We start from the raw sequence: 70,332 nt of genomic DNA, 5'->3' as shown, positions 1-70,332 counted from the left end.
GGTGCTTCCACTTGTCTAGGTCTGCAGTCAGTTGAATAATCTATTCTGAGCTGCTATGTCTTGATCCAGCCAAGAGACCATACCCACAACAGAAGATTGGCAGAAACGATAGTGAATACCCAAACAGACAGGAGCTGTGAAACAGACACCCCGAGATAGACATTCTCTTCTAGATCTCACAACAAACATAGAAAACAGAGCATGAGACTGATGATTCAAATGCAAAAGCAAACAAACTATAACCAACAAAATGGAATAAAAAAAGAAGACAAGATGAAGTCGATATATCATACCCACAATAGATCACAACCAGAAACTTGCAACAAGAAGCCAAGAATACATGACGGGAGGCAAGGAACAGAGACCTCGAGAGGAACTTTTTCTTCCAGACCTCACAACCAATATAGAAAACAGAACATGAGACTGACAATTCAGATGCAAAATCAAGCAAAATATAACCAACAAAACCAAAAAACAAAAAAAAAGATAAGATGAAGGCGAGATATCATACCCACGACATATCACAACCATGAGCTTGCAACAAGAAACCAATAATACACGACCAGAGGCAAGGAATAGAGACCCCGAGAGGAAATTTTTCTTCTACACCATACAACAAAGATAGAAAACACATAATCATAGTCTCGTTTCAGATCCAAAACCAAACAAAATTTAACCAACAAAAGCATAAAAAAAAAAAAAACGAGAGAAGACCCAGCCAAGAGACCATACCCATGACAAAGGACATGCAGAATCGATTCAGAAGAACCCAATAACACACGAAGGGAGGCAAGAAACAGACACCTTGAGATTAACTTTTTCTTCTACAGCTCATAATCAACTGAAAAAACAGAGCATGAGACTGAGGTTTCATATCCAGAAGCAAACCAACTATAACCCAGAAAACATAAAGTAAAAATAAATAGAAGATCCAGCCAAGTGACCATACACATGGGCCACGGCAAGCTACATCAAAAAACGATCAACAACAAGGCAAGAACACACAACGGGAAGCAACAAACAGAGACCCCGACATGCATTTCTTCTTTTAGACCTCACAACCAACAAAGAAACCACAACATCAGTCTCTTGTTTTAGATCCAAAAGTAAAAAATATATAGGCAACAACAAGAGAAAAAAACTGAGAGCAAATCCAGTCGAGACATCATACCCACAACACACGAGAGGGAGAAATGATCGGGGCATGTCTGGAGGATGAGATGAGAATTTTGTATTTTATTTTAATATTATTTCTTATGATAAAATGTTATTAATAATTTAATATATATATATATTATGTTTAAAGTATATGATCAATTAAATTTTTATCTTTAGATTAAATTTTTATTTTATAAATTATAATAACATTATCTTATATATAATTATATTAATAATATATAATCAAATAAATTATAAATATTGATATTCAAGATTAATATTTTATATTATAATTTATAAATTATAATATGAAATTATTTCATATGTGATATATAATTATATATTATATATAAAACTTATATATATATAAATATTTTGTATAATATATAAAATTAATTTATATATATATTTTTTAAATCGGTCCGGTTCGGTCTGGTTCCAAAAACTACGGAATCGAAATCGGACCGGATCTGACCGGTTTTCACAATATAAGAACCGGTTTCGGACTAGACCGGTTCAAAATCGGACCAACCGGTCCAGTTCGGTCCGATCTGGACTATTTTTCCGGTTTAAATTTACACTTCTGCATGGAAGGCAAGAAACAGAGATCCCGAGACAACCTTTTTTCTCTAGACCTCAGAAAGAAGATATCTAAAATCGATAGAAAGAGACAGAGCCCAAAAATCTCTTTTGTAGCGCCCCCATCAACCAGCCAATACATCTCTTCGCCTTGACAAAACATCACACCACTGCACTGTAGAAGAAATGAATCTCTAGGAGCCAATCGATAGAAAGAGACAGAGCTCTAAAGGTACGTTTGGATAGTGAAAAGTGTTAAGAAGTGTTGAGAATGTTTGTGAATAGTAGTGAAAAAGTAATGAAAAAGTAATAATAAAATATTCAATAGTAGTAAAAAGTAGGTGAAAAAAAATAAATAATAGAAAAGTAAGTAAAAAGTAATAATAAAATAAAGAATAATAGTGAGAGTGCCAAACATATCCTTAAATCTAGTCTTCAAAAGACCAAATAATCGATGCCGAGCAAGAACAAACGCCGCAACAAAACCCATTCCCATTAAAAAAGAATCAAAATCAGAAACCCTAATACTATCACAGCCAAAGTGAGGGTCAAATGCGTAAAAATGCATATAAAACAAAAGGAGGTGAGGGAGAAAAGCGACAAAGAAAGTAAGAATATGGGCAAAAAGGTTAACATGCAACAAAAGAAAGGGACAAAGAAAGAAAAGAAAAATGGTAAAAAAAGCTACTGTTAAGGATTGGAGAGACAAAAATAAAGCAAAAGGAGGGATAACAAGGAAAAACAAACTAAATAGAGGGCCACAAATGTAAAATTATGAGCGGATGAAAGAAAAATTGAGGGATAAAAAGGGAAAATGAGAAAAATGGAGGGGCAAAATGAGAAAATAAAAATGGTCAAAAATCTACTCTTCATTCTTGAATAGTCTCTTTTATAATAGAATAGATGTTAGGTTTTTGGGTTCGCATGTCGTACGTACAGAGAAGCTGTCATCTAATTTCAAAATCGATAAATCTAAACTGACCTTATCTTTGTGAAAGTCAGTAACCACGTTAAAAAGAAAATTATTTATTTATGATCAATTAATTTTAATAAAATAATTATTTATAATTAAAATTGATTACAGATAATTTTTTAATTACAATAAATTAATCATAAAAACTCTTTTTTTTTTATAGTGTGCGTTTTTCACGACGCATCATGCACATGATCATGAGGCCGTGCCATGGCCTACCAGCCAAAAGAAAGAAAGATTGAAGAAAAAGCAAAAGTAAATCAAACGAGTGAAAGGAAGAAAAGACATTCACATTGCTTTCCCAAGATCAGAGAGATGAGAATCACGAAGACGAAGTGCACCAACCCGGCTGCTTTCACCATCCAAACCTCCGTCATCTTTTGAAAGCTGCTGCGCGCTTGAAACATGCTGCATTTACACCCCCCAGGCTCAGGTGTGGCCGTGTGATCAGCAGGAATGAGGGTTTCACATGAGTCCCACGAGCGCGTGCCAGTGAAAGTGGGGTTGTTCCTTTATGTTAAAGACAAAAGTGATGGGCCTCTAGCTGCAGAAAATGATGAGCTGGTAACGAAATCATACAAATAAAAGATACACGAAGCCGACAAAAGTGATAGAAGCCAGACCTCTGCCGGGCTCTACTCAAATTAAAGCTGTTGGTAATAATTATCAGGTCAGTTGGCCGGGGAAGGGGTTGGGCAGTTTGAGAGCCAGCTACCTTTTTCATTCGTTAATGAATAATGCCACGTACAGTTTAGAATCCGCAGTATCAAGCGTTCCATAATTATTTTGAATTTTTTTTTTATAACTCTCATATTTATTTATTTTTTTTAAAATGATTTATAAATATTATTTATTTTAATTAATAACCATTCATCTTCCCATAACCTGTGTCCTATATAGGGTTTTGTAAACAGCCATACTACTTTATGTTCAATGTAAAAGACTCTCTCATGAACAAATTTATGCATTGTTTTTATTCATAGCTTATGTTAGTTTAAAGATGAGGTGGGAGATTTGGTGTTTTATAGTCTATAATAAGATAGAACTATCAACGAGACTCTCTAGATCGTTGTAGTAGGGTTAGAAATTGATCATATTGCATGTCACGTTGGTTTCAAAGTCATGTGATCAATTTGAATTTGGGTAGAATATAATTAAGTCAACCATATTAATCCAATTAAATGTCATTTCTCAAACGCAATTCACTTTTTTTTTGTGTGTGTGTGTTGGCTTGGTATCGATTTGCACCTTGTAATTATCTTTAAATGTTGCATTAATTCGGGTTTGAGTTGTGTCAAAATTATGAGTTATGATCATATATGAGTCAATTTTAACTTGACCCATTTAATCAAACAGATTAAACATCTCAATCTTAACAGATAAATTTCGTGTCAAATTTGTATAAAATTCTCGAATCGTGTCAACAATTACCAACGTCCCCGTCCGAATCTCAACATCGATCTGGGATTCGAACAACTTGGCTTCAAGATATTGGCAGCCGCAAAAGGCACAAAGCCACTAGAATATTTCTAGGCTTACAAAAGCTACTAATTCATATAGCTTTTAAAATTGGTACCGTGGGGTCTTATGAATATTTAAAGTAGAAGATCAAAATGAGAGTTCGTGGTTATGTTTATCCGAAAAAGTAAAGATATTTTCGTCTAAGAAACTAATGTTTTATAGAGTTTTAAGAAATGAGAAAAAAAATTGAATAAAAAATATTATAAAATTAAAATATTGTTAGAATATAATTTTATAATATAATTTTTATTTTGAGATTTGAAAAAGTTAAATTATTTTTTGTTTAAAAATTTGAAAAAATCGTAATGATTAATTTAAAAGTATTTTTATTTAATTAATATTTAAAAATAAAATGAGATGAGATAAGATAAATTGGATCGGGGGCTTAAGTTTGAACAACCCTGCAAAACGCCGATTGCTGGGTTAGGTCCAACTATAAATCAGGATGCGATGTATACGAACAATGGTTTAGACCAAATATAATAATGGGCCAGCGGACTCGGCTTTATCGGCAAGAAGCACAATTTGTGTAGGAATTAGATGCCCCAGACCTCTGTCCCAGCAGCCATTGAATTACCGGCCCCTTCATGACTTGTTCGAGCTAGCTAGCATGCGAACAAGTAGCAAACTACATTAAGGAGATAAGCTGATTATCAAATGCTGGCGAGAAAGAGGAGGCCGTAGGTGAACAAGGAGCAAGGAAATGAGCCGGGGTAGCTAGGTTGTTCGATCAAACTTATTTTAAGCCAGTCCGTTCATAAAAACGAATGGCTTTAACGAGCCTACCAACTACTACTACATGCATCGTCTGCATGCTGATCAGATTGTAGCTTATAAGCTAGGCTCATTATAAATAACGATGCAATTATTGCTTGATACATCTTTAATTCCAAGCTGGGCCTATCACAAATCCTACAGCCCAATGATCAGTAAATGAGAAAACGGCGGTTATGAATGCATCGACTCGGCCGGTAGACTCCCAATATATATGCATAATATATATTTATATATATATATATATATATTAATATATTATGAGCATCAATGATTAATGCTCATGCATGGGACGCCACCCACATGAAGATCAATACATGTTAAACTATCGTTTCTTCCAAAACATATTCTCTCAATTGCACGGAATTAGCAGTTACTTTACTCAGTTAGCTAGGGTCCGGGTTATAATTTTAACGGCACGTGAAAAGTAAAACAAGAATAACGAGTGATCAGAAACAATTATAAAGCGAAAGACTGATCTCCAGAGCTTGACAACTACATATTATATACTCTTGATCTGCATTAATCGACTTGTCCGGCTGCCCGGACTCTTACATTCTTAATTTGCCAGATCGATACGCATGAATTAATACAGAGTAGCTTTTCCATTCTATGATCTTCTCTCTTTCAATCAGGTTAGCTTTTCTTATTTGCATCATAACAGTTCATAATTTAGAAGGTCGTTTTACAATCATACATACAAGTGTACGTTCACGGCGACTTTGCTTAATTGACGCCTAATTTGTTAATTTTCCTGAAAAATCGAGTTCATAAAGCCCCCAAATCAATGCCACTGAGGACAAAGCCACTAGCACCGGACCAAGCAACCATAACATCAAAGGAAAGGTAATGCAGAGTACCCGGTTACCGATGAGAGCCAACATGAACCCCCGCTCGAATATGATTTGTGTGTGTCCAAGAGATGAGAATTCCCCACAAGCATTTATCAAGATATTTGCATCGATCAGGTATCCAATGGACATAGAGCTGCATAAGAAGCTAACCAACAAAAGGAGCGATGCCGACCCAAATTTGACGACAAGAATCCTACCAGATTGGGATCCGAAAGTAGGGTTGTTGAGGAGGTGGCTTGCTTTGAAGGCATTGTTGGCCAGAGCTGCCAGTGCCAGGTTAACAAGAATGGCTATTGAAGCAGTGAGCGTGGTCGCCATTAGAGCGTTTCTCAAACTTTGGACAGCCAGCATACTCTTCTTGTCATCACCCTGCGCCCATGCATGCATGGCTAAGACTGATTAGCGCAAGCGAATCATGCACATACTCCTCGCAGAGACTGTACGTAATTAATTATAAGGGATAATATGAAAGCGGATACATACATACATACGTACATACATATATATGCAAGCACGAACATGGCTTAATTACCTGTTTTATGTCTTGAAACCATGCTCTCCTTGTTAATGTATTGATTCCGATGGTGGTATTACAGGGCATGTTTTTGAAGCTGTGCCAGAGATAGGCATGGTAACCCAACGTAAAAAAAAGGCTCAAGGGAACCAATATGGTGTCCAAATAAACCACCACTCCCATCCTAATTTCAATGAAGGGGCATCATGTTTTGGTAGCCAAAGAAGCTTATTTGTAAGGAAATATATCCTCCCGATAGAGTAGTGATGCCTTTGTTATTCTGGCATGCATGCCTGCCCGCCCATGGTAATAAAGTTTGTCTGACGAGGGGATGCATTTAATTTGTTTTTGTTTTATATTAATGGGGTACGTAGGCTAGGGTTCTTTTGTGGAAATCGCAGAGTGGACAACTCAGAAAAAAGTAGGTTCAAATGGCCCATCCACATCCACTAACTAGTTATGCATGGTAATGGAAATGGAGTTACTCAACAATGGCATATTTATATGCCTCCCCATTACGCAACAATAACAAATTAATAATTTTACTGTACCACATGATGATGAGAAGTGGATGAATCAGCAAAGGGTCTAATCAGTGGCATCCTCTCATGAGTCCATTTAATATATAATTCTTGAGCAAGAACATTCTTGATCATGATCTGTCTAATTAGCTTATATATATATATAGTTTAACTAAGCTGGCAGAAGCACGTACGTACAGCAGTGCATGGCCCTTGTGTTTTATTGGCCTAATTCATTGATCTTTGCAATGCATGCCATTTCCCCTCCCACTCAAGTTTTATTCAACTTCTTTGTAATATCAGACCAGCCACGCCTAAAAGTTGGCATGCATCTCCGCTAGCTAGCTTGACATGCATGGGAAGTTTTGAGAGATCAAGAGAGAAGTGGTACTGATCATGCTGTTAATGAATAGTGATTATCATCATTAAATATAAACTTCAAGGCCTAGCCTGTAATAAGGTTATATATATATATATATATTGATCATCGATGCAGCTAGGATGCATGAATGAGTACTAAAGAACGTCTCGAGATAAAAAGAATTAAATGCCCACCGATCACGGCGGCCTATTTGGTTCATATAACACGATTCATGGCATTATCTGATCATTGTTTATTTATTAAATAAAGACAGTTTGAAGATGATGATGACGATTCTTCTTCTTCTTCTTCTCATTTTTATAATATCGCAAAAAGAAAAAAAAAAAAGGTCTGTTACCTAATAATTTAAAAAGGGGTCATTCAAAATTGCTTGAAACTGAAGCGCGCATGCACGTACCTACTTACAGGTAAGTGGAGGGTTAGTCACTCCACCCTATCAGTCGGCATCATGACCCATAAGCACTATTGCTACAGTAGATCCTAACTTTTTCTATAGAGTTATTCTATTTAGCACCTTCCACTATACACCTATTATTATTTTTATCTTTTTATTTTTTTTCTTAATATATATGTAGTATAGAGTTGCTGAGTAGAATTTTTATTTTCTATAATTTCATTAAGGGAAACTCTTAAAAACAAGTGTGGTGCATTTGGGATGCTTACACCATCCAATGGGAGGCTGACATATCAGTCTTCTATTATTTTCATTATATACCGGCCGGAAGCATAGGATTGACACTTCTATAAATCGATGTCACAAAAACTTTCTAGAGACGTCGAACCAATTCATCCTCCCCATTAACATCCGACGATCTTTAAGATTTTTTTGAGATTTTCAATGGAGTTAGGGTCAGTGTTGTTTGAATTTGGGTCGTGGTGCTTCCCTTCCATCACCATTCACTTTCTCTTAAATTTTTACTGGCCAGTCAAATTGAGACTACCATGTCCATAAACCAGATCGACAAATCAAAGAATGACGTAAATATGACAAAACAATATTGAAACACTAGCAACAAAGACTAGTTCCAATACCGAAAAACCACTAGTATTGCTGCTCCTGCAAATGCTTCAACCCGTGTAGATTGGTGCTATTGTCTTTAATGATAAAAGAGGAACGAAACTTACCATCCTTGCCAAGAATACTAATAATAGTAAGAGTTCCTCTTCGGAATAGACCGGCTGGTCTTATAGGATAAACAACCTCCAATTACAGCATTAAGACATGTAGGATATTTCATAAAAAGTAAAATAGACTCTTTTTCATCTGATTACACTCTTGAAGCTTTTCCTTAATTCATCCCCCTTCCCCCGACTTACTCCGTTGCCCCCCTCCACTGAAGCTTTTCCTCCATCACCCCCCACTGAAGACTTGATAGGCATAATCAATGGCGACAATTAAAAAATAAAAAACAAGTATAGCAATTTAGAGATCATCTTTCTAACAAGCACAAAATGAATTTTAAAACAGATATTTTCCTGACAAACATGACTGTGTTTAGCTCATAATTGATCTTCATCTTATATCCATTTGGTCTCGTCTTTGTTTTAAATCAGGATTAGGAGGAACATGGTGGATTCTTCTAGTTCCAGTAGTCTTCCATCGGATCACCTTTACACTCTAGTTATATTTTCTCTTATGAGCGGTAGGGTAGGCATAGGCAGCGCAACAACTCTTCTGGAGATGGAAGTTGCGGTGGCCACACCTCACGCAGAGGGTGTGGGTCTTATTCCTCCTCTTTCTGAAGCTCCCCGTTCCCTTTCCCATTGGGACAGATGCATAAACCTTGGCCGAGTGAGATGAGGTGTTGTTTAAGGTGCAAAGGAAAAGTGGGTTTCGTCGTTTAATTTTCTTATTCTCTCTCAGAAGACTTTGGTTCTGCAGGACGCTTGCATTCTTCTCCCACTCGCTAGAATGCATGGACCACATTGATATTTCTTTGGTTTTAATGCACCACATTCTCGTGATACCCTAGGTTTGGGATGGGTGCTTGGGGGTCACGAGATCAGTCTGTCGCTTGTTTTGGTCAAGGTGGAAGACAAAAAGGGCAATATATTCTCTGAGTTTAGTCAGGGTGGAAGACGAAGGGGCACCAAAAATAGAAGTTGTTTTCTCTGGGTTTGTTTATGGGTTTGGTCAGTATGGAAGACGATGAGGGCACGGGACTTACAGAAGCTTTTTGTGGCGTTTTTAATCTTCTGAAGGATGGATGAAGGATATGTAAAATGAAGGACTTATGTGAAGGATTATTATTGGAAGGCTGTTATTTGGGGTTGGATAGCCTGGCCTGTTTAAAGGTATTCTCTAATAGTAACAGTATTAATACGGAGTCATTCAAACTTTCAGGAGCTTTTGTTTAGATTAAATCATTCATTTTTTGGTTGGAAGTTAGACTCTGGAGGAACGAATGTATCAGATGAGATTTTTGCAATAAGTAAAATCCTGGGTTTCGACATTTCTTCAAGAGAGAGAGAGAGATCGGACTGAGTAAAGAAAAATGCTACTTTGCCCACTTCATTTGCCCCCTCATTTTGACACTTCATGCATTTTAATTTTTTTTTTAATTTTTTTCTTTATTTAATAGTTAAGAAAGTGACTATTAGTATATTGATAATTTTTTTTATATTTTTAAAAAATATTTTAAAATGTCAAAAAAATATGAAGAAAAAAATTGAAGAAAAATAAAAAGAGTGGTAAGATGGAGCGGTGCACTCTGAGCGGCAGAGTAGCACTGCTCTTGAGTAAAAGAGAGGGAGATTGTTTTGATGTATTGCTCCTGCCGTAATTTGTCTAGATTGAATATGTGTCATCTTTTTATTGGAGGGTGTAAATCCTATAAATGTACTGGTCTAGAGGGGCTCTCTTTCATTAATAGTATGAATAGGTAGGTTCTTACTAATTTGTTGACCCATTTCAAAAAATCTATAATATCTCTTAAAATTATTTCTAACTACTCTAATCAAAATCACTTAATAAATTTGTTAACGTTGTGTTTAGTACACATTTGAGTCAAGTTCTAGCAACTTGAGTCTTGGGTCTTTCATCGGCACGCTAAAGAAAACATAGATAGCGGCGGGCCTTGGTGGAGGCTGGGAAGTCTTCGATGCTTAAGTCTGTATCTCCTTAGTAGTTTGTGAAATAGCGTAGAGGGATCAAAGAGAGTTCTTTGTACTTGGATGTCAGCTTTTATATTAGATTTTTGGGTGGGGACAACACATACATAGCCTCAGGGAGTTCGTGTCAATTCAACTGTTCACTTAGTTAGAATCTTTTAATGCGGCGTGGCTCTTGAGGCGGCATCATTAATGTGGTGTAGAGTCCGGAGAGTTGCGCCATTATTAATGCCGCGTAGCTCTCTGATTCACTTTACCCTGCGAACGTTCCTCGTCAACCCTCTTTATGCCTGTTGTTAGGAGATCAAGGGTTCTCTATATCTCCCGCCCACCTGCCTGCACAGGTTTCCGAGGGTTGGGTGTCAATGGGGGGTGTAAAGGTGATGAGTCCCATCTGCCCTCTATCGTTTACTTTTCTCACTCTTGGGTTGTTTCATGGGTGAGTTTTGCTTATGGACTGAGTGTTCTATAGAGACCCACAGACTCCTCTCAGAGGAGGGTCATTAGGCCTTGGTCGGGCTCTCTCACTCACTCCTCAGAGATCCCTTATAGGCTTGCCATAAGGGTAGAGAGGAGGAGAAAATCCCCTTGTTATTATTTTTGCGACTGTAATTATCATTCTGTTTTTGTGTATATAGATATATGATGTCCTCTCGTCGATCAATCAGTAAATATATGTGTGTGTATATATATATATATTAGAGTGAGAGAGAGATAAATACATAAAATTATTCACATAACATTTATTAAGTATTTAGTGCTGCTCGATAAACTTATCCAGACAATCATAAATGCTGGAGAACCTACTTCATTGTATGTTTATCTTTTTCCATTGTAGGCATCAAAATTTGAATATAAATTCTGGAAAATCCAAATCTATATATCATCACTGTTCTTTGATTTTTGTTCTCTAGTTTCATTGTGTAAAGTATGACCTCCATGCATCTTTCTTTCTAATCTATGTACTCTCAAAATAGTGAAACTCTGAGCAGCTTGCTTTTGTCACTTACTTTATTCCTATTCCTATTTGATTGTTTTATTTTGCCTTTGCTGGAGAGATTGAATCTTTTAGTAAGAATCAAACTTGAGAATTAGTTAAATTGCCCAAGTGCACGAAGATTATTGACTGCAAATGGGCATCAAGAAAAAAGAAAGGAATCTAGGATATTGAGTATGATAGATACAAAGCACCATGGATTACAAAAGGCTACAATCAAAAGAGAATGTGTGGACTTCAATGAAGTGACTATAGTTGAAGAGATCGAAGGCGTGAACTTCAATAAAATTGCGAAACATAGCTCTATTAATATGTTTCTTGCCATAATTGCTCTATTTTGATTTGAAGCTTTAACAACTTAGCATCAAAACAACATTTTACAGTGAGCTTGAGGAGATTATCTATATATATATATATGTATCAATCAAAGGGGTTCAATGGCAAAAAAGATGATGATGTAACGTACAAAAATTATTATTATATGGCTTGAAAGAATGTCTCAGACAGACAGGTGTGCAAATGTACTTATTTAACCTTGAAAGTTTTTTTTTTTTAAAAAAAACAAACCCGTATAATTTTGTATTCATTGATAAAAATTGTTGTCATTACATCTCATATTGATTCCTATAGTTTGACTAATACAATCAGGAAAATCTTCTATCCATATCTGTTATGAATCTATAGTTAGAGCTTTCTTTGCAAATATATGAGCAGCCTCATTAGAGTTTCTATGCACAAATTGTACTTTCCAGTCTGTTCTGTTCTTGAGCACCTTCTTTGCATCTTCAATTACTATCCCATAAACTGGAAATTCTATATTTTCTTTATTAATGGCCTTGACTATGATCTGAGCATCACCTTCGAAGACAACCCTACTGAAGTTAAGATCACTGCAAATCTCTATAGCTCTCCATAAGGATTAACTCTCAGCTGTTGCTGCTGTATGAACATGCTCTTTTTGGCCACAAATAGCTACTAAAACTTCCCCCTCCTCATCCCTTATAACAATCTCAATTCCCATCACTTTCTTCCTTTGGTCCATTGCTGCATCCTAGTTGACTTTTCCCCAGTTTTCGCTCGGTTTCTTCCACTTTGCTTGCCTCACTAGCCTTGCATTATCTGGTCTAGGATGGTTCTTGCCTATCAAACTGTTAGCCCTTTGAAACTTTTTAACCTCCTCCTTAGTAATAGTCAGGACTTGTCCAGGTTTCTTGAAGCAATTCTCGAATATAAGTTGGTTTCTTCTTAACCACAAACCCCTCATGACAGTAGCTATTACTTCTAGATCGGTTTTTGGCAATTTCAACATCATTTTTCCCCATAGATCCAGTAAATCATCTTTCTCAGTACTCCATTTTTGTAAACTTGTCAATGACTCAAGCCACACATCATTAGTGACAGTACACTTCCAGAGAACATGCATTACATCCTCTGCCTCCCTTTTACAAACTGGACAGAGATCATTATCGACTAATTTCTTTGAGAATAACTTCTTTTTTGTAGGGAGAAAGTCATTACCTGCCTTCCATAAAAATATCTTTACCTTCTTTGATATGTTCATCTCCCAAATATCCTTCCACCTACTATCACCACCTTCCATTCTTGAGGTTTCTCCTCTAATAGCTTTTCTTCTCTCAACTCAACCTCCATGTAGTAGGCACTTCTTACAGGAAAAAAGTCCATTCTTGGATGGCCCCCACACCATTTTGTCTACTGTATTCGTTTTACTAAGGGGAATACTTAAGATTTTTTTAGCCTCTTCTTCATTAAAAATGTTTTTTACCAGGCCCTCATCCCACTCCCTTATGTTCTGCTAAACCAGCTCCTCAACTTTAGCATTCTCATCTAATATCGACACTGGTGACTGAACACAATAGGAAACATGTGATGACATCCATTTTTGCCCCCATATTCTAATACTTTTACCATTCCCTACCCTCCATCTCAATCCCTTCCTTATTAGGCTTAAAGCCTCTCATACACTCCTCTAAATCAAAGATGGTTTGTAACCCAACTTAGCCTCCAACAGAGAAGCATCTCTAGTACTTCTGTTTGAAAATGCATGCAGCTAGGCTATTAGGGTAGTTAAGAAACCTCCAACCCTGCTTAGCCAATAGAGTTTTATTAAAGCATCCCACATCTTGAAAACCTAGCCCTCCCATGCTTTTTTGTCTTCCCACAAACTCCCACCTGCTCCAATGAATGCCTTTGTTCTTTTGTTGGTTGCACCACCAAAAGTTTGCAAACATGCCATTTAGCTCATTACACAAATGTTTTGGCAGCTGGAAAACACTCATGGTGTATGTGGGCACGGCTTGGAGAACTGCCTTGATGGGAATCTCCTTTCCTGCAGAGGACATGAATGAATTTTTCCAGTTGTTGATATTCTTCCACACTCGTTCTTTTATGCCTCTAAATGTTAAGTACTTTGATCTCCCTACTACTGAGGGCATTCCCAAATATTTCCCATAACAACCAACCATCACTGCACCACCTTCTTCTTTGATTAACTCTTTTTCTCTTAGGCAAGTATAAGGACTAAAGAACAAAGCAAATTTGTCTTTGTTCAAAACCTGACCAGAAGCTTTTTCATAGGTTAGTAACATGGCTTTCAGCTTTTTCCATTCCTCTACTTTTGCTCTACCCAGTAGTACACAGTCATCCGCAAACAGGAGATGGTTCACTCTAGTTCCCCCTAACCACCGTGACCCCCCTTGTATCCCCTCTCAAATCAGAGGCATTGAGATGAGAAGAGAAGATAGGCCTTCAGCACATAAAATAAAAAGGTATGGAGACAAGGGATCTCCCTGTCTCAAACCTCTAGAAGGGCAAAACTTGGTACCTGGAACTCCATTAATTAATACGGATTATGAGATTGAGGACACACACATCATGATAAGCTCAGTCCATCTTCTGCAAAAACCCAACTTACTAAAAATAGTTTTAAGGTAAGGCCACTCAATCCTGTCATAAGCTTTAGACATATCAAGTTTTATAGCCATGTTTCTAGACCTTCCTCTTTTCCTAGTCATCATAGAATGCAACAACTCATAAGCGACCATAATGTTGTCTGTGATTAATCTCCCTGGGATGAAGGCACTTTGGTTGGGGGAGATTAAATCAGCTAGAACAGTTTTTAGTCTATTAGCTAAAACTTTAGCCATGATCTTATAGGCAACATTACATAGACTAATAGGTCGATATTCACTAACCAGGCTAGGGTTTGAAACTTTTGGGATGAGAAAAATGTAAGTGAAGTTGGCTGAAGAATCAAAACTGTCACCATTAGGCCATGATAAAACAGTCCTGCTGACTTCCTCACCAATGATTGGCCATTGACTTTGGTAGAAACAAGCTCCAAAGCCGTTTGGGCCTGGTGACTTCAAGGGTGCCATCTGCTTTAAAGCTTCCTCAACCTCCTTTATAGAAAAGGTCTTAGTAAGTGATTCATTCATATCCCCTATCACTCGAGCCTCCAAGTACTTCAAACAATCATCAACCTCCATCTGGCTCGGAGATGAGGAAGTAAATAGACTCCCAAAATACTTGTTGAAAGCTCCTTCCACCTCTTCATGTCTCGAGTGCCATATGTTTTGGTCATCTTTTACAGCATGAATTATATTTTTCCTCCTCCTTTGGCTGGCACAACTGTGGAAAAATTTGGTATTTTTATCCCCAAGCTGATACCAATTCACTTTAGCCCTTTGCCTCCATTTTAAATCTTCTTTTTCTAACAACAAGCCAATCTCCTTCTGTAGCCTTTTAATCTCACCAGAATTGTGACTATTTTCATTTTCTTGGAACGTTTTTAGGAGCTGGGTTTTTAGCTTCAGCTCACTCCCTCTGTCTTCCCCATTCTTCCTCCACCATCTCATCAAAGCTCTTTTACTGTCAGACAGGTTAACTAGTAGGTTTTTAGGAGTGCCATCTTCCATCATCCTTTTTTCCCACACCTTTTGTAAAGCCACCACACAGTCCTCATCTAAAATCCAGTTGGCTTCATACCTGAACAGCTTCCTTCCTCTCCTACCCTCATTTCCCTTTTGGTTCATACAAAGCAACGAATGCCTATGGTCAGAGCATCTGGCTGCCAACACTTCTACCCAGCTCTCTTGAAACAAACCTTTCCATCTTACATTGGTCACGGCTCTATCAAGTCTTTCCTTAGTGAAGGATTCATCTTTATGTTTATTGCTCCAAGTGTACTTATCACCTCTCCATCCCAAATCAAACAGTCCACTCCTCTCAAGAGCCTCTCTGAAACTAGCCATTTGTCTTTCTTGCCTCTATTTACCTCCACATTTTTCATCATGAGTCACAATTTTGTTGAAATCCCTAATAACACACCAACCGGTATTAGCATTTGGTTTTAGTGAGTTAAGTAGATTCCAAGAATTTGCCCTTCTACTTGGATCAGGATTTCCTTAAAATCCTGTCAATAGCCACTTCTCATTTTCCCCTTCATTTGTTACCCAAACACTAATATGCCTTATTGAGTAGTTCGCCTCTTCTATTTTGACATTATGGTCCCATAACATGATTAGACTCCCACTCCTTCCAACTGCTTCAACAACAAAACAGCCTTCACATTTCAGCTTTCTCCTAATCCCTTCACATCTGCCTTTCAACATCTTAGTTTCCATTAAGAAAACTAAATTGGATTTCTTGTCCAATACCAAATGGTAAAGATCTTGAACTGTCCGAGGGTTCCCAAGCCCTCGGCAGTTCCAGCTTAGAGTTTTCATTGGGTTGGGTGGGGCTGCTTAGCAACCTCCACCCTTTGTGAAACTTCCTCATCAGACCCTGCGCTACCCTGATTTTTTTGTTTCTTCAACTCCCTCACTAACCCCTTCCCTCCCTCAATCTCCTTCCTCTTTGTTAATGTTATTATTTCCTCGGAATTTCCCTCCCAGCTTTTACCCGTTTCTCTTGCCCTCCTCTTCCAGGACCCTATCCCCTTCCCTCTGACCGCAACTCCCTCAAACACTTTTTGTGGTTCCTCATCCATGCTTGCATCTTCCACATACACTATTGGTGTTTTACCCCCTCCCCTCCCTTCCTTAAGACTCCCCTCTTCCCTTTCACGATCCTTCCCAGACTCACTTCCAGTTCTGACCTCTACCTCACAACCCTTCCGAACCTCACAAACCCCCTACCTCATCCCTAATCTTTTCAGGACCCAGTCCCTTCACACTTACAACCCCTCCATCATTCATGTCAACACAGTTTTTCTCTAGAACTTGACCCTTGTACTCCTTTCTTTGGAACTCTCTCATTTTGAAACGTGGACTAGCTCTGAGCCAGACCCTGAATTGATCTTCACCACTATTCTCTTGCGCCTCACACACTTTCTTATTATGAGCAATACATCCACATTTAAAACAAAAATGGAGAAGTTTTTCATACCTCAGAGGTATCCAGTATTTCTTTCCTCTGACCGAAATGGTGCACCCTCTTGCCAAAGCCTTTGTCACGTCTATTTGCAACAATACTCTGAGAAAATTTCCCCATCCATTGCCATCCTCCTGTGAATCCACTTCTATCACTTTATCAATCGTGGCTCCAAAAGCCTCTCCTCGCTCCTTGTTCATGCAGGCTAAGGGTAGGTTATGAAACTGAACCAAGAACCTTTCATATCTAAAATCCAACTACTGTGGAGGTGTATATCCATCGTCTCCCTTCCATCACTCTCTGTTTGTCATCAAGGGTAGCAAACACTATCACAAATATATTCTCTCCAACTTCTTGAAATTTTGCTCGCTGGCTAATCCTCCAGGCTTTCCCCATCGTTGTTTCCAGCACCATAGGGCTTAGTCTTCTCTCCATCCACACTTTCCCTACCACACCTCGTTCTTCCTTGGACCTTAGTTCCTCCGATAACTCATCCCCCACATCTATGTTCAAAGCTTCCTCCTCCGATAATCTCAGTCTTTCCCACCTTTCCTCGAGCTTCTTCATCGCCGTCCACCGTGTGCCACCCTCGAGATTTCCTTTTTCACTCACTTTCTGTAGCTGTGAACCTTCTCACGACCCTCACTTCCGCTACGCACCACTGTCCATTTCCAACAGACTCCACTCAATTCTGTTAGAATCTCATTGGGCCCCCTTTCACCTCACCTTTTCCCTAGAGAGAAAAAACGAGAGAAGACTCCACTATATTTTAAAAAAAAATGCTATACAATTAGAAACTAGTTTAACCTTGCAAGTTAAACTGTGATATGGGATGCATTCTTTTCTTTATTGCCAGTCATTACATGAGTAATGTATGTGTCCAAGTGCAGAATAGGTCGGGTTCAGGGCTGCAAACGAATCGAGTCGAATTCGAACTAGGGGTCGCGAGCTCGATTAACATATATATCTGCTCGAACTCGACTCGAGCTCAAAAAATATTAGAGATTTCTGATCGAGCTCGACTCGCCTAACATATATTAAGATCGAGCTCGGCTCGAACTTGAATACCAAAAATAAACGAGCTTATACGAACTCGAGCTACTCGCTCGAGCTCGAGCTACTCGACTTTGTCTGGACTTCACGACTTAAATACTTGTTTCAAGTTTCATGGCATGGGTTCAATGGTAGAGGGAGACACCGACAACAACACACAGATGCAGAGGAGAGAGAGAGCTGCAGGGAGATGGAACAGGACGAGGCGTAGTGGCAGTGGCGCGAGGTGGACAACGATGTAGAGGAGGTGCGGCGGTGTGCAGATTCTCTACAACAGGAAGAAGAAAGAAGAAAGAAGAAAGAAGAAGAAAGAAGAGAAAAGAAAAAAGATAGAAGACGAAAGAAGAAAAAAACGAAACAAGAAAGAGGGGAGGGAGGTTGGGGGGTGGGGACGGTGCATTGAAGAAGAAAAGAAATAAGAAGGGACTCTAGGCTTTATCATGGTCAAAACGCATAGCTTAATCAAAAGGGGCTGGGCTCTTACTTGAAACGGGCTGAGCATCAACTTCACACAATCTAAAAGAAATAAAACACTATAAATCAACTACAAAAAGTCCATACTCAAAAGACTAAAATAAAATAAACAAAAAACATTAAAATAAAATAAACTATAACCTTAGCAGTTAAATAAATAATATAATATATATATATATTATGAATATAATAAAATAAAAATCGAGTTTATACGAATTTTGTTTACGACCCTACACCGAATCGAATCGAGATTACACAAATTTATCTCGTTTAATATTCGAACTAATATTAGTGATCACGAACAATTCATTTATCAAATTAACCAATCCGAATCGAGTTTATACGAGTCCAGCCCAAGTTATTCACGAGCAGCTATGCCCGTTCGCAGTCCTAATCGGGTTGCTGTTATCAATAATATAGTCAACGAAACGACATCGTGTTGATGCCGCGAAAATCAATAATCCTAATCCGCCACGTCACTTTCTTGGTCCTAATTTAGTTGGTTCCTCTGCCCGAAGTCGCACCCTAGCGACTAGTCCCTTCCTCTGCCAATCCGCTTTAGGGGGAGACAGAACCACAGAGAGAGAGAGAGAGGGAAAAAGAGGTATGGGGTTAGGGTTTCTAATTAGGTTAATGTGCGTATGCAGCTCAATCGTATTTCCAGTGAGTGCTTCAATCCATGAGTACAGAAACGAGGCGTTTATTCCTCAATCAAACGCCTCCTTCTTCCATGGCGGCAGTGAAGGGCTTTACGCTTCTAAGGATCACAATTTGTCCACTTCCCTAAACGACAAATCCCTAAAGGGCAAGTCCTTTATCAGGTTTCGTTTTTACTTTCCCTTTTTTACTTCACCAAATATTTTAATCATTTCTGCTTCTGTATGCCTTCTCTTACTTCTGTGCCTAATCGTGAGGGTTTGTTTAAGTTAATTGAATGTAAAGATGATAATTCTGGCTTGAACTGTTAACTTAAATCTTACTAGAACTTCCCACCGAGGAACTTTATTTTTGGATTTGGAACATGACTTTTCTGTTTCTTTTAGTGACATTTGGAATCGATCGTAAGAGTGCCTTTCTTGGTCTAGGAGCCCAGGAAATTGAATTCTAGTTTAATTTCTTAAGCTTTAATGAAAATTTTTTATTACCAGATTGGAAGGGTAGTTTCTGACCGGTGGGGTCGTGTAGCGGGTTTACTCTCCAAGGTTTGGCCCAAAATCCTGCCTTGGTGAGTTTTCATGTCGTTGAAAAAACCATTCTATTGTAGTAGTACAGCATTGCATCTTCTGATCTGTCAAGTATTTTTGTCCAAATCTTTCTCACCCAAACAAGAATATTTCTGTATATGATTCAGAAAATACTGGACCTCCGCCTACTCAAGTAAATACTTGTAAAAAAAAATTATTGATAAAACTCCAAAATGGCATTTTCTTTTGAAACAATTTCTTTTAATCCTTGTGGGTACAAACTTATGCTCATAGATTTCATGTTACTTGTCTCTGAGGAATTTATTAATGCTAACTACTTGAATATGGGTTCTCAATTTTGAGATCCATGTATATGTACCGAACCTTGTAATGCTTGGGTATGTATTTATTGAGGATTGCCACTCTCACTGTGGACTCTCAGGTTTGAAACGGTCACTTTTGTGAGGACAAAAGAGTCTGCTAGTAAGCAGAATGAGATGCATCCGAACACTGGGTTGGTGGAAGCTATCATACTTGAGGTAAAAGACAGGGAAAGGATCGGAGGTTCTTTCCTGAAGTCTAATGCGATATGCTGCAACCCGAGTCTTGCAGACTCTGGATCCTGCAAATTAGGAGAGGTTATTATACAAAAAAGTGTGGACAATCCCAAGTGGCCTAGACGCATCCAAACTTCCTTTGAAGGAATCAGGGAAGAAGTTACAATGAAGAATACTGAAGTTGAAATAAGTAGTACTGGAATGTACTACCTCTATTTTATGTCCTGTGATCCATTACTCAAGGGCACAAGAATCAAAGGAAGGACTGTGTGGAGAAACCCAGATGGTTATTTACCTGGGAAGATGGCTCCTTTGATGACATTCTATGGTTTTATGTCTTTAGCTTACCTTGCACTTGGCCTAATCTGGTTTATAAGGTTTGTTCAGTTATGGAAGGATATCACACAGTTGCACTACCACATTACAGCTGTAATTGCTCTTGGAATGTGTGAAATGGCTGTCTGGTACTTTGAATATGCCAACTTCAATTCAACTGGAAGCCGACCGATGGCGATTACTTTGTGGGCTGTAACTTTCAGCTCTGTCAAGAAAACTGTGTCTCGCCTTCTTCTTTTGGTGGTTTCAATGGGCTATAGTGTTGTGAAGCCGACACTTGGTGGTATATCCTCTAAAGTACTTATTCTTGGCATAATATATTTCATTGCTACTGAGGCACTTGAGCTAGTTGAACATTTGGGGAACATTAATGATTTTTCTGGGAATACAAAGTTATTTTTGGTTCTGCCCGTTGCTTTCCTGGATTCCTGCTTTATTCTGTGGATTTTTTCGTCATTAGCAAGAACTTTAGAGAAACTTCAGGTAATCTTTTTGTTTTCTCTGTTCCTCTTTCCCCCATATCACTGCTTCAGTATGAATGCAGGTATTCGTTTACAGTCTATTATATGTACATATGATGGTAATAGATTATCTAATTCAGTAACATGTTATAATGTAAAATTTGTTGGTGCAATGATGTTTATATTTTTTGATGGATGGATGTATTTATGGTTCTATGGACGTGGCTTCTCCCTAATTAAATATGCAGGTTTCACCAATGAAATTGAAGAATATGCAAGTACAATGATTAGTAATGTGACCATTTTTGTGCTCTTAGCAATAGGATAAGTTCTCCACCTAAAATTACTGAACATTTGCCTTTATATTGGGACTGTCTTTGATATAAAATATTATTGTGCTCCTTGTTGTTTGTTGTGGATGCAGATGAGGAGAAACATGGCTAAACTGGAGCTTTTCCGCAAATTTACCAATTCTCTTGCAGTGTTTGTTATTCTCTCTATCGCGTGGATAGGCTTTGAGGTAATAGGACTTCTGTTGACCAAACATTTGCAATTCCATGAGGTGCAACATTAGATGAAGTTTAGTGGACTATTTATAAGTATCTTAATTTAAGTATCAACTAGAACTCATTTGACTTGTGTTGACTTAGCTCTACTTCAATGCAACGGACCCATTGAGTGAGCTGTGGCAAATTGCCTGGATCATTCCAGCGTTCTGGAGTCTACTTGCATACTCTCTCTTGGTGGTAATATGTGTTCTTTGGGCTCCTTCACAAAACCCAACTAGGTACTTGCTTTGACATTGTTACTTGACCTTACTTTGATGTCTTCTGCTTGCTGCACTTATTCTTAATTCTTGGTTGGTGATGGTTAACTGTACCTCTAATGGTTTAGACAGGATTTGAATGTGTTCAGGATTAATTGATTGGGATGTAGATCCTTGGAAGTTTCTGTATAAACTTTAAAGTTTAAAGTAGGAGATAGATTGACACATGAAATGGGCTTTATAATATTTATTAAGTATTTAATGCTGATCCAAAAATTCTTCTGGACAGCTCTAAGTGCTAAAGAAGTGATACATAGATAACCATTTTACAAGTACATAATAAAATAATATATATTTTAAATTTAAACAAATCTAAGTCAAAGCAAAAGTAAGAAAAATTATAATTTGAGCAATGATTTGTACAAGGGAAAAATATATGGAGAGAACAAATTGGTGGGGGGCATTACTGATCATGCCTCTTTTTTCTCGACGTGTCTTCAACATATTAGTTTCAGTAACAATAAGAATGCCTTCCTTTTGTAGATAGCATTTTAAAGCTGAGCCATCCACTCAAATAGGCCTTGGCCTTGTAGCAATTGACTTTATTTGAGAAACATACAAAATGGGAGTTCTCTCATTCTTTTGCCCCATCACTCCAAAGCCTTATTTGTTTATACATTTTCCTTTTTCATTTTTTTGGTGGACGGTTTGTAGAGTACAAATGGTCGCAAGCATATTGGTATCTTTGTTTTGCTTGTGTTTGGAAGTTTTAATAGGAAGTAATGACATTATTATATATTTACTCTGTTTGTTGTCGGACTTGTAGATATGCATACTTAGAGGAGACAGGAGACGATTTTGAGGAGGAGGGTATATCGTTGACAACGGGAGGGATGAAGGTGGGTGGGGATATGGTGGCTAAGCTGGAAAGGAAGGAAAGGAAAGGGTCCAGTGCGACGGACCTTGTGTATGGGCTTGGAGAAGATGTCGAGGAAGATAAACGAGAATAGACGTGTTACTGCCCCTGTGAAGGGGTGAAGGTGGGGTTCTTCTAGAAATCTGTAAATCTCGATGTATAAACCGCGATGTATGCAGAAAGGAGTTATAAATGAGAGAAGGAAATGCAAAGATTCAGACTGGACTTGTTACATAATTACAGCATCTTCTCTTTTGGTAATGAGATATATAGCTCTAAATTGCACGCAATATGTATGTATAGCTTTTCGTATAGTATCAGCTACAATATATATATATATATATATATTTATATAATTTAGTCTATTTATAGCATCTCCCATCTCCAAACAAATCACGTTCCGAAATATTTATTTACATTTTGTCAACTCAGGAATGTAACATTTTTTTTTTACATTAATTTTACTTTCTCAAGGAATTAAATTATAATTGCTCAACTTATGGATCTCTTGAATATTTTCTGATTACTCGGTAATTGTTTATTTTTTAATGATAAGATCATCCGACATGCAAGGAATCGAGATAGGAAGGGGTGACCTTATTAGCTTGAGCTCCCTCACAGTTACACCTATACTCGCTCGCCCCATACGGTATAACATAGAAAAAGGGACAATGTTAGGGGCTGCCCAGCATATACCGTTAGGCGTGACTTTAGTGTATTTGAGATTTTTTTTAAATTTTTTTAACATCATTAACCATTAAAAAAATAACAATTTCACTAAAAATTCACTTTCTTTATTATTAAAAAAAAATTAAAATATCCGAAGTAATTTAAAAAAAAATAAAAACTAAAAAATTATTTTAAAATGTAAATAGCATTTTTCTAGAAAAAGAATAAAAAAATAATAACTCTGCAAGTTGAACCTGTAGCATGTAGGTAGAAGTCACGAGTGGAAACTGCTTCCTCGACACCTGGGTTGCATGCAAATACGTATCGATTTTCTCTCCGACGTGGGGTTCCTCATTCTCCTCCAATCAAATACTTATCTTTCATTATTAGTATATCTTGTAAAAATTGATAAAAGCATCGTAAAATGGCCAACACAAATAAGAATAAATCCAAACTGAGAGACCCTTAATTAATGGCGGTAATCTCTCGCAACATTTTTCACATTTCAGAAAACGGGTCATTAGCTACTTTCTTATTCCTATATAAATCAACTTGATTTTCCGGGAAGTTATATCGAAAGTGGAGAGATTGAATTTACCGTTGAGCGTAACCGACACGGCTTTCAACTCCGACCTTCGTTCTGATTTTTCCTCCTTGGGATACTTACTCATCATCACGCAGAAAATAACCCCTTTGTACGTTTCTCTGTAGTTTCAGCTCAAGACCCAGACAACTTTCACTGCAAAAAGTTCATTCGGATCTGGGTTTTCAAAAACATCCATATTTTATTGGAAACAAAAAGAGCTTTTACTTGTCAGATTTGGTTTAATATACTTTAAACCGAGTTCTAATTTTGTTGGGTCTTTTTGAGTACAACGTAGTAAATTGGTCTTTTTGTGGATTGGTTTAGGGAGACTCAGTGAAAAGATGGGGGAAAGGCTCGGGCTTTTGCTGTGTTTTTGGTTTATGCTATGTGGGTTTTGTGTGGCAAGGTTTGTGGTGGAGAAGAACAGCTTGAGAGTGTCTTCACCGAGCTCGTTGAAAGGTGTATATGAATGTGCAATTGGAAATTTTGGGGTTCCTCAGTATGGAGGAACTATGCTTGGCATTGTGACGTACCCCAAAGCCAATCAAAAGGCATGCAAGAGCTTCGATGGCGTAGATATCTCTTTCAAGTCGAAGCCCGGAGGCCTACCCACCTTTCTTCTTGTCGATAGAGGAGGTCAGGTTTCTTGTTTGTTTGTTTTTTTTTTTTTTTAAAAGAACTGTCTTTTAATTGATTTTACACTTTAAGGCTTTTTTTTCCCAATATTTATCTTTCTGGTTTTCCTTCCAATTATGAGTTACCCTGAATGAAGATTATGGCTTGTTAAAAGTTTCATTTTTTGGCGATAGCTTATGAATCCGTTTCGATATTGTTAAATTAACGACGTGGATATTCTAAAATCGATTTATATGATTGTAATTATGCTATTTATAGCATGACATAGCAGGTGGTGTCAATTACTCGATGCATTGTATACTACTCGTCACCGACGGGGTTACCTTGTATATACAATTGATAACTGGAGCTTAGTCTCTCTTCATTAAGATTCTATGAGGGAATTTTTTCATAGATTTCGGTATTTCCCGTTTATTTGATTGAAGCCCAGGCGCAAAGTTTTGTTTCTGCCTTTTGGATTAACTGTATAACTAAATTGTCATCCATCATTTAGTGTTTTATTAGGACATAAGTTGAAGGCCTCTTACATGATTTTTGGATTTTTTTCCCTGTTTTCTTTTGAAAGTTTTCGTCTTTAACTTTGATGTGCTGGCAGATTGTTACTTCACCTTGAAGGCCTGGAACGCACAGAATGGTGGAGCAGCTGCTATTCTGGTTGCAGATGACAGGATTGAACCATTAATTACCATGGACACTCCTGAAGAGGAGAATGCCGATGCTGATTATCTACAGAACATCACCATTCCTTCAGCTCTTATCAGCAAATCTTTGGGGGATAGCATCAAGAAAGTTCTATCTAACAGAGAGATGGTTAACATAAATCTTGATTGGTCCGAGGCTCTTCCACATCCCGATGAGCGGGTTGAGTATGAGTTTTGGACAAATAGCAATGATGAATGTGGGCCAAAGTGTGATAGCCAGATCGACTTTGCTAAGAACTTTAAAGGAGCAGCTCAAATACTTGAGAAGAAAGGGTACACTCAGTTCACCCCGCACTATATAACATGGTATTGCCCAGAAGCTTTTATTTTGAGTGAACAGTGTAAGTCTCAGTGCATCAATCATGGGAGGTACTGTGCTCCAGATCCTGAACAGGATTTTAGAAGAGGCTATGATGGCAAGGATGTTGTGGTTCAAAATCTACGCCAAGTTTGCTTCTTTAAGGTGGCAAATGAAAGTGGAAAGCCATGGCTTTGGTGGGACTATGTGGCAGATTTTGCAATTCGTTGCCCAATGAAAGAGAAGAAGTACACTGAAGAATGCTCAAATCAAGTTATTCAAACGCTTGGTAGGTTCAAGACTTCATACGGATGCTTGTGTTTCGATATATCAATGCATGTTTCCTTCGCGTTCTATGCATAGGCTGTAAATTTCAAATATTTAACAAGAAGATTGTTGTACGTGTAAATTTTGCCTTGCACATTAGTTACTTCACTGCAGTCTTTCTATATAAATGTTGGATTTATCTCTGAAATTTGCCAAAATTTGCCAGATTTTTGGTTCAGGGTTTATTTCTGCTCCTAGCCATCTTAATCAAGGTGGATTGTTTTCTGTGACATCCTCTTGAATGAGTGATATATGTGCCACTCCCTGAATTGGCTCATTCACTACATTACCATCATTCCAGTGGTTAATTTTATTGTTACCCATTGTTTTGTTCTACCCTTGTGCTTTAAATTTAAATTAGCCAACAACTATTTACTTCTTTCCTTCCATTTTAAATTTAAATTAGCTACAACTTGTTGGTCTTTGTTTTAGCCGTGGCATTATCTATTTTGGCTAATTTCTTGAACTTCTGTCGATGTCTGAACTCAATTGATTTAAACACATTTACTTTTTCATGGATTCTTTGTTTTTGTATGTTCATGTAATGTACTAGGTGCTGGCTGATGAGAGCAAGCTTATGTTCCATATCGAAAGACTGAAACCTAATGTTATCAACATGTTTCCTGTGATGTGCTTTAACAGGCGTTGATCTCAAGGAGATAGAAAAATGCGTTGGAGACCCTACTGCAGATGTGGACAACCCAGTTCTTAAAGCTGAACAGGATGCACAGGTGAACTCTTAAGACAGACATTCACTACTTGTCTGTATTTCTCTTTGTTTCCATGCTAGGCTTTTGCTCATCTTGCCTATTCACAATTCTGGTTTTCAGATTGGCAAGGGTTCTCGTGGAGATGTTACTATATTGCCAACTCTTGTTATAAATAACAGACAGTATAGAGGTTTGAGGAAGCTCTATACGGATCATGTTAGGTGTTTAGCTGCATAATAGTTTTTATATTGTTTACCTTTTCATTTAATTCCTTTTATTTTGATGTTTACAATGCTTTCAGGTAAGTTGGACAAAGTAGCAGTTCTCAAGGCCATCTGTGCAGGTTTTGAAGAGACCACAGAGCCTGCCATTTGTTTAAGTGGAGGTCTTCATCTTCCCTTCTCCGTGTGTGTGTTTATTGCCTTCTTACAAACAACCCACCAGAAGAAAAGCAAAACAAGTGAACCGGCTTGACTTTTTCTGAAACAGTTTTAGTTCAGCTTTGGATGAGCTTGATAAAATTTATCAGAATGTCTATGAAGTGTTTTATTTCCCCAACATTTTTTCGGTACAGCTATTGTTGAAAGTACATGGCCCCTTGAACTGGCATTTTATATAGAAAAACAGATCAGCTACATGTGTGAGCTGGCCTTCTTTTATAGATTGGTTTGGAAATCTTTGAAGATAATGTTCTTAATCTGTGATCCCAATTTTCAACTGATTCGTTGAAACAGACTTTTGACAATATGTTATTTATTGTCTATAAATTGTTCCTTGCAGAGATAGAAACAAATGAGTGTTTGAACAACAACGGTGGCTGCTGGCAGGACAAGGGTGCCAACATAACTGCATGCAAGGTATTTTCATTGTCTCAACATTACTGGTGCTATTTTTGTGGGGAATTTTTGGAGAACTTCTAATTTCGTTGAGTTCACTTGTTCCTTGGTTCTTATTTGATTCTCACTATTCTTGCAGGACACTTTCAGGGGAAGAGTATGTGAATGCCCTGCTGTGCAAGATGTGAAGTTTGTTGGAGATGGTTATACTCATTGTGAAGGTAAAATTCTTCCCCTCATGTAGTGCTAGTTTGGTTTCAAGATAGACCTGATATACCAAATTAACGTAATCTGCAAGGAAGCTATTGTGAGTGATGCAGCCAGGTTTGAGTAGCTATAATTCAAGTCTCTATGATAATTGGACTTGGGAACTAGGAGCTTGATATAAGCAGGCCTAATAACTTGCTTGTTACCTGGGTCTTCTTGAAGTAATACTTTTGTATGCAAACATGCCCCTTTTTTGTTGGCTCATTCGTTTGAGGCTTATACTTAAAAGCATACTCACCAGCCCGTCTATAAGTTTTCTCTGTGCTCATCCCTGACATTGCGTTTCTGGAAATCAATTCTTTTGTTTCTGTGGCCTCACATGGTCTAACACTAAAAAATTTGAAGTTGAAAAGAAAAATCGGCCAGGACTGTGCTGGTAATAACAGAACTCTTAAACTAGAACAGAATTAGCTCCCCGATAAAAGTGGTATTGGGGGGTTTTCCCCCTTTGGCATGGGTGGGGTCAGTAGGGTTATAAACCAGAGGTAGCTCTAATTAGGTGAAAGTATCTAGAGATTAATGGGTTGCGCCTGGTGTGGTCTTTAGACATGTGGTGTTGACTCTAATTTGGTGGTTTCAATTTATGAGAAAACTGCTACGTTTGTTTTGATTCATCTGTTTCATTTCTATTTATGACACGAATGTGCTTGGTTTAACAGCTTCTGGAGCTTTACGTTGTGAAATTAATAATGGAGGTTGTTGGAAGAAATCCCAGGACGGCATGACTTACTCCGCTTGTGTTGTAAGTTTTCCAGCTTTAAGTCAATTAATGACACACAAATTTCACATTATCCTGTCTTCTTGTTTCTGATCTAATGGGAAACACCGAGTAAATAGGATGATGACTCCAAAGGTTGCAAGTGTCCACCAGGATTCAAGGGTGATGGAGTCAATGCCTGCGAAGGTATGGTTGACCTTGGTCACTCCCATTAATAAAATCAGGCATCATATAACATAGTAAAACTGATGAAGTTGTGAATTGAAACCTCAATTAGAGTTGAGGCTCCTCTGGTCCATTGTCATGGGATTTTCATCTTAACCTGAGGACTTGGACTTCATTCATTGTTACAACACTAAGATTACGGAATATAATTTGTGAAGAATATTTATGATTAGAGCTTACATGCAAAGCGGAGTTAGGATGCTTTAGTTTTTTAGTTTTCAATTATCACTTCAGAAGCCCACGGTTGTTCTTTTGAGGGGCGGGGGAAAGGGATAGTTGCCTTGAGCCTTGTCATAAGCTTGCACATGCTTTGTTCTTTTTCAATTACCAACTAGGATTTATTTATTTTTTTAAACCTGACTCACTGCACATGCTTCTGTGCTGTTTCCTTGCGCCAGATGTTGATGAATGCAAAGAGAAGCTGGCCTGCCAATGCCAAGAGTGCAAATGCAAGAATACATGGGGCAGTTATGAGTGCAGCTGTGGCGGTGGCTTATTGTACATGCAAGAACATGACTTATGTATAAGTAAGTATCCTCAAAGTGTCTTATTTTGTTTTTGGGAGGAGATACACTTGGTGGCTGAATTTCATCTTTATGTTCACTATCCACAAGATTGAATCTTTGATTGACATTTACCAAACAACAAGATTTGCATCTAGGAACCATGGTAAAAATTTTTTGTTAATTTTCATTTGAAATGGTTGTTTATTTTGATTTGGCCGTGTTTGAGTTTCATCTGATATACAAGAAGAGTATTCTGCCATCTTTTATTTTTCAGTCCTACAATTTGATTGTCATTTGTTAATGAACACTTGAATACTAATTTCCCGTTGCAATATGCCAATTGTTTTCCTCTGCTAACTTATCTGTTGGGAAAATCCAGGTAAAGATGATACAACAGTCATCTGGAGCTTTGTTTGGGTTGTTATTCTCGGCTTGGCTGCTGCTGGGTTCGGGGGGTATGCAGTTTACAAGTACAGGATCCGGGTATGTCTGATATTGCATAAACCATGGATACATTAAAACAATCCTGTCAGTAGACCTTGATTCAGAATGGAGTAAAATGTATGCATGCATAGATCACTCGTTGAAGTCAATCCATTCGGTAATTCAGCTTATCTTCTGATTCTGAAGAAGAATCCAGAGGTTTTTAGGTCAAATGGTAAGAATTAATTGAAAGCGAGAATGATAAGATGCTGGGATTTTTTTGAATTGCGACACTTAGATTGGGTAATATTCTTGAAACGAAGAGAAGGAATGAAAGAGAAGAAAGCAGAGAGAAGGAAAACTTTCAGAGAGAGAGAGAGATTTAAAAGGGGGACTTGGTGTAGGTGGGCCAACTTTAGAGTTGGTGGATGAGTTGAATATGCAAAAAACATAGCATAGACCCAAAAAAGGCCCTAAAATGCAAAGTAAGTGAATGAGTTTTGGTCGGTAATCAATCATGATGGAGATCTAATTTGGATCATAGGATTCAATTTATCAATGCGCCTACCTTTTGTAGTAAATCAAATTTTCTGTGTAAATTACTTGTTGCAGAGATACATGGATTCTGAAATACGAGCAATCATGGCGCAGTACATGCCATTGGACAATCAAGGAGAGGTACGTAATCACATGTCCCGTGGCAATGTCTGAAAGTTGGTAGAGAGATGTTGAAAGGTGCAACTGAGATGATGAGAAAATGACAATCACCAAACTCTTAAAGTTGGATACCTACATTCCCCCCCACATTGGGGATGGTAATGTTTCCAACCCAACAGGGTTTTTCTGTTTCTCTTCGAGTAGCAAGTTTGTCCTCGTGTTCTTACTACTTATCACTGTAAATCTGTAACCTAATGGATGCTCATATATTATAGTAATTATAAATTGTTCTCCCAATCAAGGAAACCAAGTATATTTGTGTTAGTAATGGTCTGTCTTTTTATTTTTGGCAATTAGATTCGGTGAGTGTTTTTCCTCCCATCTTTTTGGGTCCTTTGCTCAAAATTCAAGTTGAGGCAGGCTGTTGGTAGAGAAAAATTATTCTCATCAGCCACTATTCACTATCCTACACCTTATAAAAAAAAAAAATTGTGAAATGTGAAAGTAAATAGTAACTGATGCATAAAATTTTTCATTGGTAGAACAGTTAGAGACATTCTCTAACCCTAAATCCCGACGCCTAGACTGGTAAGAGAGGTGGACGTGCCTGACTAAAATCACGCCACATTAATGGAACGAAGAGGAGTCACGTCGCATTTGATGCATCCTGGGATTCAGTACGTCACAACGTGCCTCTTGGGGTGTAAGAGACAGCCATAATCAAGTTCGACTGGTCTGCAGCGCGGCGGGTAAGTGGCAGTGACACCCGACCCCGACCCCGTACGAAACGACACACACACCATCCTCACTGCGAGGGCCAATCCAACCAGGTATAAATACTACCTTGCCACGGCCAGGGAAGGGGTTCACACTCTCAAGTCTTGAATACTTCTACTCTTATCTTCCTTAATTGATGGAACCAAGCAACATAACAATGATCTTGTTAAAGTGGAAGTGAGCTTGTGAACTGGGCAAATGGGCCATTCTGTGTTTCCAATTGTATAATATTGTGAAAAAATATATCTAGGTCGATATTCAAGATCTCATCCAAAACTTGAAGGAAAATAGCAGAGGCTTACTGGTATAATATTTAGAAGTTTTCAACATGATTAACGTGATATTTGATAGAGATGTGAACTGTGATTTATTTAATAGAAATACATATACTTCATCGTGCTCATAAGTTGATGAAAAAGAAAAGAAAAAAGAATTTGATCAAACGATCTAAGAGGATCCACCATTAGAAAAGAATTCGGCATGACCATAATGAACTAATGAACACAGATGAGATCACCCATGGAAAAGATAGAGATAAAAAACATCACTGCCTTCAAGCATCTCCCAGAACAAAGAGAGCGCGTATGCCACATCATAGTAACATCTATATCATTATTCCTAATTAATTCATAAAAATACACAAGCACAAAACATATTTGAGGGAGCTCTCTTTTGTCGCTCGAAGCATTCTCCAAAGCCATTGGACAATAATGCCACTGAAATCTAGAATTTTTGTCCTCAGAAAGCTACCGTAGTCCAGTGAAACTTTCGTCCTGGACCATATTTAAAGGTTAAATTTGCTTTTGCTCCAAACAGGAAACATATGTTCACTTACCAAACAAAAGAAACAAATGTTCTGAGTAAAATGCTTGACGTCAGAATATAATCCTGGTATTTTATCCAGCTCTTTAACTTCTTCGAGTACTAGTGTGACAAATGAAACATAGAGACTGCACAATGTAAAAATACAACTAACCTTGCACAATCCAACTAATTTTCTGTTTGGTTTTCTAAGTTTGAGCCTCTCTTCCTTTTACGATTCAGAAGGATCCTATAGACATAGAATGCTACCACCGCACCGCTGCACAGAAAAAGCAATCATCTAACAATCTTTACTCAGCCAAAAAGAAGTAAATATCACAATCAGCTACGCTTTTATAAGACCTAAATAAATAAATCATAAGTGACGATCATGCAGAACCATCCACAGTTCATCTGAGAATAGATTATTAATTTAAGCTATCTCACGTAAGGCATCTGCCGGTGCATGTTCCCGTGTCTGTGTCTGTGTCTGTGTGTGTGTGTGAGAGAGAGAGAGAGAGAGAGAGAGAGAGGCATGAGGAAGAAGACAATGAAGCTCCCAGAGAGTGGCTTTGAAGTGACCAGAGTATAATCATCAATTACCACAGAATGGCTTCTGGAGGCAGATGACAACACTCCAAAGCAAGATTAGGAATTCTCCAAAGGGACTTGTTACTTGTTTATCTCACCCCAGACACTTCAAAATAATATTAGGACTTCTCCAAAAAGGACTTGATTAGTTAAACAAAACCGAGTAAAATGACAAAAGGGCTAAATGGGGCACCAAATAGTTGGCACAAGATTTCGTTTTGTTCTTGATAGATGTACTAGATAATTCAAGCATGTAGCCTTTTGTTTTCTACTTGGGGTCAGCCACACAGATTATTTCTAGGACTCACAGCATCTTGCGCCATTATTCTACTGAAAGCATGACAGCTCTAGTCATGCTATAACCTGAGATTCTTTCTTCAGCTTCCCAAATGGGAAATTAGTTGGAAATTGCTGGTAAGCAATCCAAAGTCTAGCTTTCACCCAAGAGGAGAAAGCATGTATTAGCCAGACAAGGATTCTCATTTTGTCATTCAGCTGCATCACAATGCAGAATAATGAGTCTATCAGCATCATAAAGTCACTCCGGGTTCTGATAAAGTTTGAGTTGAACTTTAGACAACACAAATCACCGTAATTTATTTTTTGATGAAAATAAGAAACTTCTTTTTTATTCAAAATAGTTAAGAACAAACGGAAGTTGGGATGTATGTTGTCCACCAAAGACTGGTTTTTAGTCCAAAGGAGAGAGAATCAAATAGAAAACACAAGTCATGAGAATAATAAGAACCTGATGAAGGTTGTAAAATAACTCAGAAATGATGGAGCCTGCAAACGGGATAATCAGAAACGGCAGTCGTTAGAAGTTGAAAAGGTCATTCATTTGACAAGCATCACAAATGAAGAATATGTTACCTGAGACAGCATGAGTATCTCCCGTAAAGATATTATACTTGCTATTGCTGCAGGTCCAACATCACATTTAGAAATCAATTATGAAAAAGTATAACATAGAGTGCAAATTAAAACAAGACAGTAAACAGCAAACAAGATGAAATATCAGCTTCTTTTACAAGTTCAAACTACAAAACAAAATGGATAAATTGAACATCTGAAGTCAAACAACAAAAAATTAAACATCTGGACCGAATTGAATTATATTCCATATGTATCACAAGTGACGTAATTGTGCTCAGGGTGCGATGGGTAGTAGGGGCTATCCCCATGCCAGGAACGGAACCATCAACCAAGAATCTCTACGGGAGGGGCCAGAGATGAATAGGAAATAAATTAAGATATGAGGTCAATACAGAAATGAGAAATATCTTCAGATTGAAGATCACATTAATTTAAAAATTAAACTAATATCCATTTAGCGTTAACAAATATTATTTTTTTAGGTAATCGAAGATTCTATTAAAAACACAAAAGACATAGCCTAAGCACACAGGTGGTGTATAAGAGGAACACCTAATTACAAATAGGAAAAGAGAAGGAAATCATAAAAACTCAATTCACTACAAATCTATAGAAGCTACCCAAAAGAACAAAGTATTAAAAAATACAGTTTTAAGCTCCTCCAACGTCCTCTCATGATCCTCCATATGTTTATATTTCCTTTTTCTCTAAATACACCACACTAGATGGTTCAAAGTGATGTATTTAGAGAATGAGGTATAAGGTGGTCTGTCCCAATGATGTGACATTTCCTTAGGTTGTTCATAGTGAAAATTTTCCCTGAGAAGGCTACCTAGGCGAAAAAAGCATCTATCATCAGCACCTTCGATTACAGCACATCTATCATCTAATTGTCAGCTCAAATTCCCAAGCTCACCAGAGCAGTAAATCCAGCCACAAGGGTCGGTTCGTGGTAAACCCACAATATTTATAATTTTTTAGCCATGCTTTTCATGTTCTGAAAAAATACCTGAAAGGAATGTGGTATTTATAACATGGAAAGGTGTCTACAGGAGCAAACACCTAAGAGCCAAGTTAACAAAGCGTTCCAAGACACCTTGACTATATTCTAATAATTGAAACTGATAAGATAAACAGAAAAACTATTGTGGGAAAGAGCATGTAGTGAAAAAGCTTATCAAAGGTAAATTTGCATGCCCTTAATGTAATTATACAGATAAAAATTACTTATAAAAAAATGTAATTATACAGATAAAAATAAAGATCCTGACCTGCTTGTCCTTTCAAGGCCAGAGGAAATGGTTCTCCTTTTCCATACGATTTCAAGCTTAAAATGCTTAAAGACAAAAGAGTACCACCTAGTATAACACCAAACCTAATGGCACCAATGCTTCCCGTCAGCATGAAGGAAAGAAAGCCACCAAGAGAAAGGATCAGACCTGAAAAGTATTAGCAGCACCATTACAAAGATTGAAAGGAAGAAAAGTACTAGATATTATTTGATATCATTGTCTGCTTAATTTTCATTTCAACGAAACCATATGACTTCATAAAAATTTGCACTAGCATATGCATCTTTGGTGCCATTCTTCTCACACAAGCTGCATCTATTCCTATGCTGATTCAACTGAGTAATCACTCAAAATGCATTGTAATGAAAAACCTGCACATTGAAAGCCTTTGCATACAACTTACACCATACATTGTACATACCATATGGTATCCCAACGTGGAAGTCATGGACTCTTGAAATTTCGTTCAGATCATCAGTTGAGGAAGTATATGTCTCCACAATCTCCTTCACCGGTTCAGGGGAATTCTCTGCAGCTGAGGTGAGATATACTTTACCTTCTTCACTAATTTCCTTTGCTACCACACTCAAATCGTGCTTTGCCTTTTCTGCCTGTATTTTCAACTGTTCTGAAGTTTCTTTTAGGATGATAACTGCTTTCTTGGAGTATACCTCGTATGCTTCTTGGGAAATGCTTTGCATCTTCAAGGCTTGTTCTTTGAAAGAATCTAGAACTTGCTCCCAAGCTTCTTGTGAGCCTTCGGCATCCAATTTGATATCTTCCTTATCCTTCTGTACTTCAATATCTATATTGTTCTGTAGAGGGAAAAAAACTATCATGAAGCCACTCTCATAATAGAAAAAGTATGATTAAACCATGTATATAATCCACCTAAGAGCATGATTGTGCCAAAACAAAGATAGCACGAGCCATACTTGAAGACACGCCTTAAAATAAACCACAAAATATTACCTACTTCACAATTTGTTTATCAAATAAGATATTATTAATAGTAAACTAAAAGCCCATCAAAATGTAACAGCTTTTGATCCCTTTCCAGCTCAAGAAGCAAACTGAGATGGCATATACCATTGTCATATATATATATATTTTATTGGCACCAGGTGTCCAGAACAGCATCCCGACTAATGCCGGGGGTGCACAGGCTCTCGGCAAGGAGTTTCCCGCAAGTGCACCTCAGTTAATTCAAGGGAAAAATCTCCCAGTCCGATGGCCCCTAGAGATTGTTTGCACCCAAGAGGATTCAAACCTTACGTCACTTTGTCATATTTGTCACCGTCATTAGTGTATCATAGCAAAATAGAATGGTATTGTATTTAGAATGGAATCGTGCCTCGTATAAACCTAAACACACAGCACTTAAATGCACTAATATCTATAAAAACCCAGGTGTATGCTACTCTTATTCAAACATAACTATCACGAAAAAGTCAAATCTCCATTCTCCAGACAATGGCTCTCATCAAAATGGCCAAATATCGGCACCACGAAATACGTATTCATGGTTGAACGGAACGGACATAACTCAATTTACCAATTCATCATCAAATACCAAACTCAAACATCTGGAGAAAATGAGAATTTTTATTTGCACACAAAGAAGATATCAAATGAAATTTAAAAAATTGCTCCTACCGATTCCTCGTGAGAGGCTGCGTAAGTTAGAACCGGAGGTTTCCAGGAGTTCCGTTGCTCAAGAGAGAGGAAACGAGCCCCAAGTAGCTTGGGAGAAACAGCTTTAGGCATAACAGAGAACCTGCAGAAGCGAGGCCTGAGCAGGGGATCGAACCTTAGAGACGGCACCAACGTAGACATCTTGGACGGAAACGAGACGTAGCTAGGGTTAGGGTTTAAGGCCGAAAGGGACTCCAACGTCACACTCATCTTATAGTATTTTTTGAGAGCGAGAGGAACAGAGAGGCGAAGCAGACGAAAGAAGGTGAGTGTCCCCTTATTATTATTATTATTATTTTTTACTGTTTTTTGTTTTGTAAAAGGATGGCTCTAAAATACGCCGAAGGGTGTGATGCGCGTCCATCTACAAATGCCTTGCGATGCTTTGATGACACGTAATCAGCTAAAATTTGATGCTGTCCGGGGCCCACTGAATCTTGTAAAGTGGTGGGTTATAATCCGATAGATCAGGCGTGCACTATTCTCTGTGGACCCGAATAAACAGTTAGAAATTTTGAAGATTTTGAATTATTTATTATTCATTTAATCGCTTCTAAAATGTCATGATTTAAAAATCACGAATTAATTTTATATATTAATTAATTGTTGTGCTTTTGATTCAATAAATAATGAATGGTGGTGGGGAAAGAAAGGTATAGATGCAAGCATTAGAAAAGAAGCAAAAGACCTGAAAGAATGAAAGCAAGGCACCTCAGCTGCTAAGTAGCTAGCTTTTCTCTCACATATCTGAATTTAATTTTAAAACCAAACATGGAAAATAACTACATTACTTAATATTACTATTACTACTCTTACCAATGAGTTGCCATTTCTTTTTTTTTGTTTTTTTTTCTTTTGGGTAATTGAAGAATTGAACTCAGAATCCAACCTCACCCAACTAACATCTTAATAAAGGAACTCAATCTCTATGAATATATATATATTAAAAAATTTATGAAAACAACATCGTTTCAGATTAAGTTTTGTTTTAAAAGATCCCCACCCCCTGCACTGGTCTCCCTCTCTTTCCTCTCTGTCTCTATTGTCATTTTTGATCTTTCTTCTCGTCTCCAGTCTCTCGAACTTTCTCTCTCTTACCATCGCCCCCACTCACCTCAGGTATCACTCACTCTCTCTCTCTCTCTCTCTCACACACACACCGTGGCATAGTAGTGGTTGTCGTGGCCCAACTTGCACCCCAGCCCATGCTGGGGTAGGGGTGAGGCCAGGCCCTGTCCGGGAGTGCGGGGTGCGAGTAGCACCCCTTATAGATAGCAACTCAACTTACAAAAATTTGCAAGTAGAAATATTTTATACCCTATTTATAAGAATTTTATTAAAAGAGAGCACTCTTAAAGAAAAGTAGTTAATAGGTTCATTCTAAAAAAACTCTCTCTACTAATTGAGTTTATCTCATAAATGAAATGGATTGATTTATCATCGAAGTGCCTTCGGTCCTCCAGGACCTAAGGGGTTCGGTAACTATGTCCTTATTTTGCAAGAGCTCCTCACCAGTTTGGTCATACAAAAATTTGCATATAATTGTTTGGTGCCATCTAGAGATTCTTCTCTTATTTTCTATTGGATTGGGAGAGAGTTCTATCCTGGCTAATCTACAATCTTTTGTATTCGATATGCACTCGTCTTCAACAAATTTGGGTTCATCACTTGTAAATCTACCATACAAGTTGAAACTTCCTTATTGCCTTTTTTTTTTTGAACATATCACATTGTTCAGGCTAACACCCCAATAAGGCAGCACAGATCTTGCTCTGGCTAGTACCCCAACAAGACACTATAGACCTTACTCTGGTTAGTACCCTAGCAAGGCACTAATTAAAGATCTTGTCGGGCTAGTAGCTCGAAAAGCACCAAAGACCATGTCAAGCTAGTACCTCGACAGGATACCAAAGACCTTACACTGGCTACTTCTCCGACGAGGCACCCTTGACCTTGCTTAGGTTCATTCCTCGGCAAGGCATAATAGCTTGGATCATGCTCCTACCAAAAGACCTCTCTTTGACTAATTCCACATAAAGACCATCACTTAAGCAAGGAAAAATGAAAGTCTCACTCGAGCTCAATAAGAGAACGAACCAATTTTGGAACTAATTGACATAGAGTATTTGATGAAAATACCTTAAAAATATTAGTCGCGATTGAGATTATCTCAAGACATCCCTACTAGGGTACAAAATGATAAAATGATGAGCTACAAGCTCAGGGGTTAGACATTCTAACTAGGCAACCGACACTTTTCCCACAACAAGGAATAATAGCTGGAGAGGCTCTTTTTATCTTCATCAGATGGACCCAACTAGGGGTGTAAACTTAAACCGGAAAACCGGATCGAACCGGTCCGGTCCGGAACCAGTTTTTAAAACGTAAAAACCGGCCGGTTCCGGTTCGATTCCGGTTCCGGAATTTTTTGGACCAGACCTGACCGGACCGGTTGATTAAAAAAAATAAAAAATAATATTTTTATATATAAGTTTTATACAAAATATTTTATATATATATATTAAATATTAATATATATAAGTTTTATATATAATGTATAATTATAAATTTTTATGTGAAATTTTATATATAATATATATATTCATATATGAAATAATTTCTTATTATAATTTATAAATTATTACATAAAATGTTAATACTAAATCACTAAAAGTTTATAACTAATACTAATACATAACTTATAACTCTACCAATAGTCTAATATTAATAATATTATATAGTCTAATATATTAATAAAAGTATAAAACAGTTTTTTTTAAATTAATTTTTTTTTATAAACAAAGTTTTAATGACAAATTGTGAAATTTATATTTAAAAAAAATCGAAAAATCGGACCGGAAACTGGTAAAACCGGAAGTACCGGTTTAGGAAGATAACCGGTGCGTAATCGGTTTTGAAAAATACAAAACCGGTACATACCGGTTCGGTCCTAGATTTTATCCAAAACCGGACCGGACCGGACCGGTTACACCCCTAGACCCAACTATATCGAATAAGGCCTATATAGGAAGCCCAATGAGTTAAAAGGTTGCAGGCGTTCCATACACTCGCCACCATGAGATTGCACCTCCTAATGGGATTAATAAGGTAGCTGTCACCAATCAAAGATATCTACTCATAAGAAACAACTAGATATTTGGCCTCGATATGTTAATCATTTCCTTCTTAAAGTAATTCCAGGGAGTTCGATGATTGAGTTCTCGAGATTTGAGAAAAGAATTGAACTATCTTTATTAGCAATAATCCACGTCTATATAAAGAGCCAGCATTAGCAATCCAATGTAACTTTTTGATCCCTCATTATAAGGCAATACGTAAATATTTTTAACTTAAGCATCGGAGGTATATTAGGCACATTGGGCCACCATCTTTTCTTGTCCCAGGTTAGCGGTCGAGATTAGTTGGCGGTGAAACACTTTCAAAACAATAGCAATTGTCGATTGAGAATACACACAAGTCTCCTATACCCAACTAGTTCAACCAGTCGGCCATGAGATTGGGAGTTTGTATAAGCATCTTGATAAAGTGTTAGAAATGCGTAATTAAGTAGTTTATGTGAGTAAATTATTTCATCAAAAAAGAGTTGAGCACTTAATTATGCATTAGATTTTAGTATTGGAGCCAAATTAATTGCTGCCAATACTTTGCACGTAAAACTATGGAAATTGCATCTGGTGGTACTTGGAATAACCATGACATTCATATTGCTAAGCCATCAAGTCTAAAGTTACATCTTTGCCATTCAAATAATGAGCACTTGCACTTATATGTTGCAGGGCATCTTTGCCCTTAAAATAGTGAGCACTTGCACTTATATGTTGCAGGGCATTTATGGAAGAAAAAAATCCCAACTGAATTTGGTAGTTTTGCCGAGTTGATGTGCATTCGTAAAGGGGGGAAGGTTTTGGATTGGAGAAAAGAGGGAGAGAAATCAATTAGGACAGCTGGGAGGTGCTGTACATAAGAGGAAAAAGGGAGGGGACGCTAGGGAGGATCCTGAAAAAGAAAAGTTCTCTTGGGGAGAGCAAGCAAGAAGCTAGGCAATAAAAGCATCTTTTTCATTCTTTTGTTTCTCATTCTATTTCCTAGATTCTACAATGTTTAGAAAGAGCTTTAATGCAAAGATGTTAGGCTAAATTTCTAAGCCTAAGTTTTGAGGAGTAACCCAAAAACGGATTGAGTTTGATTTCTCATTTTTCCATTAATTTCCATTTCATAAACTTACTGAGTTGCGTTGTATGTTATATTTGGAAAAGTTTGGAGTTCTTTCTTCTTGATTTTGATCTGTTGTTGACACAAGGCACAACCGATGCTTGAACTTGATATAAGATTCCGACAGATGTTTTTATTATCTAAACTTGCTCTGCAAACCAGTAGGAAGTTTTGGATAAACTATAGATTGCTTTTGAATTGTTATATCTTCCAACCATGATCGCTAGGAATGGGTTAGTGGTTGAGAAAAGAGGGAGTTTAGCATTATTCAACAACAATCCGTGAAAGGGTGAAACCTCAAGCTTAGGTGTTTGAGTTATTGTCTCTTAGATTGTTAGTTAACACTCTGCACAGTATTTGGGATAGTGAAAATGTTGGACCATTGTCTCTTCAACAGCAAAATTCAGAGTGCTCTTGGTACATGACTCCTGAATTTGCATGTGGGATAGTGAAAATCACTGAGAAATGTGACGCGAATGGGTTTGGGATCTTGGTTTTGGAGGTGGTGATGGGGGAAAAGACCAGTGGAAAATATGGGGGAACTTTTTCATCTTCTTGATTGATCATGCCTGCCTGCTGGAATGAAAAGAAAGAAAAGATGTCACTAAACCGGATAGAATGTAAGGCGTGGTAGTTGTTGATTTATAGTGATGTTTTACAAACATTTGGAAGGGATTAAGCATCAAGTTTCAATAGAGTGAAACTGGGGAAGGTAAATCACTATGTCCCACACCATTATAAATCGCTAAAAAGTTGTAAATCGCTAAGACTTCAACCCATTAATACCATCGTTTCTTTGAAGTATATTTGTAGTATTATTATTCACTATTCAAGGACAACTTGTAAGAAGCTTAAGAATTAAAAGATGAGACTAATTGACTACGAAATGCCTAAAGATCCGATATTGATCTGGTAAGACTGGTATGCACCACTGTTTAAAACCTAACAAGTAAACATTTAAGTGGTAATGATTGCATATATACATTTTGAAAAAGTAGGTAAATATAAAACCTATGTGAAAAAATTAATTTTTTAATAATACTCTATTATTTTTTTAAATGAGTACATGGCACATACACAATCTATGACTTTATCTAGCATTATTTAATCTTAAATCACTTTGGATGAACAAAAAGAGTTGCTATTTCAAGCAAGAACAACATGAATGTAGCCACAAAAGAAAACACCACCAGTAAGGCATCTGTTACGATGAAGAAGAACAACATTTTATACCATATGATCGAAGAAGTTATGTTTATATAATACATCCATATCTTATTCCAATGTTGCATTGTTCATTAACTTTTGAATTTCTTTTATTGAAAAATTCTGAATTGATTCAAGAGTTAGATGTAATGTCATAATAACATATTAATAGAATGAAAATAAGATAAGAATATAACATTAATGCTGTGATTCCAAAAACTACATTTGAGATTTAGGACACATCCCGTGTGATGTAACACCAAATCATAGGAGCTTCTAACCCACGAAAAAAAAAAAAAAAAAAAGGCATGAAGAGTGGACAGATCAACTTTAAAAAAAACAAAAAACAAAAAAAAGGGTCTTCTCTTGTCTGTACAAGGCATGCAACGGGGCTAGCTTACTGCATCTTTGGCATAGCAGCCATTTGCTACGGGTAGGGTATCTCATCTTATAGGAAGCACATGACCTTAAACTCCATTCTCCACCTCTTCAGTCTTTCCAAAAAAATATAATTAAAGATGAGTACAGATAAGGTACAGAAAGGTAAATACTTTTTACCTCCCGTGCTTCAAAATCCTAAAACAAAACAAGATTTGTACAGACCTCAACTATAACATGAAAGGATCAAGAAAGCCCGACTTTTGATTCAAAAATAACACAAGCGTGGGAAAGTTTTGTACTCCTTTTTTCATGATCCTATTTGTTCTACATTGATTTTTTTTCTTTTTTAATTTCTAGTACATCCTCTGCTACTTCTCCTACCTTTTAGCAAAAATTTCTCTTTCCGCTGCCACAATTGTCTGTCAAATAACTAGTCATTCCAGTCATATTCCCATCCATCTCTGTTTGAAGATCTAGAAGTAAGGCCATTTGCAGAAATGCTTCCTACAAGTCCTTGGGACTTCACTGCATTATTTTCATCCCAGTCATCATCCCAACCCTGATCCCAACCTTCTGCTGTTTCCACATTTGTAGCTGAAACAGATGCCGGCAGACCCATTTCAAGCTCTTGATATGGGACTCCACCGGGATGCCTCCTCTTCCTAAGCTTGCAGCACGCCCATGTCCCTCCAAAGACAAGCACTGTAAGGATCAAGAAGTATGCACCATTGACTGGTGTCACCAGATTGTGAAATGAAGGGAGACGCACATAAAAGTTTGCTCCTACAGGAGGGCCCACAGGAAGCTCACAAACACCATTTCCAGCATTTAATATGAGTTTGGAGCTTTTGTCATCAGTTAACAAAATCTTGGTCTGCAAAACAAACATTAAACAAGCCCATGAATGAGGCAAGGCTGCTCACAAAAAGTCAAATGTATTTTCCCGTAAATTGAATTAAAACAGGATTGGCCATATAGCAGCAAGATCTAGAATTCAATAACAAGCCTTTCTGTGAGTAATAATTCTTTATTGATAAATGCGAAAGGCGCAACCCAAGCACACAAGGGATATACAAGAGAGACACCAATCAAGAAGGTGAAAAGGATACTAAAAATTTATTCAAGTTTAGTCCATTAAAATCTATAGATACGGTCCAAAGGAATAGGGTTGATAAAGAAGTTCTTGATAAAGTTCTCTCGTTCCACCCACACCAAATGAGGCAAATGGGGACCATTTTCCATGCTGCTGTATTTGTGGGCTGCTACCTAGTCTTCTCAAGAATAACCAACTCCTCAATACTTCTAGGCATGACCCAAACAAAACCAACCTGCCTGAAGAAGTCATTCCATAGAGCACTGGCAATATCGCAACGAAACAATAGATGATCAACGGACTCCCCACTATATATGCAACACCAATCAATTACAGTTCGCTCCCAGAAAAATAGCCATCCATACCCCCTCAAGAACGGACACTAAAAAGTATTCGCTTGAACAGAGTTCAAAATGCTTTGTCCCTGCCTCCTCTTCTCAACCTAGTGGAGTATAGAAAATTAAAGAACGCCCTAAAGACATCAACCTCCTGAATGGCATTACTCAACATCTCCAAGTTGTCTGACACTAAAGAATTCTTCATGCATGGTTGAGATGGTGGTGGGTAATATAACTTTTAGCTTTAGGGCTTTTAGTTGTAGAGATTAAGTAATAAGCTCTACTATTAAAAAGTTATTTATTGTTTAGTAACCATATGTTTAAACTACTTTCAAATATGTTACATTTGTTTAGAAACAATATAATAAAATGCTTTTTGAGGTAAAAATGACATAAAAGGTCATTTGAGTTAAAGCTGTACCTATAATAAGATCAAAGGGCAAAACTGTAATTATCTGAAAGTTGTATGGGTATTTTTGTCCATTGACAGTCTTCTTTAAAATCAGAACTACGTTCCGCATTATTCTTTTTTTTTATAGGTAAACAAGAATTATTATTTCAATAAAGGCAACAAAGTGCCAGTTACAAAGGTCCTTATGCCCTATCTACGTAGGCACATTAGAAACTAAGAAATCATGAAAGTTTATGCCATTGAAATCTACAGCAATAGCCCAAGTACAAAGAGTCTTAAAAAAGAAAACTTGAAGCTCCGCCAAAGATCTCTCTGTCTTCAAATGTCCACTCATTGCGTTCCTTCCACAAGCACCAAATGATACAATTCGGAATCATTTTCCAAACCGCTTTGATCTGTTGCACACCTCTAATAGGGGTCCAGCTTGCCAACATTTCCACCACAGATTCTGGCATCACCCACACTAGATCCATTCTATTAAGCACCTCATACCAGAGAGATCTAGCAACCTCACAATGTAAAAGTAGATGATTCACTGACTCACCCCCACTTTTACACATGCAGCACCAACCTATAATGATTATCCTCCTCTTTCTCAGATTATCTGTAGTGAGAATCTTACCTAAGGATGCTGTCCATACAAAAAAGGAAGCTTTGGGTGGAGCCTTGTTCTTCCAAAGCCTTCTCCAAGGAAACTGTGTCTCAGGTTCTTGTGTGAGAACCTTATAAAAGGATCTAACTGTGAATACCCCTCTCCCCGCAGGATTCCACCACAACTCATCTTCCTGCTGGATATTCGGACGACAAGAATACAACAGACTATACAAATCTACAAAACTCTCCACCTCCCAGTCTTGTGCCGCCCAGATGAAATTGATATTCCAGTGTGTACTCCCACCCACTCTTCCCATAAGCTCTGCCACTGTAGCATCTTCAGAAAAGCATGTTTGAGGAAAAGCCTAAAACATACTTTTTAGCTTTTTTGATATTAAAAAGTACTTTAATATGTAACAACCAAACAACTTAATTTTATCATTAAGGAGTTTTTGAGGCTATTTAAGCACTTTTTACGACCCCTAATGCAACCCCCAACAAGCCCTTAATACACCTCCAGTAAGACTTCTACAAGGATACTATCTCCACACAACAGATCGTGCCAAAACTTAATCCTGATCCACCTCCCACCTCAGATCTGATATGGTTATAAAACTTCCCCCAACCTCTCCTAATATTCTTCCATAGCCCTGCCTCCTATGGCCCATGGACCTCAGTTGTACTCCACAAGCCTTTTAACCTGAGGTTAATATTGTCGAATTATTAACTCAACTGGCCAAACAAGAGAAGGATTTTTCGTCTCAAATCTTAGCCAGAAATTGCCAAAGAAAACTATTCCCTATTCATCCTGACTTTTCCATCTCCCTTCGCCAGATCTTTTTTAAGATGAGAAGTCCCGGAGACCATGCAAACGCAATATGTCTTTTACCCGTTTAAACCCTGGAGCCATGTAACGCAGACCCCATCTCCCTTCTCCAGATCTTAGACAGAAATTGAAGTAAAACCCTCAAAATATGAGGATATGGTTCTTCTAGCCATATATTATTACCTGAACAAGTATATTCCTCGAGAAAAAAAGCATTATTTTGAATTTTCAAGGAAAGGAGAGGAGAAGAAATATTTCCAATGGATAAGGCCTACAGCCCAATATGACCTTCCAATAGCAATCTTACGCATAAAGATAAGATTGTCATTACATTTCCAAGAAGATCAGAGAGCATATTGACGTTCTCCTAGCTCCTAGCATAATAAAGCAGAAAAATAAGATTGTCAGGTAATGATCCATACCCTATTAGTATGGTGTTTGAGTATTTCCAGCATTGTACTATTGCTTTCCACTGTAAAATTCACTTTCAAATCGCTCCCCCCTCCATTGAGGACTAGAACAAGCAATTCTTTGGACCCTGCTACATGTAAAAGGGAGTAAATTTAAACTCGACAACAATTATGTGAGATAGAATAGTATCAATCAACATACAGCAGTGTCAATAAACAGCACATAAAACTGAGCAGTAGATTTCTTTAACTGAGCTGTAGCCAAATAAATACAGTAGCAGAAGATTTCATTTTAACAAATGATGTAGAGCCAATGATCAACAAGTCTTTGTGCATGAAAACTCCCAAAATTATAGACATGGAAACTTTTTTTCCCCTCAGACAAATGGAATTATTATTTTTTTATCGGTAAATATGAATTTTATTGAAAAAGGCGACAAATGGAATTATAGGCTGGATGAACGGTTTATAGGCTTAATTCTATGGAGTTATAAAAGGTTTCCATTTTCGCCCTAAGACAAATGGAATTATAAAAGGTTTCCATGAATTATAGACAAATGGAATGGCTGATCATTCATTGTATGAAGTTTTTACGACCTCAGTAATCAGCCTTACACTTTTTAGTTCATAATGAATGAAGTGAACCCCCAAATGAGGAGAAAATCTCCCCTCCCTTTTTTTTTTTTTGACAAGTAAAAAAAAATCTCCCCTCCCTTTTACTAAACAGCTCACCTACTACACTATACTCTACTATACAATACAATAGTAGGGTAGGCTAGGCTAACTCAGTCACTTACTTCTACTAATGTAGGGCTAAGTAGCGCCTTTCTTTTGTTAGTAACCCATTCTCATTATCTTTCATAAATCAAGTAGGCAAACCTCGGCAGATTTCTCCAATTTTTAAACTTGCTTTCTCTTGAGCCTCTTGTAGCCCATGTCAATCTCTAAATTTGAAAGAATCATTGGGAGAAATAGAGAAAAAAACAAGTTTATAACAGGCTCCGGCCTGTTGTACTTGTCATTAGGGCATTGCTGAGATGAACCATACGATTTAAAGCAAATTCTATTCTGCTTTTTAATATAAATCTTTAGTGGAACCAGTAATTTTTTTAACAGTGCTAGTCGTCATAACACATTCATAATCAAATCTGTATTAGTATTTTGTTCAACGAAATGACATCCAAGAATGCATTTTCAGTTTCAATACATAACATATATGCTAATAAAGTGCCACTGTTCAAATACGCTTTTTTCTGTAATCAAAATTCAAAACAATCACAATTGATTATATAACAAAGAGCTATGTATTGGTACATGGGCTATGCCTATCTTTCATTCATATCAATAAAACTTACTTCTTACTTATAACAAAAAAAAAGAGCTATGTATTGATTTACCGCGTTGATAGTTTTTTATGCAGGCAGTCATGCTCCCACGGTCGTTGCATGTCACATCCACCCGCTCTATACACTTGTCAGTGCTCGGCACTAGCGAATCATTGGTCTTCTGCTCATGCTTCTTCTTTTGTGTTGTTCCACCCATGGAATCCACCTGGGTTGACTTTATTGGTACCGGAGGCTCCGGTTCGTTGTTCGTTGACCCATCGGCTGGCTTAGCACTCGATTTATTGTTAGAAGGAACTGGACTCGGCGACGGGGAACTCTTAAAAAGAGAACCCGTTTCTTAACTATAAGCAAGTTTGTAACCCCAATAACAAAGCAATAAAAAAAGATGAAGAATTTACTTACCGGGATGCTAGAATCCTTAGTCACCGCACCGACCAGCTTTCTGAACTTCAAGAGTAAGGAAGCATCGCAAACATCGGGAACAATCATAAACAAGAAAAAAACTGTGAGAAACGCATTTTTGCCCATTTGCAACACAATTTCGACCGGCTTTTCCGGATCAGGAAAAACACTTCGGCTCGGGCAAACCCCCCACCTCCCAAGAACTAAATCCAAAATTAATCACGTAAAGCAAATGAATTTTCCGATAATCTTTTTAGAAAACAAGATAAAGATAGGTATCTAAAAGCTAAAAGAGAACACGCATCGGAAGGGGAAATTTTCGTACAGATAAAATATAAGCCAAAAGGGCCAAAGGGAATCCGGGTTCTAGGGTTTTGTTTCCGTGGGAGATAATACCGAACCAGAAAATGAATAGGGTTTTGGATTTTGATGCTTGAGAGAATGGAATTCGCACGGGTTTGACGCTATGACTATCAAAGTCCGATCCTGCAAGAGACGGAAGTCTCCGGTCCGGTCCGGACCTTACTATTACTATTATTATTAACAAATGACATGTTATTTCTCTTTTTATGATTTTTATCTAAAAACTTTACATAATAATATAAAGTACGGAAAACACATTTTTTCATGTTAGATTTTCAGCCATAATTCTAAGGCAATGGGCAGGACTCACAAACTGAGGCCCAAACACTGATCATATTTGTTGATGAGTTGAAGTAAAGAAACGCTGGCGTTTTATATATCTCATCTATGGATTCAAACGAGTCATAAATTTAATTATATGATGTGCGAGTCTCGCTCATTTTTTTTTAAAATATAAAATTTATTATCAAAAGTATAATTTTATTTTATTTTTATGTGAATCTTAAATTAAATCCTTGTGTGCGGCTTAGTAATGCGTGAACAGAAGATGTAGTATTCTAAGCGGAACTCAATATACGTACTATCCATTTATTTAATCAGCTTACTATCATTAAACCTCTGTCCAAAAGTAAATGAAAGGCATCCATTATTCTATAATCGGATAACAAGCTAGCTCGCTCGCTCATGACAAAAAAAGCCAAATAAAACTTGATGCTTTCTCTATGCAACTTTCGTCCAAAATAAGCCCTCTTAAAAGAGAGCAAGAGCATCAAAAAAGAGAGAATAAAAGAGAAGAGAAGGCAACATAATCTATTTCCTACAATAAAGAAGAATAAAGTGTCATAGATCTTAACCCTTTACCACTTCTTTAAACTTCAACAATGATCTGCAGCATTGGGGTTGGAAAGGAATTCTAATTTGTATGATTTAATTATGCAAAGGAGGCGCATTTATTTCCTGCCGGCCCATTGCCATGACCCGTGAAACCTCTCTTCCCTTTTGTTTTTGCAATTTTTGAGTTTGCGGGAAAATTGGGTGACTAGGAAGTAGGAACCACACTTTTGAGTTTGACAGTCTTTTCAATTTCCTTGCAGTTGCAGGTAATGGCCATATGTTGATACTTTGCTTGGATAGAGACTCCTCATCTCGTAGCTTAATTATCGCCAGCTTGGACTTCTCAAACTCAGCTCAAATCATGTTTCCAACCCAAAACTGAAAAAGAAGACATTCGAGGCAGTGAAAATGGCTCAGAAGAAATCGGAAGCAATGGACCATATCGAAGTAGTTCTTAGGAAGTTTGGAGACGAGCAGAGCACGCTGTTGGACCGGTTTGAAAGACTGTCTTTTGAGGTGCAGCTGAACCAAGCCATACTGGGGAGGAGCTTTTCAGAGCCAAGTGTGACTCGGTTCCATGCACCACTGGTTGGTCAGGGCCCGGCTACTCCACGACCTCCGGTGAGGCAGGCGCAACGAGGGCGTCGTGGGTCGGCTTTCCACAAGGTCCTGAAGAAGTTTCTCAAGCCTATTCTTGGTAGAAAGAGTCGCGGTGGAAGGAGGGAAGTCCAAGTACCAGATCCAAGAAGTCCCAGGTCATGGAAAGCTTTCAGCAGATCACTCCGGGCCTAAAGCTATGCCTATATATCTGAGCGGCTATATTCTGGTTCACATTAATACTTATTTTACAAGTTTTTCTTATTTTTGTTTTGGATAAGTAAATTATAAATAAATTCTGTTAAAGTTTATAACATAATATTGGATATACACATGCAAATGCTTATGTAACGATATTTATGGAAAGAAATGAAAAGTGAGAATTTGGTTGTACGTGCACTAATTCATTCGCTTGACACTATCTCGGGCGAACTCTCTATTCGAAATTCACTTGCACTACCTATTGAGTGAACTTTCTGTTTGACCTTCGCTCAAGCTATCTATAGAATGAACTCTCTGTCTGACCTTTGTTGGAGCCACCTGTCGCGCAAACATCGAGTAAACTTTCCGCTAAGTGCTTCTTGAGTAGCAAACAGTGCCAAAAAATTTTCCTAGGGAAACCTCCTTGAAAATTTGTCAAAAAATTTTAATGCATATTTTTCGATTCAAGTCATCAAATCAAGCCAACACACCGACAAACTAGGCTCCACAAATCCAACACCTTAGTAGGATTAGAGTCTAAGTTATGCTTAAACCCAACTACAAGAAATACCTGCAACTCCCAGCCGACTACTGTATAGGCCACACTTGTTCGGTTCTCAACTGGTAAGGTGTTACTATAGTCACGCCTAGATAGGGAGGCCACCTCTAGTTGGCCCCTCCTACCCTTTTCACTCATTAGGAAAATTGCGGAAGTACTGAATGATTCAATGGAATGAGAGTAACAGCCTGGGAACAAATTTGAATTCAGTTGAGGCCATAGGATCAACAAAGTAAGAGCACGAGGAATTCTCTAATACCATGTGAGATACGATATTCCAAAGGTTTGGTTAAAGAGATATCAAACCGTATATTAAATTCTCAATTGATAAAATTTTAAATTTTGTACAACTGTGTAACTCCTCTTCTCATAGAGCTTCATGATACAAATACACGATTTAATATAAAATGATATGATAATACAAATAAAATCAAAATGTTACCGAGGTTTGAGTAGATGATATCTGTAAATTTGAATTTGAGTTCAGTTCCTCTCTAAAACTTATAAGGAGATGGTGGGAGATGATTTCGAAGTGCATGAGAGGATGATGAATAACCTCCTGAGAGGGTTATGAACTTATGCAGAAGATCATGAAAAAAAAGACCTGCTAGAATATACTCTGCATCTACTCAACTTCCAGCCATTGAAGGATTGCAAAAATGTTAGGTTATATAAATACCATGCACCAGCGAGAAGGCCAATCAAAATGTTACCTGAAACTTTACTATATAGAGATACTAGTCCATTTGAATTACTAATAATATCCCTCTTCTAAGACAAAAAGATATTTCAATTTCACATTCATAGCCATTCACCATGCTAAGTGCCGCAAATGAAGGTATAAAACTCTCGCAGAATAGTAAGAAATAAAACAAAAAGAAAAGAAAAGAAAAGAAGAAGCTAAATATATATGCCTGATGACAGGAAACCTTCTGAGAAGTAGAGATTATGCACGGCTCATGTACTGCCCCGTTCTTGTATCCACCAGTATTTCATCACCTATATTTACAAACAACGGAACATTGACAACAGCACCAGTGTCAAGAGTAGCTGGCTTAGATCCACCTGCCAAACAAGATTTCATTTCTCAAACGGTTAGCCAGAGAAAATAAATGAAAAATAGAAAGGAAAAGAGAAAAGAGAGTCAACATGAGTGCAAAACAAACTACCACCATTTTTTCAAGTTGTACCCTTAATTACCAACTGACGATTGACCTGTTTTTTTACAGTTTATGATGCATGTTATAAAATAGTGGTGGTTTGAGATGAAAAGTGTAATTCTCCCAAAGAAAACATGGGAGCATAGGTGAACCACATCACAATTGGTGTCCTGATATTACCTTAAAAATATTAAAGTTGAAAACACAAAGGGCAAACCGAAAACAGTATAATTTTCAACCACTTTTTGTATTTCTTTACCAAAATTGTAATGAAGTATGAAGGAGATTCCAAATGTCTCATCAACAAAAAGCATTCATTCGGCGTAACATTATTGAAACCTACAGAAGCCATTTAGATGCACATTCAGCATGGTTTATATTTAGTCATGGGGATTATTTTGTTATCACTCTTCCCCAACTTGTAAGTACAAAGACCTCGATTTTTTAAGTAATGACCATCAAAGTCGAGGTTAAAGGCAAAAAAACAAAAAACGCCCTGAGAAAGAAGCCTCAAAACTGACTCACTATTTATGTTGATGATGAGTTGTTCATCAGGAAAAAGGAGAAGGCAGATCCGAATCAAAATGATAAGGAGGGGGCTTCTCTGGTATTGTCTGACATGCTTGTGAAGAATAAATGCCCTGATCAATTCACCTACTCAATCCTCACAAAGGGGGTTTGTGGAAATGGATATCAGAGTCCAGCTCTTAAACTAAATAACCAGATTATGGGAAAGAACTTCCCTGCAGATTCTTTTCCTCACAATTTTTTTTTTTTTTATAGGTAGATTCTTTTCCTCACATTATTCTCATCAATTATATTAAAACCCATCTACCTGTTAAAAAAATTATATTAAGACCCATCTGTACAGATATCATCTACATCAAAAACTCCTTTGCTTTGTAAAAACTTGTAAAGTTTGGGAAGAGGTTGCGATTGATCAAAAAGAAGAATCTAGTCCAACTGATATGCCCTTACGCACAACCATACATGACATAGAAATCACAATCGGAAAGGGTAGGCAATTTTAACACAATAAAATGATGAACCTGCCTGCACTGTATTTTGTCTTGACAAACTGAATTGAATTTTTTATTTTTATTTTTTGTAACAAAGTGGAATATACATCTACTACATTATGAATTTTGTCTTTGAAATTGCAAAAGAACGCAAATGACATTACCTTGAGCTGTGTCACCTTTAAGTCCAGGATCTACATCAACCACAGTCAACTGAACTGTGATGGGCACTTCAAAATCAATAACCTGCAAGACCAAACCGGTAGATTTCTAGCTGAAAATAATAACACTGACAGTAACAATAAACATCGAGTGGTGACATTGGCACATAAGATAGCATATGCATCTAACTAGCAAACCTCAGCGCACTAAAAATGAGCACTGCTCAGTTTCATCAGATGGTGCTTAAATAATGTAATTCATAATGGACTGCTCCTCCAAGAACAGACTCATCTATGCAAACTTTGCCCCTTTCTAATGTTTACAGAGCAGCCTCTTAGGCGCTGCTATGGGAAAAATGTCCTGCTCTTTTACAAGTGAAAGACTCAGGAACAAAGAGATGAAAAGATGTTGGAAAGGTTAACAGATTAGGAAAAATACTTTTCCATTCCAAAATAGCATAATGCAGTCCATTCCCTCTTTCAGATACTTCATCTTATCCCCGACATCTGATGCATTAAGACGAATTTCTTCATATGTATTCTGTGAAAATAAAAGACTGAGAAACTGAGATAGGAAAACAACAAAATAAGTCATTCAATGCAGGACTTGTTAACTTAATACAAAACATAAGCTTCCTTGAAACAGGAACTGATCCCAACTGTCCAAATAGATGGTTAAACTAGTCTTCACAAAAAAAGATGACTTACTTCTTGAAATGCATTTTAAAAGAAGATTTTATTTTCTTTCTTTCTTTCTAACAGGAAGCTAAGCATACTAAGCAATACCAAGTCCATGAAGACAAACTGGGAGCCATCTTTGTATGTGAATTGCTTTGTTTCTTTGAATATGTCTGCCTCATCAATCTGGGGAAACAGTTATACATGAGAGAGAGAGCAGAATAGACATTGCCTGATATAGAAATATAAGAGCATCATTATCCGAACTATATGTTCTGATAGCCGTTACAACAGGAAAAGAAAATCCATCCATGCATCAGAGTGAGATAGAGTGCTATATTTGATACTTGATACAATGTGATCTAATTTAAGATATTTCATATTGCATATTATGAATGATAATGATCTCACCTCTGGCCTCACTTAGAAGGCAACATACAAGACAGAAAAAGAAGCCACGACCCATCACTTTGAAAATCAATGAATTAATCATTCTTCATCACAAGCACAAGTACTGGGGGTTCAAAATACTTAGAGGAGATCATCTTTTCAAATTCAAAGGCAATCTTAAAATGTTTTCTTGTATTATTGACATTTCAAAGTAGTCTTTGGGATGTGATTGTTTAGAAACATGCAGACAGTGCCAACAACAAAAATAAGGACCCCCAAATAGCCATGTCATACATAACTTGTGTCACATCTTTGTATGTGAATGTTCTAACCCTTTTATACTAGTGAATTTCACAGTATGTAACCACACACCAGCTGTAAGCTGAGAGTATAGAACTGAAGGATAAACAGAACTTATTAAATCAACTTAAAACTTACCAAACAATCTTCTGAACCAACCCCTAATTTCTATGTTTTATAAAATTAGAATGAAGCACTTTTACAAAGTTTCTCTAAAACACGTGCACGAATTCATATCTGAAAAAAAAGCTGAAGAGCAGCTCTAACCTTTGGTGCATAATACCATAGGTCAAAATGCCAGATCCTTTCCATAGTCTATCTTATGCAAGAGAATCAGAAAGCTAAGATGCAAAGGGAAAATACAAAAGAATCCCAATGGAAAATGACAATTTTCAGTTTGCTGATGAGCATAAACGCTCTTAGGAAAGAAACAATTGTGGGTCCTAATGACATGCAACCTATTTAAATGTTAGCCCTTGCAAACTATATTGAACCTTAAAAATATAAGGACACGGAACTTGACGATAAATCTGCCTGTAGTATGAAAGGCTTTACCGTAACTCCTGACCGAAAAGTTTTCTCAACTGTGTTTCCTGATAAATAATTACGCATCTTGGTCCTCACAAATGCTGCTCCTTTTCCAGGTTTTACATGGAGAAACTCTGAAGAAGGCCAACGGGCAGTATATGTATAAGATTCAAAACAGTAGTGTACACAGATAGTCTCCCTGAATTATAAAAACATTCCGCCTAGAAAAAAATGGTTAGAATTAGACGCCAAGGACATAATGGCCAATATTGAAGTAAACATACTTTGAGCATTACCAAAACTGACCATTTTACATTTTAAAATCCGATTCCGTGGCATGCATTGGCAGCTGAACTAGCATTAGGCACAAAAGAAAATTGAAGATACACATGTATACTCCCAGAAGATAAGTTCGTTTATGAATACATAATACACGCCCAATGTATTATTACTTCGAGATTGAAAACCAATGGAAGGAAATAATAGTTGTGGAATATCTTTCACGCTTTAGACATTATATCCACACAATATAGTCAGATATAATTAACATTCTTTGTCTCGAAACAACCAAACAAATATAGAAAACCAAAAACAAATGAGAAATAGAAGTAAAAACTGAAGAAAGAAAAGATTATATTCAAACCGAGAACTTTCCAAGGAGCGCCGTCTACTTCAATGTTGCTACCCACTTTGATATCGTTACTGGAAAATGCATAAATCTCTGCAAAGAGAAATACACAAAAACACCCACAATGCCCAAAACTGTTATAATAAACGTGGAACACAAAATGAAAGGACTAATATAAGAACGAGAATCGATAAGGTGTTACTTGGAAATCTGGGACGAAAGGGCTTTCCAGAAAGACCACGCATTGGGAGAATTGACGGCTTGAATGAGCGCGAAAGCGTAGCAGTTGATGATGATGATGGTGATGCACGGAAGAAGATGGAAGATGCCGAAGGGAGATTGAAGGTTGCCATTCCCGCCATGGTTGGTTGGTTGGCAATGTTTGAAGAGAAAGGAGAAAAAGAAAAGAAAACGAGAATTGTCTGAAGAGCGGGGCACTCGGAAGAGTTATTCTCCCCAAAAAGTTAGTACTTTGGTAGAGGACCAAGACTCAAACGAGTCCCTCGCTTTCTCTTAGATAAGGAGATTTTCACGGAACTGGCCTGCGTTCTTCCCTTGGCACAAGAGTCCAGCTGAGCACCTTGTTGAGGCGAAACATTAGATTGGGTTAGCGGCCTTTCTTGACGCCACCATAACGTCACCTATGCGCTTGTTAGGACGCGAGTGTGACTTTTAACAACGACTAAGGTCGTCTTTATTTCCAAGAGAGAGTATTAGAATGATTACATAAAAATAATTTTACAAACTGATGTATTTTGATATAATTTAACAGATTGTAAAATTATCTTTATTATAAAATAGATTTAACAGATCATCACATAAAATCACGTCAATTTAAAATATTACTTTTGTGTAATAATCTATTTGTTACTATAATACTCCTCTTTCCAAAAACATCAGGAGGGAGTCATCCATAAAAAATGACTTTGAAAAAGAAAAAAAAAAATCCTACAATGAGATCACTGGAAAATCCTGAATTCTTTAGATTATCTCACACGTACGTGTATCTTCAAGGATCTGCATGGATCATGTGTCACTCATCAATGGAAGAAGCAATATGCAGCACGATGCACCCCACCCACATCTTCAAGCACTGTTCCAGATTCGCCCCAATAAGAGAAAAAAGTAAAGGTTTTGGGATTCCTAAGTGAAGGAGACCCATAACATCACAGTTTCTAAAATCTGTCAGGCATTTCAAAAATTCGTTGTCTTTAGTCGTAAAAATCATTCATGGCCTAGTTTTCCTTCTACTGATCATACTGAAAGTTCAATTTCCATAAAACTTATTATTCCGACATCTGTAAAACTTCATAATAGAGAAATTTTTTTGGTAACACATTAGAACTGTTTATAATCTTTCTGATTCTCTAATTTAATTAAACTGATCATGTCCCTTGTCTTCCTAGTTTCACTTTCAACCTAATTAATTTCAGTCTGTAAATTGATTAGATCTCTACATTGGAGGACGATTGGAATGGCTAAAGAGCAAGGAGGCCTCTATTATTTTTCGCAGCAATCTCATGTTCAGCCTACTCAATCAACTTCTCAAGCTATCTTCTCAAATTTCAGATCATCACTTAGTTCTTCCGTAATCAAAGATCCCTTTTCACCTTTGGCACTATCATTTAGTTCATTGGTCTTTTCCTAGATTTTTTTTTTTTTTTTGTAAATGTGTACCAAAAAAATAAAGGTTTTCAATTTTGATCTTATTTGCTAATCTGAAACGCGTATATAATATCCTTTCCTAATTCTAACAAGTTTGATACCGTTGCTACAAATCCTATAGATCTTTTTGTTTAGTGATGCATCACGATGGTTTGTCTTGTATCAACCTCGGCAGCCTCACTTAAGTGCAGCACATCGAGTTTGGAGGTATTATAAAGCCACTACAGGACAGCGTTTTCAGATTCAGATCGGCCTATAGCTGTTTTCAAACTTGTTTTTCTATTATTGAGTTTTGTATCCTTCTTGGTGACACACTTGTATCATTGAGTTCCAAGAAAGAAGCTAATGTTTCTCGATCATCAACAGAGGTAGAGAGTAGATCAATGCCCTCTACCGTTTGTAAAGTTACCTAGTTATTTTTCAAGTTCTTTGTCTTCTTCATGACAGCTAGCTCAACTCTTTTGTGCCAAGAAATCTGCAATGGTTGATGTATGTACAAAGCCTCTTGGCATTCAACAAATTCAGATTTTATTACGCAGGATGGGTTTACTTGAGTTGTATACTCCATCTTGGAGAGGGTGTATATATAAGCGACTCATCTCGATTTGTTTGTTTCAAAGTTTGCCAAGCATTCTTTTGCTTGCGCGCCGTTTTCCCCATTTATAAAAAATAGAGCTTCTATTTAAATCTCTTGTTTCCTTACTTAATGACTAAAGAAGAAGATTCAGTTTCCTAACAAAACGTGTAGATCGAGTGGTAAGAAAGGCGTGAATTTTTAATGCCTTTATTCCAACTGCAGGTGGTTTTTGCAAAGCTAGTGCATGGCTTTGGGATGAATTTATGGAGGCCTGGGGATAAACTATAAAGGCTATTACATTGGTCTGTAGGTAGAGCAAGTGAGAGTAGAATATCTGGGAAGAGAAGTAAATTCTCATGAAAGCAACTTGCATTTCAAATGATTGCCATGGTGTATAGGCTTGATGTGGCTCATTTTGGTGAGTGGGTTGCACATTTTCAGGACGTACGTTTGGTAAGGCTGTAATTCAAGGAGTATGCATGTCTAATAGTCTAAGCATGAGTTTAGGTCGAGAGAGAACACCTAGAAATAGTTACAAGACAAGACTAATATATATATATATATATACTAGTTAAGGGCAACAGTTGTCTACTATTAAATATTGTAAGATGTATAATAGGAAGTAAAATATGATCAATTTCAGATAGAATCATCGTGTAAAGTAAATCATCATATTATCACAAGCAGCATATGAATAAGGATTTTTAACTAAATCATTTCCTTTTTTATCTCATATTATAAACCCTAATATCAATGCTTATATCCAATAGTATTTTTGCGAGTTCCAGATAAAATAATATATAATGAGAATCTTGGATCTTGTTAGGCAGCAAACTCAAAAATTGAATGCATTTAAATGAAATGTAACATCCATAAGCAAATTAAGATTATTTCTTTTACTAAAAATAAAATATTATTTGGTTAACCTTACCAAAATCTCTTGTTTAAAAGACTAATGTTTCTATAATATTAAAAAATAATATTCTAACAATATTTTATTTAACTTTTAATTTTCATTTCAACTAATCTCATCTCAATTAGGATCTAAGCTATCAAAAAAAAAAAAACCTCAGTATCCAAACTCACCTAATCAACAAAAGAGCAAAAACATAAGAGAACCGGATTTGATGAGAAAAAAGGAAAAAAGAGAGAGAGAGAAATTGATAAGAACATTGTTCATCCCTTACTTATTTTCAAATAAAAGTCTATTTGAAAATAGATTTTATTCCAAAATTTTCATATCATATCATATCTCCTTTTTAAACATAACTGAAATACAAAATTTTAAAAATAATCATTACAACTTTCTCAAAATTTCAAATTTCAAATAAAATATAATTTATCTTTTTAAATTTTAAAATAAAAATAATATTATAAAATTATAATCTAAGTGTCTGATAATATTTTAATTTTATAATATTTTTTATTTAACTCTTTCTCTCTTTCAATTATTTTTTATAAAATTTCATCTCATCTAACTCTCTCCAACATTATATAAATTTTCAGAGAAGGAAAAAATTAAAAATGTTCTAATATATATTAACATATTCTAGACCATATTATTTAACACTAGAAATAATGTTAAATTATTGCGTTAGTTCAAAGGCAGTTTAGCTTTTAATTTAAAAATGCAAACCAGATCATCTTAATTTACTTCAAAAGTTTTCATAACTCTTTTTAATATTATTAAAACAAAAACACTATAAAAAATAATAACAATAAAAAGCATTAATTTATTTAACATTTTCACATTTGGGTAAATAAAATAATAATAATGACATATTATATTTTTAAATTATTAAGAAGTTATAATTTATTTCCTTATGAAAATTTGTAATTATACTAACCAATCTACTATTATTACTCTTAATAATTATAGTTGGATGCGCATGTTGTATATTTGTTATTTTCAAAATAAATATATAATGTGTCAGCTTTAAAATTCAAAACTACAGTGGTAAGTATTAAATAATTTAATCATATATTTTATAAAGTCTCATCCTTTACATTTAAAAAAAGGTAATGATAGGGTTACTACCATATTACTACCCAATTACTACTCATAGTTAATTTCAAGTTTTTTATTTTTTTATCATTTTCTTTGAAATATTTTTTTAACATCCTTAATCGAAAAAATTAAAAAAATATATAATTTTATTAATAATCACTTCCTTAACCATTAAGTAAAATAAAAAATTTTAAAAAAAATTAAATATAAAAAGAGTAGTAAATGAGTAGTAGGAGAGTAGTAATCCTATTATTTTCCTTTAAAAAAAATTAAACAAACTATAGTACATTAAAAATTATAGATCTACCTCAAATAGTGTAATTAATTTCAAGTTAATTAATAAACTATTCAATTTATCCAAAAATGAAAAAAAAATATTTAAGTTTATTTCTTAATAAATCATTAAACAAAAACCATTAATAAAAAAAAAATTAGATTTATACTGAAACTGTAACAATTCAATTCAATATTTACATAATTCAAAATTAAAGGAAATAAAACACAATAAAGACACAACGCTCCTATCAATAAAATTAAATTAAATTAAATTAAAAAAAAAAACAGAGCCGCGGCGGCTTGGATTCGTCATGGCGGTTAACGGCGGCACGATAGGAGCTGATATTGGAAGGGGAGGAACGCCGGACGGAGGGGAAGAGAATGGGTGGGGCGGTGTTGGCCACGCCGGCGTGCGGCAGAGCACTGGAGGCGACGAAGAATCGGACGGGCCGCGGCTTCGATTCGCTCGTGGCGGTCAACGACAGCACGAGAGGGGCTGAGATTGGAAGGGAATGGACGCCGGTCGTAGGGGAAGAGAATGAGAGCGGCGGTGTCGAGCACGACGGCGTGCGGCGGCGCACCGTAGCAGATGAAGAAACGAACGGGGGAGAGAGGAGGAGGGGCTCGCGCGCAGGAGAGACAGTGGCAAAATGGAAAAATTCTCAGTGGCAAAACCGTAGATTTGGAATAACAGTAAGGGTAAAATTGGAAAAAAAATGTTAGACGAAAACACTGTTACAGAGCTCTTCGCGCTTTATATATAAGTAGATATAATAGCAGTAGAACTTAAACGTGGGAAGGACAAATATTTGTGGAGTCGGGGCATTAATTTCTACCAACCGAATCTTCAATCATCCATAACTTCTTTAGTTTATTTTATTTTTTTCTAATCACCCGTGCTTAATATTAAAAATACTTAAAAGCATACAACCAAAAGCTGAGTTGGTTTCTATCCATTGCACCACTGAATGTGCACGTTGATTTTGGGTTCAATGGATTTTGGAAATTTTCCAATCCTTATGTTGTTGAAAATTTTGTTGAATCTCATCTATAATTGGAGTGATTTGCCAACTTGGAGTTGAATATGTACTTTCGATGGCTGTTATAACAGTTTGTGCATCTCCCTCCAATATTACTTGATTTTTTAGGAGATGTGTTGCTAACTGTGACTCCAAAAGAGCTGCTGAAGCTTCAACTATCTTTGGATCTGTGGATTGGATTTTTTAGGTCCATATTTCCAGTTTCTTTTCGTTGTGATCAAGGCAAACAACGAAGGTTGTTGAGAATGATTCTCTGACTGCTGCATCAAAGGAGAAGCTCCATTGGTTCTGTGGGAGAGGTTTCCAGACTTTCCTTTGACTATTTTGTTTTTCTTCCCATGCGTGTCTATAAGCTCGATAGGTCTGGTCCAGTTGGTCTTTTGCTTTCTTGAGAGAGAGAATTGTGTGATTGTGGACTATTTCATTCCTTTGTCTCCAGATGAAATCCAATATGATTACTGCAAATCGTTGGAAATGATGTTTTTCTAAGTCATTTAGTTCTCAACCTAGGAATTTAGTCATAACTCCTTTCCTAGGTTGAGAACCATTTGTATCTAGTTTGATATAGAGTTTATTGATGGTGCTGCGAGATTTAGAAACCAAATGCTTTGCTACCATAGGATCCAAGTGATGGGGCATTCTATGAAGAGATGGAGTGCAGTTCTTTAGCTTCATTACATTACACAGTGGGCAATATTCTGAGTGGAGTTGAGGAGCAACAATGCTCAATTGTTTTCTGGTGGGAATGATGTTCCATAATATTTTCCAGAGAAGCAGCTTTTGATGACCATGAATTTTCAATCTACATAGATCTTTAAAAATAGAAATCGAGAAGCTTTGCTGAGTGTTGCCGGGATTGCTTGCAACTACAGGATAAGTTGTTTTGATTGAAAATTCCCCATTGTGATTTGGGGACCATATCAGTTGGTCCTGTCTCAACTTTTTTGGATTTCGGTGATGCCTCTTGTTCAAAGAAAATTTTCATTTTTGGAATATTTCAAGACCGGGAGTTTTCTATGATCATGTTAGAGACTTTCAAAAGGGGATGTACCTGGTTCATTTGCTGAATCGACTTTGGTGTGAAATTTTCCATTATAGGAATCCAAGGTCCTGACCATACATTGACCAATAATGTGGCGCCCTCGACCCCCACGTGTTAATCTTGTGGAGTTTGTGACACAGGGATGATGACCACACGGATCACGCACCCCAAAGACCAATGCTCAGAATGTGTACATCATGCAATAAGTGTACAAAATAATATTCGCAGCGAAAAAATAAAATCTCTTTCTTTATAAAGTATCAGAATTGTTCAAAAACAGGAAAATAACTTTACAAGAATTATACAGTCATCTGACAGATAAATTAAAGATAGGAAATAACATAAGGGAAACAAATCCCATAACGTTGAACAAAATCTCAACAACTCAAACCTCCGGCAGAGCTGATCCCTCAGGTTCATACTCGGGCTCTACGTCAGACTCTACGGCACCATAAGACGAAACCGTAGGGTAAAATACCACAATGAGATTATGACATCTCAGCAAGTAATTAACCAAAACAACATCCAAGAGATACATAAATAATCACGCGTCCCCATACGGACATATATTGCATAAAACAACACCACATTTTCTTTTTTCCAAAAATACCATTTTTAACCACTCACGCCAAGAATCTCATTTTGGCTCATTCATAACTATTATTAATAAGCATGCATCATGGTCTCCCCTATGGACCGTCCGCACGACCTGGCTCTCATCGTCACACCACGGGTAACGTCCGTGCATGAGATTTCGTAACGAGCGATGCCCAGTTCCGCGCCCAGCGCGTACATGGCCAAACATCCTCTAACCTCGCCAGCCAAAAGGTCACAGAATCAGTATGAGAGCGTTATCGTCTCGTTCGTTCCCGTCATCGCCCTACGACAACTCAGGGAATGTCACGTCAGTCTGTTACACTCCCGAGTGACCAGAGGAGCTTCACTGAGATAATGTCTCATCTCGACTTAAAGTCGTGATACACATGCACCCACATGTTCAGTCACAATTCCAAACAAACAACGTGATATCACAACACAATTTTATTAAAAATGATAAATATACAATCAACAATTTATTGAATGAAATAACTTACTTACATAAAATGGTCAACAAATACACAATTTCACAATTACAAGTAAAATCCCGTCCTCCAATCCGGCCCAAGGCCCAATTCCAACAACTCCAATTTGCATCCCAACGCTTCAACGGCCCAAGGCCCAATTCCAACAGACGAACACAATCAACAGTTTATGAAAGACAAATACAACAATATTATTTAAAAACTGAAAAATTACATACAAAATGAAGATGGAAAAATTCTGAAAAATCAAGCGAAAGGGTGATGCTCAAGGCGGCAGCACACGGCGAAGCTCACGACAAGTACAAAAATTCCCCAAGAATCCGAGTGAAGTTTTTCACAATTTAAGAACAAAGAAAGCACGGCACAACTCCTCACTCTTGGATTTAACCATTAAAATTCATAGTACCATAAACTAAAACTTAGAGATGAAAAAGCTTTAAACAAAAAGGAGGAGGAGGAATTCAGAAGCCATCAAACTAAGGAAAACCGAGGACTATATATAGACTAAGCAAGGTGGTTTTGAGGAGCTGTGTGTCGCACGATTGAAAGGCACAAAAAGGGCAGCAAGTCGTGGAGGAGAATAAGCATTTCGTGCGGACGTGTGGCACGACAGCTGAACAGCGCATCACAGAGTGCTCCACCAGGCAACATGAAGCTACTTACGGGAATGGTGGAAGGTGGTGGTGGCCGTGAGCAGTGGCAGCTCAACAGTGAGCTTTTCGGAGCCTCCACCGAATGACACAGAGAGGAATAAAGGAAGATGGAGGTGGCGGCTTGCGGCTGAGTTGCGTGACTAAGGTCCACACGACCATGGCAGCAGCTGCTGGAAGAAGATAGAAGGAAGAAGAAATGTGATGCACGACGCAAAGGAGAAAATGATGGAACCCTAAGTTCCATCCAAAACGGTGTCGTTCCACTAAGGGGGAGTTGGGTACCAAAAGCCGCACGGGCTGGGCTCAACACGAGCCGCACAGGCTGGGCTCAAAACTCTTTAAGGGTTGGGCTAAGCTTCACTCGGACTGGGTCCTCAAAACACAAGGCTGGGCTTGATGCTGCACACAGGTTGGGTTGGTTTAAACACAACACACACACAGCCCACAAATAAAACACTACAATAAACAAGCCCAAGAATAACATAAATAATAATAGCAAGGAAATAAAAACCCAAATTAAAATACACCAAAATAAATTACAATACCAATAAATAAAATAAAATAACACATTTAATAAAAATATACATTAAATTAAAAACTCAAGAATTATGGATCTCACAAATAATCTATTGTTTATTTGGTAGCATATGGCTTTTGTGAGTAGATCTCTCGTTTTGAGGATTCTTTTCCATAGCCATGAGTCTAATGATTTTGGGGTTGCATTCCAAAAGTTGATGGATTTTAGATATTTTGCTAAGAGAATAGAGTGCCACAAGCTAGAATTTTCTTTGCTCATTTCTCATCCAGTATTCACTAGAGGTGCTAGATTCATATTGTCCATCAGTCTAAGACCAAGGCCTCCAGATTTCTTTGTTGGCATATGGATTTCCAAGACTTAAAAGTCATTTTTTTTTTAATCTTTCGAAAAGCCCCACCAAAAACTTTTGAGGTTGGAATCTAGAGTCTTGCATACTGATTTCGGCAGTAAGAAAGATGGCATTTGATAAGATGAAATTACGATGACCACTGTTCTAATTAGCATGGTTCTACCTGGTTGCGAGAGTAGCTTCGACTTCCAACCCTATAGTTTTTCCCCACTTTTTCCAATAACTCATGATAGTTCTTTCTTTTTGTTCTATTCAAAGAAGTAGGGAGGCCTAGATATTTCATTCTTGAGGATGAGGAATTGTATGTCAATAAACTGGGAGATTGAAGTTTTGGTTGTTGCATTGGTATTTCTTATGACGAAGATAGAATACTTGTTTTGAATTTTTTTTGTCCTGACCAAAGCTGGTATTTCTCTAGGCTTTCAAAAATGGGTTGAGCATTTCTTTCGCTAGCTTTCCCAAATATGATAGTATCGTCCGCAAATAGGAGGTGCGATATTGGTGGACTATTCCCATCTTGGTTTGATACCTTCAAAATTTTCTTGGATTTCTAATTTGATTACAAGTCTTGATAACACCTATGTGTTCAGTATGAAGAGGAAATGTGAGATGGGGTCTCCTTGTCTAAGTCATCTTTGTGCTTTGAAGAAACCTCTGGGTGAACCACTTATAAGAATTGAGAAGGTTGTTGTTGTAATACATTCTTTTATCATACTAATCCACTTTTGGCTATATCCCAAGACTTGCATCACCGTAAATAGAAAATTCCACTCAACAAAATCAAAGTTTTTTTCCATATCAAGTTTTATAGCCATTAGAACTATTTTTCCTGATTTTATTTTAAGGTAATGAAATAGTTCATAAGCTATCATTGTGTTCTCTTTGATGTTACAGCCATGAACAAAAATCGATTGGAGAGGGGAGATAATATTGAACAAAGGAGATTTGAAGTGGTTAGCCAATATTTTGCTGATGATTTTGTAGATGATATTTGTTAGACTAATGGGATGATAATGGTATGGAGAGCTTAGATTTGAGATTTTGGGGATGAGGGTTATGTTTATGTGATTCATTTGTCTCAAGAACTTTCCATTCTGGAAAAAAAAAATTGTATTGCTTCTATGACTTCTTTTTTTATGGTACTCCAGTAATGTCTATAGAATAGTGTCGTCATACCATCCGGACCTAGCGCTTTCTAGCTTGAGATTTGTTTTAGTGTGCAAAAAATTTCTTCTTCACTATGTGTAGAACTAAGCAACTCATTTTTTTGATATGTGACTTGCCTTTCAAACAGATTTTCTAATAACCCCAAGACTTGTGGTTTTGTGGAGATGTATATAGACCGAAAATCATTAATAAAAGAAGATTCAATAATAATTTGGTCCATTGTCTAATTATCTAGTCCCGATTTCTCCTTCAAATTGTTATTGATAGATTAAATAATTTGGTGTTGAGGTCCGAGGATGTCAACCATGCGATTCTGGATTTTTAACACCATAAGATTTCTTCATTCTTAATTTGTCTTGGAGATTAAATTGAATGTGTTTCTCTCTTTCTTGGTTTCGAAAGTTGTGGGGCTACTTTGTACTTCGAGGAGTTCCCTTTCTATATTCTGAATATTGGCCCAAATTTTTCCAAAGTGAACTCTATTACATAGTTTAAGAGCTTCTTTTGTGGACTTGAATTTTTTGCACAATATGTAGGCTAGGGAACCATTGCATTGTTTGCTCCATGCTTCTTTGATTATAATTTGACCGAGTGGCTTGTGAATCCAAAATTCTTCAAATTTGAAGGAGGACGCTCTTTGTTGATTTGTTGTTGTGTGCAATAGAAACAGATGGTGGTCTGAGGTCGAATATGCCATATGGTGTAGTGTTGCGTCTGGGAAAAGCAGTCTCCATTTTTTATTTACGATCCCACAATCCAATATTTCTCTTATAAGTGCATTACTATGTTTGTTGTTTGACCATGTGAAATAAAGACCTGTGAAACCAATGTCAATAAGTCCATGGTTTTCCATTAGAGTTTTGAGTCCTCCAATTGATATGAAGAAATCGGAAACCTGCCGAATTTCTTTGATTAGTTGAGGAGGTCATTAAAATCTCCTATACAAACCCAAGCTCCCGTAAATGCTTAATACGTTGAGTCCTAGTTGTTCCAGAAGTTTGCTTTAAACTGACATTGAGCTGGTGCATAGACATATGTAATCAACCAAGGATGATATGGAGGGCCAGAATAAATTAAAACTAAAATTGCATTCATATTAAGATGTACAGGTTTTGCTTCAACACTCGAACGCCACAAAAGTAATAAGCCCTCTTTTCTTCCTGAGGCTGGACAGCTACCAAAATGGTAGAAACCTAAACTATTCACAATAGATAAGATGAGTTTTACTAGCACTATGGTTTTCGACAAAAAGATAATGCCTGGGTTATATTTCTTAATATTGACCCTTAAATTTCTAATTGCTTTGGGTTGGGCGAGTCCCCTGCAATCCCATGCCATTATCTTTATTTAGCTGGGAGAGACATTTTTTAGCTTGCCTCTTTAGTTTTTTTGGATTTTCCGGATGGTGGTGGTAGTGGCTTATGGTATGGAGATGAACGAGCAAGCCTTTTTAATTTTTTTTGCTTTCCCATTAATCCTGACTGCATCACAAGCAGAGTGAGGGCCAACGTCGAGTCTTTTGAATTTTGATCTAGGGCGTTGTTGTAGTTGTGATGTGCATTTCGTCTGTCTTATTTTGTTGGGGCTTCTTCTTCTTGGGTTGACTTTCATCAGAAGATGTAGGGGTATATGGCCTTTATGAGTGTCGGTCTATAATGGGTGGGGCTGAATGAGCACTGTGAGTGAGTCCAATGTCTGTGAGGTCCTTTTTTTATGGGTTTTGTGGGCTCGATATGTTAGATATTTTAACATGAATATTAATAAATGGATCTTTGATTTTGTATGATCTACAATAATAAACAGTAATAGTAAAAGCCGTACTTTTCTCCATCTGTTTGATGAAGAAATGAATCTAGCTATGAGAGAAGGATCACCCTAGCAACTTGGCCTCACTAGTGTCTCCCGATGGCTAGAGGCACTCTAATGTTGTAGGTGAGAACCCTTTAACCCCTCAGTCCTATTTATAGATTTCTGGCCATCATGAAATCTAAGTCTTTGAGTCAGACTATAATTAGAGATAAGAGTTAATCTTATCTCTTAGGAGTTTAAATCCCATTATAACTCTAACACTATTTAAAACTCTATCAGATATGGGTGTGTGGGACATAGAGTTCAAATAGAACTCTTACATTCTCCCACTTGGCCCATACGCCCATAAATGATATTTTCCGTTCATGAGTTTATTACAGGAAATTAACCATACTGCGCAAATTCATTTCCTGAAAATTTTCATAGCTTAATTTACATTTTATGAGTTCCGTAATATCAATGTCAAACTAGATACTAATGCGAGTCATGGCGGTCCTCTGTTATATAATCAACAAATTTCCTTCCATGTACCACAACATCAGTAACCTAATTTAACATGATCTTTGATTGGGATAATTAAGGCTAATGCTATAATGCCTTGGGTTCCAATTCATGTCTATTGTTGACATTATCTTGTCATCATTCATCCACATCATTTAATGTACATATAAAGTGGAAAGACAAGAAAACAGAAACAAAATAACCATAATAGATATCATTAAGTGTCAAAATAGAATTCAAAACATTTACAAGCTCATTAACATGTTCATATCATAAGACCCATTCTATCAACATGTTCCTTAAATAGCTTTGCTACTAGACCCTTTGTTAATGGGTCTGCTATCATGAGCATAGTACTAATATGTTCTATGGACACTGTTTGTTTCTGTACTTCCTCCTTAACGCTTAGGTATTTGAGCTCCATGTGCTTGGCACCTTTAGAATACCTATCGTTCTTGGAAAAAAATACTGCAGAGGAATTATCACAATAAATTCTCAGCGGCCTGGCTATAGAGTCGATAACTCCAAGCCCTGAAATAAAGTTCCTCAGCCATAAACCATGTACTGTGGCCTCAAAGCATGCCACAAACTCAGCCTCCATTGTAGATGAAGCAGTGATGGTTTGCTTCATACTTCTCCATGAGATCGCTCCACCAGCCAGCAGGAAAACATAACCTGAAGTGGATTTCCTGCTATCAGAGCAACCAGCAAAATCAGAGTCTGAGTATCCAGTTACCTCCAAAATGTCAGTTCTTCTGAAGGTAAGCTGGTAATCCTTAGTTCCTTGCAAATATCGCAACACCCTCTTTGCTGCTTTCCAATGAGACATCCCTGGGTTACTTTGGTAGCGCCCAAGCATGCCAACTGCAAAACTAATATCTGGCCTCGTGCAAATCTGTGCATATATCAAGCTCCCCACGACTGATGCATAGGGGATTTTTGCCATCTCTTTGCGCTCCCACTCATTTTTAGGACACTGAGATAGGCTAAACTTATCACCTTTTGATATTAGAGTGTCCAGTGATGAACAACTTTTCATGCCAAATCTCTCAAGAACTCTTTCTATGTAACTTTTCTGAGACAATCCCAACAGTCCATGTTTTCGATCTCGAAAAATTTCGATTCCGATCACAAAAGATGCCTCACCCATATCTTTCATTTCAAAGTTCTTAGAAAGAAAACCCTTGGTTTCATAAAGTAAGCCAAGATCACTACTAGCTAACAAGATATCATCAACATACAGAATCAAAATTATGAACTTACTCCCATTGACCTTTATGTATATACATCGATCAACAATGTTTTCTTTAAAACCAAAGGCAGTAATGGTATCATTGAACTTTAAGTACCATTGTCGGGAAGCTTGCTTAAGCCCGTATATTGATTTCTTAAGCTTACATACTAGGTGATCTTTGCCCTTTTCTGAGTAGCCTTCTAGCTGCTCCATGTAGACATTTTCATCCAAACTTCCATTTAAAAATGCCGTTTTCACATCCATCTGGTGTAACTCTAAATCATAATGAGCCACCAATGCCATAATGATCCTGAAAGAGTCCTTTTTAGATACTGGAGAAAAAGTCTCTTTGTAATCAATGCCTTCTTTCTGAGTGAAACCCTTGGCAACAAGTCTGGCCTTATATCGTTCAATATTGCCTTTTGAGTTGCGTTTGGTCTTAAAGACCCATTTACACCCGACTCTTTTACTCCCTTCAGGCAATTCAACGAGATCCCAGACTTGATTTTGATCCATGGATTTCAATTCTTCTTTCATGGCATCGATCCATTTACTAGAATCATTTCCGTGTATAGCTTGTGAAAATGTTAGTGGATCCTTACTTGTCCCAATGTCAAATTCAGATTCCTGGAGATACACCACATAGTCTGTTGAAATAGCAGGTCTTCGATCTCTCTGAGACCTGCGTAAGACAACCTGTTCTGGTGACTCCGAATTTGGTTCATCAGTGATATTATCATTCTGAGATAGATAATCATTTACATGTTCCAATGTATCATGGTGATGATCAATTAGAGGAACTATTATCCTTTCTGAGGATGTAGGTATAGGGACATCTATCCGTACTTCCTCAATTATCACATCTCTGGGTTCAATTCTCCCACTGATCTCACCAAATTCAATGAATTTAGCATTTCCTGTTTCCACTATTCTCGTACTGTGATTAGGACAGTAAAACCTATACCCTTTAGATCTCTCTGGGTATCCAATAAAGTACCCGCTTACAGTTCTAGGATCCAATTTCCTTTCATGTGGATTGTAAAGTCTCGCTTTGGCTGGGCAACCCCAAACATGCATGTGCCTTAAACTTGGTGTCCTACCAGTCCATAGCTCGAAAGGAGTTTTTGGAACTGACTTACTAGGAACTCGGTTTAAGATATACATTGCCGTCTTAATGGCTTCACCCCACAGTGATTTGGGTAAGGTAGTATTGCTTACCATACTTCTGACCATATCCAATAAGGTCCGATTACGCCTTTCAGCAACACCGTTCTGCTGTGGCGTCCCGGGCATCGTATATTGTGCAACAATGCCACGCTGTTCAAGAAGTTTGGCGAATGGGCCAGGGTTACGGCCCGATTCATCATACTTTCCATAATATTCTCCACCTCGATCCGACCTGATGATTTTCACTTTTTTTATCTAACTGCCTTTCCACCTCCATGAGAAATACCTCAAGTACTGAAACAGCTTGAGATTTCTCATGTAGTAAGTAGATATATCCAAACCGTGAAAAATCATCAATAAAGGTGATAAAATATTTTTCTCCACCAAAACATTCAGTGGAGAATGGTCCACATATATCAGTGTGAATTATTTCAAGAAGCCCTTTACTTCTT

At 37.2% G+C, this 70,332-nt stretch overlaps 7 protein-coding genes across 14 annotated transcripts in view; 2 read left to right on the top strand and 5 right to left on the bottom strand.

Moving 5' to 3' along the window:
* The window catches only part of LOC108986260, a 1,436-nt gene extending 186 nt beyond the window's left edge, over positions 1 to 1,250 (bottom strand). The window contains exons 1-6 of one of the 6 annotated variants that reach the window (XR_001995342.2): positions 1,172 to 1,238; positions 950 to 1,054; positions 733 to 841; positions 512 to 603; positions 294 to 391; positions 1 to 169 (exon numbers count right to left, since the gene is read on the bottom strand). The exon at positions 1 to 169 is cut by the window's left edge and continues 186 nt beyond it. Coding sequence is in view for 2 of the 6 variants with exons in the window: in XM_018958825.2 (XP_018814370.1) it covers positions 28 to 169; positions 294 to 391; positions 512 to 603; positions 733 to 748 (348 nt within the window). In the remaining 4 variants the exon portion in view is untranslated. The other 5 variants (XR_004801110.1, XR_004801109.1, XR_001995341.2 and 2 more) reach the window with 5 other exon arrangements.
* Positions 1,251 to 5,485: 4,235 nt separating this feature from the next.
* Positions 5,486 to 6,667, bottom strand: LOC108986261. The gene is made up of 2 exons (XM_018958826.2): positions 6,392 to 6,667; positions 5,486 to 6,228 (listed from the first exon to the last, which is right to left on the bottom strand). The coding sequence occupies exons 1-2, from the start codon at positions 6,554 to 6,556 to the stop codon at positions 5,743 to 5,745; spliced, it is 651 nt and encodes a 216-aa protein (XP_018814371.1). The 5' UTR covers positions 6,557 to 6,667; the 3' UTR covers positions 5,486 to 5,742.
* A 12,150-nt stretch (positions 6,668 to 18,817) lies between these two features.
* LOC108986267 (transmembrane protein 87B) lies at positions 18,818 to 22,812 on the top strand. The gene is made up of 5 exons (XM_018958833.2): positions 18,818 to 19,123; positions 19,929 to 20,862; positions 21,265 to 21,360; positions 21,491 to 21,627; positions 22,433 to 22,812. Exons 1-5 carry the CDS (start codon positions 18,909 to 18,911, stop codon positions 22,614 to 22,616), a joined length of 1,566 nt encoding a protein of 521 aa, XP_018814378.1. The 5' UTR covers positions 18,818 to 18,908; the 3' UTR covers positions 22,617 to 22,812.
* Positions 22,813 to 23,656: 844 nt separating this feature from the next.
* Positions 23,657 to 30,405, top strand: LOC108986266 (vacuolar-sorting receptor 1-like). Of its 2 annotated transcripts, XM_018958832.2 has the most exons (13): positions 23,657 to 23,886; positions 24,102 to 24,413; positions 25,009 to 25,701; positions 26,382 to 26,470; positions 26,570 to 26,639; positions 26,751 to 26,834; positions 27,230 to 27,306; positions 27,425 to 27,506; positions 28,212 to 28,294; positions 28,390 to 28,456; positions 28,894 to 29,022; positions 29,381 to 29,484; positions 30,037 to 30,405. In XM_018958832.2, the coding sequence occupies exons 2-13, from the start codon at positions 24,119 to 24,121 to the stop codon at positions 30,133 to 30,135; spliced, it is 1,872 nt and encodes a 623-aa protein (XP_018814377.1). In that variant the 5' UTR covers positions 23,657 to 23,886; positions 24,102 to 24,118; the 3' UTR covers positions 30,136 to 30,405. The 2 variants fall into 2 exon arrangements, with proteins under 2 accessions (XP_018814377.1, XP_018814376.1); XM_018958831.2 differs by having other exon boundaries at positions 23,657 to 24,413.
* An 860-nt stretch (positions 30,406 to 31,265) lies between these two features.
* Positions 31,266 to 36,388, bottom strand: LOC108986268 (protein FATTY ACID EXPORT 3, chloroplastic). Its single transcript, XM_018958834.2, has 7 exons — positions 36,075 to 36,388; positions 34,840 to 35,233; positions 34,398 to 34,565; positions 33,124 to 33,170; positions 32,999 to 33,036; positions 31,835 to 31,939; positions 31,266 to 31,631 (listed from the first exon to the last, which is right to left on the bottom strand). Exons 1-6 carry the CDS (start codon positions 36,321 to 36,323, stop codon positions 31,849 to 31,851), a joined length of 987 nt encoding a protein of 328 aa, XP_018814379.1. The 5' UTR covers positions 36,324 to 36,388; the 3' UTR covers positions 31,266 to 31,631; positions 31,835 to 31,848.
* Positions 36,389 to 42,014: 5,626 nt separating this feature from the next.
* On the bottom strand, positions 42,015 to 47,887 carry LOC108986288. Of its 2 annotated transcripts, none has more exons than XM_018958864.2 (4): positions 47,355 to 47,887; positions 47,004 to 47,268; positions 45,619 to 45,734; positions 42,015 to 42,807 (listed from the first exon to the last, which is right to left on the bottom strand). In XM_018958864.2, the coding sequence occupies exons 1-4, from the start codon at positions 47,478 to 47,480 to the stop codon at positions 42,364 to 42,366; spliced, it is 951 nt and encodes a 316-aa protein (XP_018814409.1). In that variant the 5' UTR covers positions 47,481 to 47,887; the 3' UTR covers positions 42,015 to 42,363. The 2 variants fall into 2 exon arrangements, with proteins under 2 accessions (XP_018814409.1, XP_018814410.1); XM_018958865.2 differs by having other exon boundaries at positions 47,004 to 47,217; positions 47,355 to 47,886.
* Positions 47,888 to 50,602: 2,715 nt separating this feature from the next.
* Positions 50,603 to 55,332, bottom strand: LOC108986289 (elongation factor P). Its single transcript, XM_018958866.1, has 7 exons — positions 54,975 to 55,332; positions 54,788 to 54,865; positions 54,172 to 54,278; positions 53,035 to 53,112; positions 52,688 to 52,789; positions 52,252 to 52,333; positions 50,603 to 50,973 (listed from the first exon to the last, which is right to left on the bottom strand). The coding sequence occupies exons 1-7, from the start codon at positions 55,132 to 55,134 to the stop codon at positions 50,855 to 50,857; spliced, it is 726 nt and encodes a 241-aa protein (XP_018814411.1). The 5' UTR covers positions 55,135 to 55,332; the 3' UTR covers positions 50,603 to 50,854.
* Positions 55,333 to 70,332: the final 15,000 nt, after the last annotated feature.

Source organism: Juglans regia, chromosome 3 (genome assembly GCF_001411555.2).
Source record: "Juglans regia cultivar Chandler chromosome 3, Walnut 2.0, whole genome shotgun sequence".
NCBI classification, from domain to species: domain Eukaryota; kingdom Viridiplantae; phylum Streptophyta; class Magnoliopsida; order Fagales; family Juglandaceae; genus Juglans; species Juglans regia.
Note: the sequence above shows the minus strand (reverse complement) of the source record. Positions and strands in the feature narration are given on the sequence as shown.

Bases quoted from the DNA above. Each gene is read 5' to 3' on its own strand.
- LOC108986261 (XM_018958826.2), bottom strand. From the start codon at position 6,556: ATGGGAGTGGTGGTTTATTTGGACACCATATTGGTTCCCTTGAGCCTT. The intron at 6,229-6,391 runs GTAATTAAGCCA...GCATGGGCGCAG, and splicing joins GGTTTCAAGACATAAAACAG to GGTGATGACAAGAAGAGTAT.
- LOC108986267 (XM_018958833.2), top strand. From the start codon at position 18,909: ATGGGGTTAGGGTTTCTAATTAGGTTAATGTGCGTATGCAGCTCAATC. The intron at 20,863-21,264 runs GTAATCTTTTTG...TTGTGGATGCAG, and splicing joins GAACTTTAGAGAAACTTCAG to ATGAGGAGAAACATGGCTAA. The intron at 21,628-22,432 runs GTACTTGCTTTG...TCGGACTTGTAG, and splicing joins CCTTCACAAAACCCAACTAG to ATATGCATACTTAGAGGAGA.
- LOC108986266 (XM_018958832.2), top strand. From the start codon at position 24,119: ATGGGGGAAAGGCTCGGGCTTTTGCTGTGTTTTTGGTTTATGCTATGT. The intron at 26,471-26,569 runs GTGAACTCTTAA...TCTGGTTTTCAG, and splicing joins AAGCTGAACAGGATGCACAG to ATTGGCAAGGGTTCTCGTGG. The intron at 26,640-26,750 runs GTTTGAGGAAGC...CAATGCTTTCAG, and splicing joins AAATAACAGACAGTATAGAG to GTAAGTTGGACAAAGTAGCA.
- LOC108986268 (XM_018958834.2), bottom strand. From the start codon at position 36,323: ATGAGTGTGACGTTGGAGTCCCTTTCGGCCTTAAACCCTAACCCTAGC. The intron at 33,037-33,123 runs GTAACATATTCT...TCCCGTTTGCAG, and splicing joins AGATACTCATGCTGTCTCAG to GCTCCATCATTTCTGAGTTA. The intron at 31,940-32,998 runs GTTCTTATTATT...TTTTCTGTGCAG, and splicing joins TATTTTACAACCTTCATCAG to CGGTGCGGTGGTAGCATTCT.
- LOC108986288 (XM_018958864.2), bottom strand. From the start codon at position 47,480: ATGGGCAAAAATGCGTTTCTCACAGTTTTTTTCTTGTTTATGATTGTT. The intron at 47,269-47,354 runs GTAAGTAAATTC...TCTCTTTTTAAG, and splicing joins CTAAGGATTCTAGCATCCCG to AGTTCCCCGTCGCCGAGTCC. The intron at 45,735-47,003 runs GTAAATCAATAC...TACATGTAGCAG, and splicing joins CATAAAAAACTATCAACGCG to GGTCCAAAGAATTGCTTGTT.
- LOC108986289 (XM_018958866.1), bottom strand. From the start codon at position 55,134: ATGGCGGGAATGGCAACCTTCAATCTCCCTTCGGCATCTTCCATCTTC. The intron at 53,113-54,171 runs GTAAAGCCTTTC...CTGTTTCCCCAG, and splicing joins CTTTTCGGTCAGGAGTTACG to ATTGATGAGGCAGACATATT. The intron at 50,974-52,251 runs GTAATGTCATTT...CTTGTTTGGCAG, and splicing joins TAAAGGTGACACAGCTCAAG to GTGGATCTAAGCCAGCTACT.